Raw genomic sequence first — 66,878 nt, 5'->3', positions numbered from 1 at the left:
TTATTTTATTTGATCACTTTGCTGGTTTTTGTGAATATGTTACGTGCTAAATGCTAACGCTAAATGCTAAGCTGACATCACCACTCTTACACAAATTATTGATTTTCTCTGGTTCTAAAGCATATTTTGAAAATCTGAGACGACAGGATTGTTAAGAAAGGATAAGCTTGAGAGCAGGCATATTTATTTCATTTCATTTGCGATTTTAGAAATCGCTAACGTTGCGTTATGGTAATGGGCTTGAGGCTGTAGTCACGATCCCGCATGCGGGATGGGGCGGACTAAGAGGTTACACAGTCTTGGCATTCTCTCAGCCAGCTTCATCTAGAATCCTTTTCCAACGGTCTTGAAGGAGTTCCCACATATGCTGAGCACTTATTGGCTGCTTTTCCTTCACTCTGCGGTCCAACTCATCCCAAACCATGTCAAATGGGTTGAGGTCGTGTGATTGTGGAGGCCAGGTCATCTGATGCAGCACTCCATCACTCTCCTTCTTGGTCAAATAGCCCTTACACAGCCTGGAGGTGTGTTGGGTCATTGGCCTGTTGAAAAACAAATGATAGTCGCACCAAGCGCAAACCAGATGGGATGGAATATCACTGCATAATTATGGGTAGCCATGCTGTTTAATTGTGCCATTAAAAGCACCCCCACACCATCACACCTCCTTCTCCATGCTTGACGTGGGAACCACATATGCAGAGATAATCCGTTCACATTTACATTTACATTTAAGTCATTTAGCAGGCGCTCTTATCCAGAAGCGACTTACAAATTTACTCTCGTCTCACAAAAGAAATGGAGATTGGAACCAAAAATCGAAAATTTGGATTTATCAGACCAAGGACAGATTTCCACCGGTCTAATGTCCATTGCTTGTGTTTCTTGGCCCAACCAAGTATGTTCTTCTTATTGGTGTCCTTTAGTAGTGGTTTATTTGCAGCAATTTGACCATGAAGGCCTGATTCACGCAGTCTCCTCTGAACAGTTGTTAAGATGTGTCTGTTACTTGAACTCTGTGAAGCATTTATTTGGCTGAAATTTCTGAAGTGCAGTTAACTCTATCCTCTGCTGCAGAGGTAACTCTGGATCTTCCTTTCCTGTGGCAGTCCTCATAAGAGCCAGTTTCATCATTGTACTTTGATGGTTTTTGTGACTACACTTGAGGAAACTTTCAAAGTTCTTTACACTTTCCTGATTGACTGACCTAATTAATTTGTAACTTATTTTGTACATAATGTTTCTGCAACCGTATCTTATGGCAAAAAAGAGCCTCTGGATATCAGGACAGCGATCACTCACCTCGGATTAGACAAAGAGCCTCTGGATATCATGACAAGCGGATCACTCCCCTCGGATTAGACAAAGAGCTTCTGGATATCAGGACAGCGTCACTCACCTCGGATTAGACAAAGAGCTTCTGGATATCAGGACAGCGATCATTCACCTCGGATTAGACAAATAGCTTCTGGATATCAGGACAGCGATCACTCACCTCGGATTAGACAAAGAGCCTCTGGATATCAGGACAGCGATCATTCACCTCGGATTAGACAAAGAGCTTCTGGATATCAGGACAGCGATCACTCACCTCGGATTAGACAAATTAGAGAGCCTCTGGATATCAGGACAGCGATCACTCACCTCGGATTAGACAAAGAGCTTCTGGATATCAGGACAGCGATCACTCACCTCGGATTAGACAAAGAGCTTCTGGATATCAGGACAGCGATCACTCACCCCGGATTAGACAAAGAGCTTCTGGATATCAGGACAGCGATCACTCACCTCCGGTTAGACAAAGAGCTTCTGGATATCAGGACAGTGATCACTCACCTCGGTTAGACAAAGATTTTTCTTCAACAAGCAAGATGCACAGGACATTCTTCAAACACCCGACAGGGCCAACATCCCGTTATTTGCAAGAGGGGAGCGACAAAGGTACAGAGGACAAAGATCCGGATGCCTGGTCAGGACCTGGAGAAAGCGACTGGGAAAGCTGCTGTTAACGTCAATACTACTGCCAATGTGCAATCATTGGACAATAAAATAGGCAGTATGATCACGAATACCCTACCAACGTGACATCAAAAACTGTAATATCCAATGTTTAATGGAATCGTGGCTGAATGACGAGCTGTGCATATTTGTAAACAACAGCTGGTGCACGAAATCTAAGGAAGTCTCTAGATTTTGCTCGCCTGAAGTACAGCATATTGTGATAAATTGCAGGCCACACTACTTGCTTGCCTAGAGAGTTTTCAGCTATACTTTTTGTGACTGTTTATTTACCACCATAGATAGATGCTGGCACTAAGACAGCAGTCAGTCAACTTATAAGGAAATAATCAAACAAAAAACCACTCACTCAGCCTATTGGCTGGAGACTTTAATGTAGGGAAACATATCAGTTCTACCAAATTTCCATGTGCAACGAGATGGGAAAAAATCTAGATCACCTGTACTCTACACACAGAGGCGCTTACAAAGCTCTCCCTCACCCTCCATTTGGTAAATCCGACCACAACTCTATGATTCCTGCTTACAAGCTCAAATTAAAGCAGGACGCATCAGTGACTCGGTCTATAAAAAAGTGGTGACATGAAGCAGGTGCTAAACTACAGGACTGTTTTGCTAGCACAGACTGGAACATGTTCCGGGATTCTTCCGATGACATTGAGGAATACACCACATCAGTCACTGGCTTTATCAATAAGTGCATTGAGGACGTCGTCCCCACAGTCACTGTCTGCGTACATACCCCAACCAGAAGCCATGGATTACAGGCAACATTCTCACTGATCTAAAGGGTAAAGCTGCCGCTTTCAAGGTGCAGGACTCTAACCCGGAGAGCTTACAGAAGTCCTGCTATGCCGTCAACCATCAAACAGGCAAAGTGTCAATACAGGGCTAGATTGAATCATACTACACTGGCTCATCTCGTCGGATGTGGCAGGGCTTGCAAACTATTACAAACTACAAGGGAAGCACAGCCACGAGCCGCCCAGTGACACGAGCCTACCCAAGCCAGGCTAAATCACTTATATGCTTGCTTCGAGGCAAGCAACACTGGGCATGCATGAGAGCATCAGCTGTTCCGGACGACTGTGTGATCACGCTCTCCATAGCCAACGTGAGTAAGACCTTTAAACAGGTCAACATACACAAGGCTGCAGGGCCAGGTTCCAGGATGTTTGCTCCAGGCATGTGCTGGCCAACTGGCAGGTGTCTTCACTGACATTTTCAACATGTCCCTGATTGAGCCTGTAACACCAACATGTTTCAAGCAGACCACCATAGTCCCTGTGCCCAAGTACACAAAGGCAACCTGCCCAAATAACTACAGACCCGTAGCACTCACGCCCGTAGCCATGAAGTGCTTTGAAAGGTTGGTAATGGCTCACATCAACACCATTATCCCAGAAACCCTAGACCTACTCAATTTGCATACCGCCCAAACAGATCCATAGATGATGCAATCTCCACACTGCCATTTCCCACCTGGACAAAAGGAACACTTATGTGAGAATTCTATTCATTGACTACAGTTCAACACCATAGTACCCTCAAGCGCATCACTAAGCTAAGGATCCTGAGACTAAACACCTACATCTGCAACTGGATCCTGGACTTCCTGACGGGCCGCCCCAGGTGGTGAGGGTAGGTAACACATCTTCACGCTGATCCTCAACACTGGAGCTCCCCAGGGTGCGTGCTCAGTCCCCTCCTGTACTCCCTGTTCACCCATGACTGCATGGCCAGGCACGGCTCCAACACCATCATTAAGTTTGCAAGCGACACAACAGTGGTAGGCCTGATCACCGATAACTATGAAACAGCCTATAGGGAGGGGTCAGAGACCTGGCCGGGTGGTGCCAGAATAACAACCTATCCCTCAACATAACCAAGACTAAGGAGATTATTGTGGACTACAGGAAAAGGAGGACCGAGCATGCCCCCATTCTCATTGACAGGGCTGTAGTGGAGCAGGTTGAGAGCTTCAAGTTCCTTGGTGTCCACATCAACAACAAACTAGAATGGTCCAAACACCAAGACAGTTGTGAAAAGGGCACGACAAAAGCCTATTCCCCCTCAGGAAACTAAAATGATTTGGCATGGGTCCTGAGATCCTCAAAAGGTTCTACAGCTGCAATATTGAGAGCATGGTCGCATCACTGCCTGGTAAGGCAATTGCTCGGTCTCTGATCGCAAGGCACTACAGAGGGTAGTGCGTACAGTCCAGTACATCACTGGGGCTGAGCTGCTTGACATCCAGGACCTCTACACCAGGCGATGTCAGAGGGAAGTCCCCTAAGAATGTTCAAAGACCCCAGCCACCCCAGTCATAGAATGTTCTCTCTACTATCACATGGCAAGCGGTACCGGAGTGCTAAGTTTAGGACAAAATAGCTTCTCAAAGTTTTTACCCCCAAGCCATAAGACTCCTGAACAGGGAATCAAATGGCTACCTGGACTATTTGTATTGTGTGCCCCCAACCCCTCTTTTATGCTGCTGCTACTCTCTGTTTATCATATATGCATAGTCACTTTAACTATACATTCATGTACATACTACCTCAATTAGGCCGTCTAAACCAGTGCTCCTGTACATTGGCAGTCATAGAATGTTCTCTCTCTAGTACCGCATGGCAAAAGCGGTACCGGAGTGCTAAGTTTAGGACAAAATAGCTTCTCAACAGTTTTTACCCCCAGCCATAAGACTCCTGAACAGGGAATCACATGGCTACCCGGACTATTGCATTGTGTCCTGCCACCCACCACCCGCCAACCCCTCTTTTATGCTGTTGCTACTCTCTGTTTATCTTATATGCATAGTCACTTTAACCATATCTACATGTACATACTACCTCAATCAGCCTGACTAACCGGTGTCTGTATGTAGCCTCGCTACTTTATAGCCTCGCTATTGTATATAGCCTGTCTTTTACTGTTATTTTATTTCTTTACCTACCGATTGTTCACCTAATACCTTTTTTTGCACTATTGGTTAGAGCCTGTAAGTAAGCATTTCACTGTAAGGTTGTATTCAGGACATGTGACAAATAACCTTTGATTTGATTTAATGATGGACTGTCATTTCTCTTTGCTAATTTGAGCTGTTCTTGCCATAATATGGACTTGGTATTTTACCAAATAGGTCTATCTTCTGTACTTACCACCCTACCTTGTCACAACAAAACGGATTGGCTCAAACACATTAAGAAGGAAAGAAATTCCACAAATGAACCTTTAACAAAGGCACACCTGTTATATGAAATTAATTCCATGAAGCTGGTTGAGAGAATGCCAATAGGTGTGTGCAACGCTCTCTGTCACGCTCTCTGTCACGCCTGTCACGCCTTGGTAGAGCATGGCGCTTGTAATGCCAGGGTAGTGGGTTCGATCCCGGGACCACCCATACGTAGAATGTATGCACACATGACTGTAGTCGCTTTGGATAAAAGCGTCTGCTAAATGGCATATATTATTATTATATTATTATTATATATTTTTGTTAGATGTTTGGGTAGGCCAGGGTGTGACATGGGTTTATATGTTGTATTTCGTATTGGGGTTTGTATTAATTGGGAGTGTGTATTATTAGGGGTGTGTCTAGTTAGGTTTGGCTGCCTGAGGCGATTCCTAATTGGAGTCATCTGATTCTAGTTGTCTCGGATTGGGAACCGTATTTAGGTAGCTTGAGTGCGCGTTGTATTTTCGTGGGTGATTGTACCTGTCTTAGTGTTAGTCACCAGATAGGCTGTATTTTGTTTCATTCGTTTGTTGTTTTCTTCTTCCGTTATTTCATGTACCGTATAGCTTCATTAAAAGTCATGAGTAACCTACACGCTGCATTTCGGTCTGCCTCTCTTCTAACAGCAGACGAAGTTCATTACACTCTCATTAAGACAAAGGGTGAAGAATCTCAAATCAAAATATATTTTGATTTGTTTAACACTTTTTTGGTTAATACACGATTCCGTAAAAATAAATAAAAGACACTGGAATGAGTAGGTGTGTCCAAACGTTTTACTGGTTCTGGTCATGCCCTCTACTTTATGAATAAACCCTGCCCTTTTCTTGGACTACAAGTCATGATGGGATAGACTCTTTCTCAATCAAACCCCATCAATCCCTGTGGTATACAATGGAAACAGCACATGTCAGCTGTGTATATTAAGGGCAGCTTGTGATGTATGGGGATGTTGGATAGAAATAGTTTTACTCACAATAGGATAGTGCCACCCCTTGGATTGACAGTGTACTGCAGTTTAATTCCCAGACCAAAATCTTCTGTTCGCTCTCACACAACTGAAAGAATACTATAGTCGATAGTACAATATTAACCAAAGGACAAAAAAACATGAGTTATGTAATCAACATGATACCACATATATGTCCAGTACTGTATATAAGTGATGATAGAAGTAAATATCAGGTGTAAACAGTACTTGATAATGGCAGGAACTCACTGGAACTAAGTACAGGCACCTCTAATGTTATTCTGCTTGTGTTCCTCTTCCTCCTGTTGAATATAACCTCAAAGTATTGCACCTACATATAAACGCTTCACCAGCACCCTTAATGAGTAGTGGCCCGTATTTCAGTCCAAGTCAAGCACGGAGTGTAAAATGAGACCTGTATGATCACAGAACACTTGTGGCTGAACCTGTGGGATGTCTGTTGTTCACCTAAAAAAAATCTACATTGACATTCAGTGCAGAAATAACAACACTCACACAAACACACTCAGGATGCATCCCAAATGACACCCTATTCCCTTTTTAGTGCACTACTTTTGACCAGGGCCCATTGGGAACCATGCACTATGTAGGGAATAGGGTGCCATTTGGGACCTTTACTCAGTCTGCTCAGTGTACAAATCACCTCCCAAATATTGTGGGGGGCTGGCTCTTTCTGTGGCTCCAGGATTAATCTTCAGTCATATATCATCAGACACTCCCTTCTGAGACAGGCAGGCAGGCAGGCAGACAGACAGGCAGGCAGGCAGCCAGACAGACAGAAACATAGTCAGCCAGACAGATAGACAGAGTCAGACAGACACAGGCAGACAAACAGAAAAAGGCAGACAGACACACAGGCAGAAAGACAGATAGACAGAGTCAGACAGACACAGGCAGACAGCCAGACACAGAGGCAGACAAACAGAAACAGGCAGACAGACAGACACATAGGCAGAAAGACACATAGGCAGACAGACTTATAGACAGTCAGACAGACAGACACACACACACACAGACAGATACAGTGGCAGACAGACAGATAAACACATAGGCAGACAGACAGTCATACAGTACAGTATGGACCTCACCACCGGGCAACATCGTGTAGCTCTCAAATGGCTCCTACATATGCCCAATGGGTCCTGTGAGCCCTATGGGTCCTGGTCAAAAAGTAGAGCACTACAAAGGGAATAGGGTGTCATTTGAACACATCCACTGATCCATCACTGTACTTCTCACTCAACATTCCCTGAAAACATCAGAGATGGTATATGTCTGTCTGAGCTCTTCCCCTGAAGTCTCTCATGAAGGGAAAACAAATACCAATGAATAATCAAATAAGTTGTTATTGGCAGTCAGTTTGTCAGTTTGTCAGTTAGGCAGCCAGTCAGCCAGTCAGTTAGTCAGTCAGCCAGTTAGTGAGGCAGCCAGTCAGCCAGTCTGTCAGCCAATTAGTCAGCCAGTCACTCAGCCAGTGAGGCAGCGGGTCAGTTAGTCAGCCAGTCAGTCAGTTAGCTTGCCAGGGTAGAGCCAGGTGATACAGTCAGCCAGCCAGTCAGTCAGTCAGTCAGCCAGTCAGTTATTTAGTCAGTCAGCCAGTCAGTAAGTTAGTCAGTCAGCTAGTGAGTCAATCGGTCAGTCGGTCAGTCAGCCAGCCAGTCAACCAATCAGCCAGTCAATCAGTCAGTTAACTGGTCAGGACTAGAGCCAGGCGAAACAGTCAGCCAGTCAGGACTAGAGCAAGGTGAAACAGTCAGTTAGTTATCTGGCTGGGACTAGAGCCAGGTGAAACAGTCAGTCAGTCAGTTAGCTGGCTGGGACTAGAGCCAGGTGAAACAGTCAGTCAGTCAGTTAGCTGGCTAGAATTGGAGTCAGGTGAAACAGTCAGTCAGTCAGGACTAGAGCCAGGTGAAACAGCCAGTCATTCAGTTAGGACTAGGCCAGGTGAAACAGTCAGTCAGTCAGGACTAGAGCCAGGTGAAACAGCCAGTCATTCAGTTAGGACTAGGCCAGGTGAAACAGCATTTTGAAGTTTTTCACCAAAAAGGGGAAAGAGTAAAAACCTAGAAGTCAGTCTGCCACACCCCCACCTGGTTCACTGTGGCAACAGATTTCTGGGACAGAGAAATGGGTGAGGACCTTGAAGGGAGCTTTGTTTAGGAGGTCTTACCCTGTCCAATGTCCCCATGAGAGGAGGGGTGGCCATGGAAGGACCAGGTTTCACTTTACAGGAAGTTCTGGTGGTTCTCACAGCTTCCTGGGATACAGTCTCCCCGTGTCCCAAATGGCACCCTCCTATGGGCCCTGGTCAAAAGTAATGCACTGTGTAGGGAATAGGGTGTCATTTGGGACGTAACCCATAATCTGTATTCTTACTTTGCAAGGGTTGAGGGAGTCGGTAAGAGAATACATGAATGTAAATTCATGGAATGTTTTTCCTTGTCCTTCCATACTCTGCTTATCTTCTCTGGACAGCATTCCCATAAATAGGACTGGATATTTTCAGGTTATGGGCTTTGCTCAGGGATACACAGGAAGTAGGACTACAATTTCAATCTGTCAGCAACACTCTGCTCATTTATCCATAACTTTACATATTTATTATTCTGTTCAAATGTTCGACTAAAAGATTCAACCCTGAGTCCCAATTCTTTATATAGTGCACCACTATTGACCATAGGACTCTGGTCAAAAGTAGTGCACTATATAGGGAATAGGGAGCCGTTTGGTACATAGATTAAGTTAAAAGGAGATAGAGGGCTCCCTCTAGTGGGGGAATATAACTATCACTACTGCTTCCTACTGGTTGTGGTCTACTGCAAAATATTCTAATGCATATAGAATTAATTAATGGATACAATAAAGTCATCAACATCAACATCATCCACCATAGTCATCATTCATCGTAGTCACCATCATCATCCATCGTAGTCGTCATCATTAATCATCATCCATTGTAGTCATCATCATTCATCATAATATATGCCATTTAGCAGACGCTTTTATCCAAAGCGACTTACAGTCATGTGTGCATACATTCTACGTATGGGTGGTCCCGGGAATCGAACCCACTACCCTGGCGTTACAAGCGCCATGCTCTACCAACTGAGCTACAGAAGGACCACGTCGTACTCGTCATCCATCAACCTCATTAAACCATTCATTCATTATAATGCTCTAAATTGTAAAAACCTATCACAGATGGGATTTTATTATATTTTCATGCTTATGAATAAACAAACATATATTTAAATAATAAATACATAAATAATCATTCAAATAAATAATAGTACTGGAAACAACTTCCACTGTATGACATGATCTCTATGACCAGTCAAACCCTGAAGCAGTTATGTCTTTCCTCATCTCAACACTGTATGACATGATCTCTATGACCAGTCAAACCCTGAAGCAGTTATGTCTTTCCTCATCTCAACACTGTATGACATGATCTCTATGACCAGTCAAACCCTGAAGCAGTTATGTCTTTCCTCATATCAACACTGTATGACATGATCTCTATGACCAGTCAAACCCTGAAGCAGTTATGTCTTTCCTCATCTCAACACTGACAATCTCAAGTGGTTTCGTTGATCTTTTTGAGCCTTTGGATGTGCCATAGCTTTGTGCCCTCTACCTGCTGTTTCCATGTCCCCCGAATCCATGTCTGGGGACTATCCAGAGTGCATCATTCAGCCTACATCGTCACTAGTAAGCCGATTGTCAAATCTCACAGCGCCTTCTCATAGTGTTGCCGTATGTTGAATCCTTTGTGTATTAGTTCATTGCAAGAGATCACGTCCCCTGTGACCGTTGGTGTTGAATGAAACCAACATTGTCTCCATGATGCTTTGAATACAGTAACACAGCTGGGCTTCAGCCTAATGACAATGGAGGTGAGGACTTTCCATTGAAGGAGATCTGGGGAATGCTGGCTGCTCTCTCAGATCTCTCAGCCAACTCCTGGAATAAACAGTAGTACAGCAGGGTTATACGAGCTTCTCAATTAGGACTTTTGATCATTTTAGTTAGCAGACAGTCATATGCAGAGACTAAAGATAGGTTCTCTCCAGTGGAGGCTGCCGAGGGGGAGGACGGCTCATTATAATGTCTGGAACGGAGCAGATGCATGCACACATGGAAAACATGAGTTTGATGCATTTTATAACATTCCACTCATTTTGCTCCAGTCATTACCATGAGCCCATCCTCCCCAAGTAAGGTTCCACCATCCTCCTGTGGTGCATTCATATCCCTCTTCAGAACAGTGGTTCCCAACTCCAGTCCTCCAGTACCCCCGTCCCAGGACACATGTTTCTTGTAGCCCCGGACAAACATGAATCAGGTGTTCTTGTCTGGGCTACAATAATAATGTGTAGCGTTGAGGGTACTGGAGGACCGGAGTTGAGGGTACTGGAGGACCGGAGTTGGCAACCACTGCTTTAGAAATACATAGTGACAGAAATGACAGGCCATTCACTCTGTCCAATTCTATATTATTATTGAGTTTTCCGTTCATGTTTTATCTGAGCTGACCTTTTCACTCATCTCATGGGAATGGTGCAGGGACAGCTCTCTCTCCAGGTACATCCTCTGCTGTTCGCTGCTGGCCAGACGACAGGTGAGCCAGGTAAACAGGATGGACACTCCGATGCCCAGGCAGGCCAGCACCATGATGGCCAGGTAGAGGGACGGCAGGGCATCGGGACGCTTTGCCACCACACGCACAAACTGGAAGTTTAGGATCCCACTGATCAACCCACAGATACAGCAGGCTGAAAAAATAGGATCATCTGAAGAGAGATTTAAAGCACATTTTTTGCAATTCTACACATTTTGCCTTAGGATGGAGAGACAGTTTTGCAGTTTAAAGTTAATTTCATACAGTTCTACACATTTTGCAATGATTTTGCCACTGGGCACGTGCCCTGCATGCCTGGTTGGTATTCAGGCATTATTACTATATGTTTAGATGGCTGGCTAGACTAATTTACCAATCTAAAAATGTTTAGCTGACACGGCTAATTGAGTGACTGTCAGTGACTGACAAAACAAGAGCAAAACTGCTGATGCACAACCACATGTTGAACTTCACCTTGTGTATTCTACTATTGTAAAGTTAACTGTCAACAGTAAGTTGAGATCCTGACTGAGCTCTCTAGCGGCCTGGGGGCCTAAGTGACCGCTTCTGTTCCTTATGCAGCTGGCCCTAGGCAGTGGTGGAAAAAGTACCCAATTGTCATACTTGAGTAAAAAATACCTTATTAGAAAATGACTCAAGTAAAAGTGCGTCACCCAGTAAAATACTACTTGAGTAAAAGTCTAAAAGTATTTGGTTTTAAATATACTTAAGGATCAACAGTAAATGTCATTTTAAAAATATACTTAGGTATCAAAAGTAAAAGTATAAATCGTTTCAAATTCCTTATATTAGGCAAGCCAGACCGCACAATTTTCTTGTTTTTCTTTTATTTACAGAAAGTCAGGGCACACTTCAACACTCAGACATTACAAACGCAGCAAGTGTGTTTAGTGAGTCTGCCAGATCAGAGGCAGTAGGGATGACCAGGGATGTTCTCTTGATAAGTGCATGAATTTGAAAATGTTTCTATCCTGCTAAGCATTCAAAGTGTAAAACTACTTTTGTGTGTCAGGGAAAATGTATAGAAGTAAACATGACATGGTTTTATTTAGGAGTGTAGTGAAATAACTGTAGTCAAAAATATAAATAGTAAAGTATACAGATACCCCAAAAAACGACTTTAGTAGTACCTTAAAGTATTTTAACTGAAGTGTTTTACACCACTGGCCCCAGGTGTGTTTCAAGCACAAGTACATTGAAATGCCTTTCTGGCCAGCTGTAACCCCAACAATGCACTGCATGCACTGTACACTCTTAGAAAAAAACTCTTAGAAAAAAGTTTGGCTTTGGCTGTCCTCATAGGAGAAACATTTTGGGTTCCAGGTAGAACTCTCAGTGGAAAGGGGTTATACCTGGAACCAAAGAACCCTTTAGGTACTAGATAGCACTTGTTTTTCTAAGAGTGTACCCACGTTAAATACGTCGTATTAAAAATCAACTTACAATCAATCCTGACCTCTTCTTTGCACACACCATCCCACATAGTCCACAGATGAGAAACTGGATAGAAATAAGAAGTTATACCCTCCCTCCTATTAACAATAGAGGTAATAATATTGCAAATGTAAATGATTTGACTTACACACATTCCGCTCCATATAGGAGAGGCATCCCCCAGCTGCAGCTTGTGAACCGACCGGACTCGGATGATGCCGAACACCCCGAGGGCGATGCTGGACGCACCGAGCCCCATCTCTAACACCGACAGTACCACCAGACTCCAGATGTTACATCCTCTGTCCGGCATCACTCATTCCTTCACAGCGGGTCATTCAAGAGGTGGTGCTGGTCACCCCTCGAACCACCCAAAAAGCAGCGAGTATTGTTTTTGCGCAAAAAGCATTAATCCATTAATCAAAATTACGCAGGTGGACTTTTGCGCGAGGGAATGTTTTCTATCCAGTAACCAGCAAGTGATCCATCATGTAAGGGCTACTTACACGTTCCCTCTGACAAATAATCCACTGTTAGACTTTATAAGGTATTCTAAATTATATATTGTCATAGACTACATGGATTTATCAGGATTTGCTCTGGACTGCTCGTATGCGTGTTTGATCTACTGTAAAACAGACACGCGTCATTCTTGCCAGTTGCCACCCTCTCAAAACTTTTCTTGCCCACAGCTGCAGTGCTCGCGAGTCACGTGACTTCCTTGACGTCTTATAGCGCTCATGTGTGCAGTTTATATACATGAGGGTGATTTAAGGTAACTAGCTAGTAAGATTATATAACTAACGAATCCCATGAATTGCCCCTAAGGAGATAAAAAATAGTCATCTTAAATTAAACACCCAATCAATGCATAATGCATAGGCTAATTCACAATACATACAACTTGATATGTTTGATAATTGCATTTAGAAAATGAGTGTAATTTGTTTTAAGAAGAAAGTTATTGTCAATTGTATAGCTTGTATGGTCCAATGTTACAGTATATAGCTGAATGAATCCATTTTTGAATTTATTTTGTGCACATTATTACATATTATAAACTGGGTGGTTCAAGCCCTGAATGCTGATTGGCTGAAAGCCGTGGTAAATCAGACCATATACCATGGGTATCACAAACATGTATTTATGCTGTTCTGATTACGTTGGTAGCAATAGCAATAAGGCACCTTGGGGTTTGCCAATATACCACGGCTAAGGGCTGTATCCAGGCCCTCCGCGTTGCGTCATGTTTAAGAACAGCCCTTAGCTGTGTTATATTGGCCATATACCACACCCCTCGGGCCTTATTGCTTAATTATATTTAAACTGTAGTGTTAAAAAACAAATATGTCATTATGAAGTATATGTAGTAGAATGACTTCCTGTGTAGTATAAGACCCAGTAACATGTTGTAGGGCTGGTTTCCCAGACACGGATTAAGCCTGGACCTGGACTAAAACATTTGAATCCAAGAATAAGCATAATCTGTGTCCAGGAAACCAATCCTTAAATGTTGCATAATAATTGACAAACCCTTCCAACCTGATCCTTTACTCCAAGCCCTGGAGAACAACTCAGTCTGACATAGTAAGAGGCTGGCTATTTTTAGCACCTGCCACGATATAACATGAACACTTCCCTCTACAGAGGCAGACATTGATGTTCACACTGCTAAACCCTACAGACCTACTCTCTGAATGAGATAACTCTCCATGATCAGTGTGTGCATTTAACATTACTCTCTGAATGAGATAACACTACTCTCTGAATGGGATAACACTTCTCTCTGAATGGGATAACACTACTCTCTGAATGAGATAACACTACTCTCTGAATGGGATAACACTTCTCTCTGAATGGGATAACACTTCTCTCTGAGTGAGATAACACTACTCTCTGAATGGGATACCACTACTCTCTGAATGGGATAACACTTCTCTCTGAGTGAGATAACACTACTCTCTGAGTGAGAACACTTCTCTCTGAGTGAGATAACACTACTCTCTGAATTGAGATAACACTACTCTCTGAATGGGATAACACTACTCTCTGAATGGGATAACACTACTCTCTGAATGGGATAACACTACTCTCTGAATGGGATAACACTACTCTCTGAATGGGATAACACTACTCTCTGAATGGGATAACACTTCTCTCTGAATGGGATAACACTACTCTCTGAGTGAGATAACACTACTCTCTGAATGGGATAACACTTCTCTCTGAGTGAGATAACACTACTCTCTGAGTGAGATAACACTTCTCTCTGAGTGAGATAACACTACTCTCTGAATGAGATAACACTACTCTCTGAATGGGATAACACTACTCTCTGAATGGGATAACACTACTCTCTGAATGGGATAACACTACTCTCTGAATGGGATAACACTACTCTCTGAATGGGATAACACTACTCTCTGAATGGGATAACACTACTCTCTGAATGGGATAACACTACTCTCTGAGTGAGATAACACTACTCTCTGAATGAGATAACACTCCATGATCAGTGTGTGCATTTAACACTACTCTCTGAATGAGATAACACTACTCTCTGAACAGGATAACACTACTCTCTGAGTGAGATAACACTACTGTCTGGGTGAGATAACACTACTGTCTGGGTGAGATAACACTACTCTCTGAGTGAGATAACACTACTCTCTGGGTGAGATACCACTACTCTCTGAGTGAGATAACACTACTCTCTGAGTGAGATAACACTACTCTCTGAGTGAGATAACACTTCTCTCTGAGTGAGATAACACTTCTCTCTGAGTGAGATAACACTACTCTCTGGGTGAGAACACTACTCTCTGAGTGAGATAACACTACTCTCTGGGTGAGATACCACTATGCTCTGGGTGAGATAACACTACTCTCTGAGTGAGATAACACTACTCTCTGAGTGAGATAACACTACTCTCTGAGTGAGATAACACTACTCTCTGGGTGAGATAACACTACTCTCTGAGTGAGATAACACTACTCTCTGGGTGAGATAACACTACTCACTGAATGAGTTAACACTACTCTCTGAGTGAGATAACACTACTCTCTGAGTGAGATAACACTACTCTCTGAGTGAGATAACACTACTCTCTGAGTGAGATAACACTACTCTCTGAGTGAGATAACACTACTCTCTGGGTGAGATACCACTATGCTCTGGGTGAGATACCACTATGCTCTGGGTGAGATACCACTATGCTCTGAGTGAGATAACACTACTCTCTGAGTGAGATAACACTACTCTCTGAGTGAGATAACACTACTCTCTGAGTGAGATAACACTACTCTCTGAGTGAGATAACACTACTCTCTGGGTGAGATACCACTATGCTCTGGGTGAGATACCACTATGCTCTGGGTGAGATACCACTATGCTCTGAGTGAGATAACACTACTCTCTGAGTGAGATAACACTACTCTCTGAGTGAGATAACACTACTCTCTGAGTGAGATAACACTACTCTCTGAGTGAGATAACACTCCATGTTCAGTGTGTGCATTCCAAATAGAACACTTCTTTTGACCATGACCCATAGGGCACTATAAATGGAAAAGTGTGCCATTTGGGACAGAGTGTGACAGTGATTGGGAAGGCTACAGTATAAAAGGCTCCCTCAACAAAAGTACTCATATCTCATTAATCTCAAAATGCACTGCTTCATTGAATCTGAAAAGGCAGAGTGCTGGTCCATTCTTTCTGCAGGTTGGTTTTGCCTGGGGGCATTTTGAGGTTTTGCTCCTCTGGTTTCGCTGCTATGGGTGAAGTCTCTCGGGTGAATCCTCCCTTGGCTTGTTAACAATAAGCAGGCAGGCAACAGATACATTCCAGACGGTGTTCGTGTTCAGTTCACACAGACAGTCCATGTTTTTGGTGCTGACAGTCTCAGACAACCTGTTTTGTGTGTTTCTGTGTGTGTTGTTCTGTTCTTGCTCTACTGTCGATGCAAGGAAGACACCAGGAGAAAGAAGTTGTCAAGCAGCATTACTTTTTACACTTGACAAGATACAGTTTATGTTAATGCTGTTGATGTTAGTGTTGTATGAGTGTTGTATGTTGTATGTTATTGTATGATGTATAAGTGTTGTATGTTGTTGTATGAGTGTTGTATTATGTATGCATGAGTGTTGTATGTTGTTGTATGTTATTGTATGATGTATAAGTGTTGTATGTTGTTGTATGAGTGTTGTATTATGTATGCATGAGTGTTGTATGTTGTTGTATGCTGTTGTATGTGGAAGAGGATGCATCCTTTAGTCAAATTCTTGTTCCTGAAAAAGAATCAGTATTCAAAAATACAAGCTACAGTTGTACCATTTAAAAAATATATATATTTATCTGTACTATTAATACAGTGGGTCCCTTCTAAATCCTAAACGGCACCCTATTCAATACATAGTGCCCTACTATGGGCCCTGGTCAGTATTAGTGCACTATATAGGGAATAGGGTGCCATTTGGGACGCATCCTGTGTGTTTGGAAATGGCCGTCATCTTTAACTGGCCGAGCAGAGGAGACACTGTCTGATGTGGTTGATCATGTGACGTCAATGAGTAGAATGATGGTAATTTACAGTAATGCCAACATCAAAACAGGGTCATGGGGATTAGCTGTGTGTCTTATTCAACAGGCACCGATGATCTGTCACAGATTTAGGGGTCGACTCGGTACATTACAATATTTTAATTAACTCTGTAATCGACCATTAACTCTAACCTACTCTCAACATGTGCAGGAAGTTGCGTTACAGATGAGCACGATTAAAAAACAGAACGTGACAGACATGTTTCACACATTCCTTGAGCTTGAGACATGACATCATTTAAATGTAGAACAGGTTCACACGCTGTAACCTGACACCTGGGATTATGAAACATGTCAGGTGCGTTGTTTCATCTTCACAAAGGGAAGCTGCGTCCGTCTCTTCCTTCCTTTTTACTTTAAATGAAGAAAACCCTGCCACTGAAACTATATTCGATCATGTAAGCTCAGACCTAAATAAATAGACAATATATCACTGTCTCTTCCTGTATGATACTAAGAGAGTGATAGCCAGGCATGTTGACATCTCACACGTGACGATCTGTGCCGTCCCAGAGAGGAGGTGAGTGCATGTTACAGCCATTACCTCCATCATCACACTGCTCCCAGTAATGAGTAAAGAGTGTCAGAGCCAGCGCCATCTTGGAGAACAGCTCACCAGCTACAGGCAACACTACCTGCCTGGCTTCAACATGTCTAGTGAAAGGAAACCACAAAGTAACTATTACTGTACAACAATAACCTACATGGTGTTATTCTAAAGGCCCAGACCGTTAGATGAAGGGTTGAGTCAATCAATTCTGTTTGAACTTCCTGAATGACAGAAGATTATGGTGTAACGTGACATTCATTTGTACACGTTCAAATGAGACATGATGAAAGTGTTTCCTATGAAGCAGATCTCCCTGTCTATGGTGGTGACTGGTGATTGAAGGAAACTGATTATTTAAACAGATTAATCTGTTTTTTTTTGTAATAAATTGAGCAACCCGTTTCTTTATTGAAACAAGGAAGTGAATCAGAGGAATTGTCCCAGGAAGTGTGGACATGTCAATGACTAAATAGGCAGACATCCTGGCCTGTGGTGGAAATCCAGACTGACAGTAGTCTCTCTAGCCTGTCACATCAGAGAACTGTCATGACTTTGGAAGCTCAGGACGGCAGATTAGTATCTATGTTCAACCACACACTGTGGTTCTAGCTCTGCCTATGATGAAAATGTTTTAATGTTAATAGTGAGGAATAAACACTAAATGTCTCCTCTATGTTCCTCCTCTCTTCTCCTAGGAAACAGTCGGACACGAGCCAGATAACTGGACTGGATTTGGTGTCCTCCTTGTGTTACTGCCTGCTCACCCGTGCTTTAACCTCACCCGGAAAACAGGACTTCTTTGTCTTGGGTTACGTCACATTGAATGGCCATCTAATTGATCTGAACGCTGGGATTGGTTTTATTATTTTTTTAATGAACTTTTATTTAAAACTAGGCAAGTCTGTTAAGAACAAATTCTGATTTACAATGCCGGCCTACCAAGAGACAAAAGGCTTTCTACTGGGACTGGCGCTGGAATAAAAATAAAACTGTAGTACAAAACACACATCACAACAAGAGACACCACAACACTTCATAAAGAGAGACCTAAGACACAACAACATTTCATAAAGAGAGACCTAAGACACCACAAAACTTCATAAAGAGAGACCTAAGACACCACAACACTACATAAAGAGAGACCTAAGACACCACAACACTTCATAAAGAGAGACCTAAGACACCACAACACTTCATAAAGAGAGACCTAAGACACCACAACACTACATAAAGAGAGACCTAAGACACCACAACACTTCATAAAGAGAGACCTAAGACACAACAACATTTCATAAAGAGAGACCTAAGACACCACAACACTTCATAAAGAGAGACCTAAGACACCACAAAACTTCATAAAGAGAGACCTAAGACACCACAACACTTCATAAAGAGAGACCTAAGACACAACAAGATTTCATAAAGAGAGACCTAAGACACCACAAAACTTCATAAAGAGAGACCTAAGACACCACAACACTACATAAAGAGAGACCTAAGACACCACAACACTTCATTAAGAGAGACCTAAGACACAACAACATTTCATAAAGAGAGACCTAAGACACCACAACACTTCATAAAGAGAGACCTAAGACACCACAACACTTCATAAAGAGAGACCTAAGACACCACAAAACTTCATAAAGAGAGACCTAAGACACCACAACACTTCATAAAGAGAGACCTAAGACACAACAAGATTTCATAAAGAGAGACCTAAGACACCACAAAACTTCATAAAGAGAGACCTAAGACACCACAACACTACATAAAGAGAGACCTAAGACACCACAACACTTCATTAAGAGAGACCTAAGACACAACAACATTTCATAAAGAGAGACCTAAGACACCACAACACTTCATAAAGAGAGACCTAAGACACCAGAACACTTCATAAAGAGAGACCTAAGACACCACAAAACTTCATAAAGAGAGACCTAAGACACCACAACACTTCATAAAGAGAGACCTAAGACACAACAACAGGACTTAATCCCAGAGTTTTATCCATCAATCACTTGATGTTTTGCCCAGTGAGATGTAGTCTTCCCATGTATAAATGAAGTGTCACAGCTCCATAATTAATCTACACTTGATGCTGGTCCAGTAACATGTCACTGGTCCACTATCTGGATGGAATATTACCAGGATATTGAATAAGACTATTGTCTCTCTGGTCTCAACAACAGATGAACTAGAAATCACTTCAATGACAAGATATTTCACTAGTTATAATGTAACAGCCATTGTTTAAAACTATACAGAACATATTGCTTTAGGACTGTAAATGTAGCAGGAAGGAGGTACATACAGTATATTATACAGTATATCACAAAAGTGAGTACACCCCTCACATTTTTGTAAATATTTGAGTATATCTTTTCATGTGACATGAGTGCTGCATGAGTGCTGCCGGCACTGGGGAGCTACAGTTCATTGAGGGAACCATGAATGTCAACATGTACTGTGACATACTGAAGCAGAGCATGATCCCCTCCCTTCGGAGACTGGACCGCAGGGCAGTATTCCAACATGATAACGACCCCAAACACACCTCCAAGACGACCACTGCCTTGCTAAAGAAGCGGAGGGTAAAGGTGATGGACTGGCCAAACATGTCTCCAGACCTAAACCCATCTGTGGGACATCATCAAACGGAAGGTGGAGGAGTGTAAGGTCTCTAGCATCCACCAACTCCGTGATGTCGTCACGGAGGAGTGGAAGAGGACTCCAGTGGCAATCTGTGAAGCTCTGGTGAACTCCTGGAAAATGGAAAATGATGGTGGCCACACAATAGGGGTGTACTCACTTTTGTTGCCAGTGGTTTAGACATTAATGGCTGTGTGTTGAGTTATTTTGAGGGAACAGCAAATTTACACGGTTATACAAGCTGTACACTCACTACTTTACATTGTAGCAAAGTGTCATTTCTTCAGTGTTGTCACATGAAAAGATATACTCATATTTACAAAAATGGGAGGGGTGTACTCACTTTTGTGATACACTGTATATTTATTTGTTCTTCTATTTTAAGCCAGAATGTATGCAGTTATAACATTCACCTGTAATACAGAACAGAAACAGGATAGACATCCTGAGCTTCCCCGTTGCCAACGCCAACAGATAAAGACTAAAGACCATACAATGCAACTCTCAGTTGAAACCAGCTTAAATAAACAGAGGAGAGAAAGTCAAACTAAAAAGGTCAACAAGAGTAAGTCAACAGAAAATACACAGCCAGTAAATTCTAGGACAAAACTAAATCATATATAGGGTTCAAGGACAGGATTCAATCATATATAGGGTTCAAGGACAGGATTCAATCATATATAGGGTTCAAGGACAGGATTCAATCATATATAGGGTTCAAGGACAGGATTCAATCATATATAGGGTTCAAGGACAGGATTCAATCATATATAGGGTTCAAGGACAGGATTCAATTATATATAGGGTTCAAGGACAGGATTCAAATCATATATAGGGTTCAAGGACAGGATTCAATCATATATAGGGTTCAAGGACAGGATTCAATCATATATAGGGTTCAAGGACAGGATTCAATCATATATAGGGTTCAAGGACAGGATTCAATCATATATAGGGTTCAAGGACAGGATTCAATCATATAGGGTTCAAGGACAGGATTAAATTATATATAGGGTTCAAGGACAGGATTCAATCATATATAGGGTTCAAGGACAGGATTCAATTATATATAGGGTTCAAGGACAGGATTCAATTATATATAGGGTTCAAGGACAGGATTCAATCATATATAGGGTTCAAGGACAGGATTCAATCATATATAGGGTTCAAGGACAGGATTCAATTATATATAGGGTTCAAGGACAGGATCCAATCATATATAGGGTTCAAGGACAGGATTCAATCATATATAGGGTTCAAGGACAGGATTCAATCATATATAGGGTTCAAGGACAGGATTTATTGCTTATAAACTGGGGAGTTAGGATTGGGAGTTTCAGATGAATTTCAGCTTCAGGTCTTTTAACTGAAGAATTTCCTCTGCGTATACAATCTGTCTGTACAGAGAATGTGATCTAGGCCTATGTAATTAAAGTGTTATTGCCATGGTAAATCAAGTCGTTTCAATCATCCCCCTCTATGAACAGACTTCAGTATTAGGGTCAATGCAAGTCCCTAACGGAAACCAAATATTCTCATTTATCTTTAACTGAACGGATGTGACATGTTCGAGACCAAAGTGAACCGCATGACACTACTCGTAGTATCTTGTCACATTATTACACTACCCACAATGCAAGACACAGACCCTTACTGCTCACTACCCCTGCTACTCTTACAATACATGTGATTCACAACCTGGTGATGAACTAGAACATAAATAATTGATCTTCTTCTCAATTAACTACTTTAGTTGACAATTCATTTAAATAGTTATATATTACTTATCTGTCAAAATGTAAGTGATATTAATTCATACTTCATACACACCAGGTCACCATTTCAGTTGTAAATCAACATTGTGAAATATTATATTTCAGAAAAATCACAACAAGGTTGTTTTACATTATATTACATATTTAAAATATATTTTAACATAATATGCTATTTTCAAGTAGACAAAACTAAATGCACTGAAAAAGGTTTGAGTGTATGGGCTTAAGACACTGTTAAAAAATAGCAATCTGAATACTGAGGATTGGATCTGGCAGATAAAACAAATGTAATCCCTTCCAACCTTAACCAGAATTAGCGTAAATACAGCTAAAATAAACGTAAATACATGTAAAATGTAATGAAAAACCAGGGGTATTTCATGTAACATTGTAACATCAAATATAAAGGTATAAAACTGTGTGACAACTGGAAGTGCTAACTCTACTGTATGTTGCCTTACTATTCATGTCAAATCAATAACAAGCGCTATCACATAGTGTCTAACAGAAAAACACAAAAGTAACAGACCTCAATATAGTTTCTGCTGTTTTGTCTTAAGAAATGATGTCAAAGGAAGCAGATATCTGTTAGACAAATTATCCAAACGAAGCCTTTATAAAACCCATGTAAAGATACATATGGTTAATATGGCTGAGATATATGTTCGTTTGCATCCTGTGTAACAGAATCTGTCCATACACTGGTTCTGGCTTTGTATGAACAAAATCTAGCAATATAGTTTAAGTGTCTAGCCACAATGAATAATTAAATATAGCTATAATTATGTTTACGACATGAACTGAACTCTAAGAAGAAACTCTGACAAAGTGGGCAAAGACACGGCACAATACAAGAACAAGAGCAAACATTGACTTCATCTTCGCCTCCCCCTCTGCATCGTAACAAGGACCTCCGTATTCAAAGATAGTGGGAACTGCAGTAAGCTTGATCGAAGGGCCTCTGTGGCCTCAGTTCTACAGTTGTTACCCATTTGAGCTCTCCAGCGTGCTCATTCTTCTCCTCAGTGGGGTTCTATGGTTTGGGGAAGGCTGAGACCCTGAGGATCTCCAGACAGTTGACTGCGATTAGCGCTCCGGTCAGCTGCCTCCACTGTCTGGTGATTGGGCTCTTCATCTTGTCCAGGGCCAGGTGGAGGTCCTGGATCATGTCCTGGTAGCCCTCTCCGTACAGCTGGCTCCATGAGTACAGGAAGTCATAGGCAGGTTTCCACATAGACTACAATAGAGAGAGGAGGATCCACAAGTTCAGTTCAGTTGATAGATTGTCGAACTATCAACTAACTATCAAATCAGAGTTTATTCGTCATATGCACAGGATACAGGAGGGTGTAAATGGTACAATGAAGGCAGTGGAAATAAATCTACAGCCCATCTATAATGGACTATACAAATAAAAGTATTGGTACAGCCTCCCTAATTGTTGTCTGTTGATCCAATGAGATCATGAAGGGATGATCTCCTAAGAACAACATATTTTCCTAAATAGAACAAATAAAAGTCAAATGAACTAACCACGGCGCTAACTTCTCCACTCTTCCCCCGGTGTGGTGCCTCGTAAGCAGCGATCTGAGCACTGGAGAGTTTCCCCAGCCTCTCAGCGAGCTCCCTCCACCTGATACCCAGCTCCACCGCTGTGGACAGGATGACTGTGTTCTGGATCAGATGAGCCACTAGAGCCTGAGAGTCCATCTTCAACAGACCCTAGGATGGAAAAAGCAACATACAAAACACTTACTTGAAATGCAACAAATGAAGCGCAATTGGAAAAGAGAAAAGGTCATTCAAAACAAAGGTCAAGCTGGTTTGAAGATTCTTCTCTAAACCGGAATACTATCAAACATGCCCCGTCCTTTCTACACTTACGATCATGAGCTTGTGCTGGAACTTCTTCTTGCTGTTCTCAGTGTGGCAGTCCTCCTTCAGTTTCTCCAGCACGCAGGCCACCTTCTCGGTCTCTGTTTCAGCATGTCTCCGTGTGATTGTGTCCAGCAACAAGTTTGAGTAGCCCAGGGCATCAGCGAAGCCCCTCCAGCTGAGGATGTGTTCAGTCACCAGTGTCTGGATGTCTGAGTAGATGTAGGTGAGCTTCTTGAACGGCAGTGCCATGTTGTCCAAGAGGGTCTCGGTGGTGAAGTCAGTGCCGTTGAAGTCGATCACTTGGTCTCGGGTGATGAGCTTGACGTTCTTGCAATGGACCAGGCCGGTCCTGCCTCGGATGAAGCCGATGTACCACTCCTTGACTTTGGACTGGCCCACCGACCTCACGGTCTCTCTGGAGAGGAGAGCCACGGTGTCACCCTTGAAGTACTCCAGGAGGTACTCCACTCGCGGTTGACGGAGCACTGACTTCAGTGCCACCCCGTAACACTGCACCTTCACAGGTCTGGTCCAGAATTTGGGGAACTCTGGGACGGATTCCTCCGGTATAGATAGCGATTGACACATTTTGTTTCGCATGGGATCTCGCTTTTCAGAGCGAATAGGTGCCGCTGCAGGGGAAGACACCTGGAACTCTGCTACTGTGACACTGTTTGAATCCCTCACCTGGAGGCATAGTTTAAAGGAATCCATCTCCCCATTGCCCATCTTGGCCAGCTCAAGAGGCAGGTGAATGACTTTACCCAGTTTGAGTAGCCCTTGTTTCACTTCTTTCCTTTTATCCTGGGCTTTGACTTCGAACTTTGACGTTATGATGGAAGTCACAATGTGTAGGTCATTCAGTCTCTCTGGGCTAAACTGGTGCTTCTCCCAGAGCTGTAGCACCAGGGGGGGCAAGTTTCTGTTGCTCCTGTGGATATCTGAGAACGGAAGCCTCGGTGGAACGTTATCGTGGCAAGAGACGACCACGACCACTTTGAAAGATGGATGGATATACTTTGGGCCATAAACGGCGACGGTGACTTGACGATCCAGGTAATCCCAAACGGATGTAGCAGGGGGCTGGATAACCGAGGCCTCTGCGGCTACAATAACATAGAAATTAGACTTTAAGTCTGGAAGATTCATCTGCATGATGTTCTTGTAAATGTAACAGTCCTTGACTTTCTGATAAGGTCCCTCTCTCTTGTTGGACACTAGTCCCACAAATGTGGTCATGACCTGACTTATCGGATCCTTCTTGACCTCCGCGACCATTTTCATTTCCAGCGTGATGGATTCCTTTCCGCTCGTGTTGCTGAGACTCACCTCCAGGAGCGGACTCACGGTTGTCATGTAGTTGTTATTCAGCCCGTGAGGGGGCTCCAGGATGGCTTTCAGTGCAACCTCCTGAACCTCCCCAGCAGGAACATGGCCCTCTGGGATATGGGCGGTAATATCAGAGTCTGGTAACTGTAGTGACCCTCCGCTGTGACCTATCTTGCAGACTATCTGAGAGTCGGTGGCTTGGGTCTGGGCCCATCCAGGACTCTGACTCATCAGGCCTAGGTCAAGACATGACCTCGTTAGCTGCCTGTGACTCAACCAGGCCATTTTGTAAGCCTCCCGGTCATTTTTCAACCACTCAAAATCTGCATTCAGAAATGGGCCTGCTGACAATTTGAGGCCGTTTTCCCTTTTCGGTTCCTTTCTCTCCTGGTCGCCGAGAATATCCGAGGCACTCCTCCATCTCCCTGATTGTCTTATGCTCTTTTGCTTCGTATCCGCAAAATGGGCAAAGTTTGTTTCGTCCGAAGATGTGCTACTGGCGTCAAAGTTCTCACTGTCAAACAGAGTCGAAGGTTCATCTTTCTGTACTGATAGATCAGCGTTGCTTAATGTTTTGTCATTGTTTGTGTGTAAAATGTCATCTAAAAACGGATTGGACATAGACAGTTTGTTCCAGAATGGATTTGTGGTTTGACTTCCATGTTTGACCTCCGGCTGCAACACAGGCCACTCTGAATGTTTTGTCACTTGATTTATTATGTAACTACTCCCTGTGAAAATACAAAATATCTGTGTCAAATCAAAGCCTTACATACTAATATAAAACATACATATGAGAGCATGGTAAAATCACACAGAATGGGCTTCAATACTGGTTGTTGCTCTTTAAAGAGGCATTATTTTAAATGAGGGTACCACTCAAAGGAGATACTGTACAAAACACATAATGCAATCCTCTATTTGAAACTGTTTCATAACCAGGGTTGCAAACATCTAGTAACTTTCCCAAGACTACCAGGCTTCCCAAAAATCCAGTTTCTGGATTTCCTGCTTATTCTCTCCTGATTCTGTGAATCTTCCAACTGGAATCTCTGGAAAACCTGGGAAAGTTACCCAATTTTTGTAAACCTATTAATGACATCTAGTTCAAAGACAATATATTTCATAAACGTTAGAGTAAGCTACCATTTAAATTGTTGATGTTCAGCGTTCCAGTGTCCTCTAGATCAATCAACGTCCCTTCAGATTTGCTCCTAATGAGACTTCCTTGGCGACGAAATGACTTTGCTCTGACAGCTGCCATCTTTACATCTGTAAACATTAAGATTCATAAGTTACATACACAATTACTACACCTCAAATTGCAATCAGTTGGCATAATAATATAGAGTACACAGTATAACCTATATAATATTTTTCAGAATTCGGAGGGTTGCCGTGGCTCGAATTCGGGTCCAGCGGCTGTCAAGCCAAGACATTAACAGTTATGCCAAGAGGTCCGAACCACTTGACAAGGTCGCTAGGTGTCGAGTTAAGGTCGCTAAAATATATTGGCCAATGTTATATGTTTTCTACCCTGGCTGTTTATTCTATAAAACGTGGCTACAAACATGATAGTTTAATAATACGGATAAAGTAGCCTACAGTGGAATCTAAAAAAAGCCCATGAAAACACAGAGAAACAACATATCTAGATAGGCCTAGTTTCTTTTGTTTACCTAAAGTTGTTTTGTGGTGCCGTAGTAGGGCTGGCCGATATCTCAAATTCATATTTTTGGGCCCGATTGCCCAGCCCTATGCCATTGTTAGTCATTTTCCTCCACACTGGTTCACACCTGAGATTCTTTACCTGGGGCTACCTGTGGGATTAGTTTGAGGTAACCTATTTTACAGAGAATAAAACATGAATTCATTCAGGCTGTAATTTGTTTGGGTAAAGGGATACTTCTTATCATTCATGTATACCCTATGTTGCTGTCGCAGTGTGTCAGTAATAATTAATTTGGGTTGTACACGAGTGCACACAAACAGGTTGCTCTTGTCTGGGATTCAACAATCAGTTATTCCGCAAAGCCGATTCTTGAATGTGTGGGTGGTTGGGTGGGTAGCCAAATCTCCTGTCGAATTTCACCTTCGCGTTATCTCGAAATACAGAAGCCTTGTTCAGGCGCACCTGTTGGATAGTCTGCCGTATCGTTGAGAAAATATATAGAGACAGAGCTAGCTGTGAATAAACCATCATCATCGACAAACCATCATCAACATTTGGCTACATACAGTATGACTACTGTAATAGTTGTTTTTTCACATGTAGAAATGCTGCTCCTCTGTCTATGCCAGATTGACAAAAATACTGTTTCCGCAGTCAACAGGTGTATTACAAACGCTCGCTTGTGCGCTTCAACTACGGTAAACCAGTGGCTATGTAGTTCTGTAAGATGAAATATATATATAATAATACATAAATAAATATATAGCGTCGATGTCAAACTTTCAAACACAAGATAGACCTACCTGTACTATGTTCATACAAATGTTATGATTCCGTTCAGCTACTAGATTTGCACACTTGCCTACAATTTCCAGCGTCGGTAAGAAGAGCAGAAATATTATAATAATACTTACTTACCATGTCTCGTCAAACTGTGTATCAGAGATGTCGGGGAATCTCACTTTTGATCCATGGTAATAAGGTTTCCGCCATAGCCTTATTTAGACACTAACCAAATCATATCTTTACACCTTCACGCCACAACTCTCGGCTTCTGTTTGCTTTGAAACTACAAGCATTCCGGGACTAGTAGTTCAAAACAATGAGGCTACTCTTCAAATGAGCTGGTTTAACTTTATTATAAAACTACAATATCCGTAATGCAATCCTGTATTTACGCAAAGAGTGTTGCAACACCTGAAACTGCAGCAGAAACTAGGTCGGTTTAGTGTTCTGTCATTTCGGTAGAGATACTTTTTTTTTCTCCCGCGGATGCAATTATGTGAAGGGCAGACAGTTCAATTACAAAATTGGCTCATCATGCATAATCATTTAAGCTATTATAAATAATGGGTCATAATAACACATGTATAAGCTATTTACTAATTGCTTTAAACAAAGAGTTTTGATTAGAAGTTATATATTGTGTTACTCAATTAGTGCATTTAGTGTATGTGTTTGGACATACCTACTCACTCAAGGGTTTTTCTTAATTTTTTACTATTTTCTACATTGTAGATTAATAGTGAAGACATCAAAACTATGAAATAACACAAATGGAATCATGTAGTAACCCCAAAAGTGTTAAACAAATCAAAATATATTTGAGATTTGAGATTCTACAAATGATTCTTTACCAAATAGGGCTATCTTCTGTATACCACCCTTACCTTGTCAAAACACAACTGGTTGCCTCAAACACATTAAGAAGGAAATAAATTCCACAAATTAACCTTTAAAAAGTCACACCCATCAATTGAAATGCATTCCAGGTGACTACCTCATGAAGCTGGTTGAGAGAATGCCAAGCGTGTGCAAAGCTGTCATCAAGGCAAAGAGTGGCTACTTTGAAGAATCTCAAATATAAAATATATTTTGATTAGTTTAACACTTATTTTGGTTACAACATGATTCCATATTTGTTTTTTCATAGTTTTGATGGCTTTACTATTATTACACATGGTAGAAAATAGTAAAAATAAAGAAAAACCCTTGAATGAGTTGGTGTGTCCAAACTTTTGGCTGGTACTGTATGTGAATAACATTGTGATCCTCTCTCTTAGTATAAACGTGGGTGTTTCTTCCAGCCAATGCCATACAACTCTCCTTCCGTGGCCTCCAATTGCTCTTAAATACAAGTAAAACTAAATGCATGCTCTTCAACCGATCGCTGCCTGCACCTGCCCGCCTGTCCAACATCACTACTCTGGACGGCTCTGACTTAGAATACGTGGACAACTACAAATACCTAGGTGTCTGGTTAGACTGTAAACTCTCTTTCCAGACCCACATCAAACATCTCCAATCCAAAGTTAAATCTAGAATTGGCTTCCTATTTCGCAACAAAGCATCCTTCACTCATGCTGCCAAACATACCCTTGTAAAACTGACCATCCTACCAATCCTCGACTTCGGCGATGTCATTTACAAAATAGCCTCCAACACTCTACTCAGCAAACTGGATGCAGTCTATCACAGTGCCATCCGTTTTGTCCCCAAAGCCCCATATACTACCCACCATTGCGACCTGTACGCTCTCGTTGGCTGGCCCTCGCTTCATACTCGTCGCCAAACCCACTGGCTCCATGTCATCTACAAGACCCTGCTAGGTAAAGTCCCCCCTTATCTCAGCTCGCTGGTCACCATAGCATCACCCACCTGTAGCACGCGCTCCAGCAGGTATATCTCTCTGGTCACCCCCAAAACCAATTATTTCTTTGGTCGCCTCTCCGTCCAGTTCTCTGCTGCCAATGACTGGAACGAACTACAAAAATCTCTGAAACTGGAAACACTTATCTCCCTCACTAGCTTTAAGCATCAGCTGTCAGAGCAGCTCACATATTACTGCACCTGTACATAGCCCACCTATAATTTAGCCCAAACAACTACCTCTTTCCCTACTGAATTGATTTTATTTTATTTATTTATTTATTTGGTTCCTTTGCACCCCAAAATTGTTATTTCTACTTTGCACATTCTTCCACTGCAAATCTACCATTCCAGTGTTTTACTTGCTATATTGTATTTACTTTGCCACCATGGCCTTTTTTTTGCCTTTACCTTCCTTATCTCACCTCATTTGCTCACATCGTATATAGACTTGTTTCTACTGTATTATTGACTGTATGTTTGTTTTACTCCATGTGTAACTCTGTGTCGTTGTATGTGTCGAACTGCTTTGCTTTATCCTGGCCAGGTCGCAATTGTAAATGAGAACTTCTTCTCAACTTGCCTACCTGGTTAAATAAAGATGAAATACAAATATTTTTAAAAACTATATTTTAAAAAAAGCACACCATATGTTTGTGGTGTTGAGTTTGCACTCATATATCTTGTCTAAACTCAATATGCAAACCCAATATGCAAACTCAATATGCAAACTCAATATCCAAACCCAATATGCAAACTCAATATGCAAACTCAATATCCAAACCCAATGTCCAAAATCAATGAAAAGTTGATGTGGATGAATTGTGGCCAGAACCACTATTATTGTGGCCTGAGCCGGTGTGGTGTTGTGTTGACCTTGGTCTCTGAAAGTAGCTGGTGTTGGAGGAATGCGACTAAGCGCTCCTGAGTAGATTATGAATGTTCATTTTCTATGGGGAAAAGGTGGTCATACAGCACCTATTTAAAACTCTGGGTAACACATACAATTATTGTGAAAGGCAAAATGCAAATAAAACTTCACTTACAGATTAAGGTTATGCCCTTTTGGTGCTCAAACCTCAAATTAAAACTTTTTTTGATAAAACATGATTGATCAAATATTTCAGTATTGTACATATATATCATACCCCTGAAACTGGTACTGTAGTAGTCGATGCTTAGGACAACTCTACTGACAATGACTTGAAAGAAGTGAGACAGATATGCCTCTTACTGGTCATCCTTAAACAAACTTGCATCACAATGCTGGTTAGATGCTACGCTGTTGAGAAAGTTGACTAAAGTCTGCTCTCTAGTGGTGCTCTTAAAGTGTTGTTGTGCCAGGATAACAATTTACTAGATGACTGACTGAATGTACATTGAGTGAAAACGTCTTTCCCCTCATATAGAGCCTCGCTACTCAAAAATGAGACATGGACATCATCATAAGGCCCGTTTATAACTGCCACAAACATGCATCCTTTGTCCTGATCTTGTCCCAATCTTATCCGTTTACACTTATAAAATCTGATCAAAATCAGTTCATAATGCATCTGTTAATCATCTAGACATGTCTAAAAATGTGGCCACAATCTGAATAGATCAAGACAAGGGACGCATGTGGAAAGTAGCAATATGTGAATCACTTTGTATTAAAGGGATAGTTCACCCAAATTACAACATTACTTACATCAGTGGTTCCCTACCAGGTCTACTTGGACCGCTACGGGTACTTGACCTACACACAGAGGGTACTTGAGAAGACTCACCATAGGCCTACTGGTAAATAGCACATGAGGGGCTCCTTCAGGGGCACTCCGAGCAGAGCTAAATTAAATTGGTGGAACAGTAACCAAAAAAGGGTGAGAACCACTGGAAGTCATCTATTAGCCAGAAGAGACTGTATTCAGCATTTCAAATATTTTTTAACTGTTAACTTTGGGGCAGCAGCATGTTCGAATTGCATGAAGATATTTTACCCAAATTATAACATTAGACGATTCATTGCCCTGAAAGCAGTCTATGGGCTAGAAGAGACTATAATTATTATATATTTTTTACTTCACAACTGCCACTAACTGCGAACTTCAGACCAGCAACATGTATGAATACATGTCTAAACCGGCTAGGATGGAAAGAAGTACTGTACCAGTCAAAGGTTTGGACACACCTACTCCTTCAAGGGCTTTTATTTTTACTATTTTCTACATTGTACAATAATAGTGAAGACATCACAACTATGAAATAACACATATAGAATCATGTAGTAACCAAAAAGGTGTTAAACAAATCAAAATAGATTTTAGATTTTAGATTCTTCAAAGTTGGCACCCTTTGCCTTGATGACAGTTTTGCACACTCTTGGCATTCTCTCAAACAAGTTCACCTGGAATGTTTTTCTAACAGTCTTGAAGGAGGTCTCACATATACTGAGCACTTATTGGCTGCTTTTCCTTCACTCTGCGGTCCAACTCATCCCAAACCATCTCAATTGGGTTGCAGTCAGGTGATTGTGGAGACCATGTCATCTGATGCAGCACTCCATCACTCTCCTTCTTGGTCAAATAGCCCTTACACAGCCTGGAGGTGTGTTGGGTCATTGTCCTGTTGAAAAACAAATGATAGTCCCACTAAGCACAATCCAGATGGGATGGAGTATCGCTGCAGAATACTGTGGCAGCCATGCTGGTTAAGTGTGCCTTGAATACTAAATAAATCACAGACAGTGTCACCAGCAAAGCACCCCCACACCATCACACCTCCTCCTCCATGCTTCACAGTCGGAACCACATATGCGATGTCATCCGTTCACATACTCTGCGTCTCACAAAGACACAGCAGTTGGACCCAAAAATCTCACATTTGGACTCATCAGACCAAAGAACAGATTTCCACCAGACTAATGTCCATTGCTCATGTTTCTTGGCCCAAGCAAGTCTTGTCATGCCCTGATCTGTTTCATCTGTGTCGCCCATCTTTCCCATTATCCCCGTGTATTTATACCTGTGTTCTCTGTTTGTCTCTATGTAAACTGGAAACCACATATCCCGAGACTGAAAAACAGCTTCTATCTCAAGGCCATCAGACTGTTAAACAGCCACCACTAACATTGAGTGTCTGCTGCCAACATACTGACTCAACTCGAGCCACTTTAGTAATGGAAATTTATGGAAATGTATGTTTAAAAAATGTATCACTAGCCACTTTAAACAATGCCACTTAATATAATGTTTACATACCTTACATTACTCATCTCATATGTATATGTATATACTGTACTCTATATCATCTACTGCATATTGCCATTTTATGTAATACATGTATCACTAGCCACTTTAAACTATGCCACTTTATGTTTATGTACCCTACATTACTCATCTCATATGAATATAGTGTACTCTATACCATCTACTGCATCTTGCCTATGCCGTTCTATACCATCACTCATTCATATATCTTTATGTACATATTATTTATCCCTTTACACGTGTGTATAACAGTAACAATGGTGGCCCTCTTGAAGCATGTGGGAACAGCAGACTGGGATAAGGATTGATTGAATATGTCCGTAAACACACCAACCAGCTGGTCTGCGCATGCTCTGAGGACTCGGCTGGGGATGCCGCCTGGGCCTGCAGCCTTGTGAGGGTTAACACGTTTAAATGTTTTACTCACGTCGGCTGCAGTGAAGGAAAGTCCACAGGTTTTGGTAGCGGGCTGTGTCAGTGGCCCGCTACCATCCTGCTGTGGGGCACCCACTCGGGGGCCAATGATAACTTTATGTATGTTACCCTGGCGTCTGAGCTGGGCATACCACTCAACCCCTCTACATTCCCATGGATGTTAGAGCGCTGGACATGCGCTCCATAGGCCGGGTCACCCACCATACCACCCCCATCAACCTACAAGTGTCAGGGAACCACAGTTCCAGTGGTATTGGGATTCTTTTGGCTCCAGCGACACAATCTTTCTATTGACTTGCCCCGGACCTCTTCGCCATTTCCGCGGATTACACCCCAGGATCCGAGACCATTCTCCCATGCTCCAAGATCATTAGCCCCTCTGCTGTTCGTCTTCTGTTGCCCCGTACCCTCTGTATACATCCTACTTTTCATATATCTTGAGTTAAACCCATGTCTCACAGCCCTTTGTCGCCTGTTTATGGGTCTCATCTCTGAGTTCCAACGCCAGAACCCTGGGTCAACCAGGTATGTGCCCAAGTAGGACGCCAGGGGGCGCCCCTAGGGGGGGGGGGTACTGTCACACCCTGATCTGTTTCACCTGTCTTGGTGTTTGTCTCCACCCTCCTCCACGTGTCGCCCATCTTTCCCATTATCCCCTGTGTATTTATACCTGTGTTCTCTGTTTGTCTGTTGCCAGTTTGTTTTCCTGCCTGCCCTGACCCTGAGACTGCCTTGTGTTCTGGACCCTTACACTCTCTCTGTATTATTGACCCTTGCCTGCCTTGCCCTGTCATTTGCCTGCCCCTGTTTAAGGAATAAACTTTTGTTTCTTCAAAACTGTCTGCATCTGGGTTATAGCTTAAATGTGATAAGTCTCTTCAATTTGGTGTACTTTAGTATTGGTTTCTTTGCAGCAATTCGATCATGAAGTCTTTATTCACGCAGTCAATAAACCTTTTTATTTTATTTATTTTACCTTTATTTAACCAGGCAAGTCAGTTAAGAACAAATTCTTATTTTCAATGACGGCCTAGGAACAGTGGGTTAACTGCCTGTTCAGGGGCAGAACGACAGATTTGTACCTTGAGTATGTGTCCAAACTTGACTGCTCCTGCACGTGGCTGTAACGTGTACGCTAAGATTCGGGAAGCAAGTACAGGTAGTGAATTTAATAAATAACGTAACAAAACATGAAATACGATTAGTGTAGACATGAAACAAAATCAGAATCAATAACGTCTGGGGAAAGAACCAAAGGGAGTGACAGATATAGGGAAGGTAATCAGGAAGGTGATGGAGTCCAGGTGAGTCTCATGAGCGGGATAAGACGTGACAGTGGCAAGGGGTTAAGCCCTCTCACCTGGTTAAAATTTAAAAGTGTGTACAGATGTAGAATCTTAATTTTACCTATACTGTCACAGCAAAATAAGGATTTAAACGTTTAGGCCATACATTCTGAGCAACAAAAGAGTGATCAAATTAAGATCCTACACCTGTAGATTATATCAGTGGGCCTGTTTACCTCCAGGGAACCTGGTGGATGCAGGTTCCTGGTGCTTCAAATGCCATAGCAGGTTCATTTAATGTGAAGAAAGTTCATTTACTGTGGGCTATGTTAGGCCTACACATGTGTAGGCTAGTATTGACTCTCACAGTACAGTACATTTACATTTTACATTTAAGTCATTTAGCAGACGCTCTTATCCAGTATGTTCATATTTTAAGCTACACTGATTCACAAACAATTGATATGCAAACATTCATTGTGATATAAAAAGGTCTTTACTTCTTATGCTTTTCCAAATGTTGCATTTGAATGCAATATGAACACAGCATCTACTGTCCATGGGCTTCAATTAAGCCTTAACAGTTACATTTTGTCTAGAGTGGGACCAACAGTTGTTGAGAACATAGTTAGCCTGGACCCTTTCTCTAGACTAAACAGTAAGGTAGTAGTTTATGTAATTCCATCTGGAATTAATGGTTATACAAGCCAGTATGTTCAGAGTTCATACATGTTGAACAATACAGTTCTCCAAATACTCAGACAAACCTGTTTTTTCTAGATAGCATCTCATGCATTGTAGATAGCATCTTCTGCATTCTCGCCATGACCTGTGCATTATTCAAACACACGCACACATCAGGTACATGTATATCTTAGTGCCGAAACCAGATCATACTGTAGTTCCTCAACAACATGGTGTTAGGAGAGTTCATTTATCTTAAGTAGCACGATCACTAACATGTCATGAAAGTAATGACATTTTCATGAGATGCGCAATTAAGTAGAGGACAAAATCAGTACGGAAAATCAGATCCATGTCAGGTTGATGAATCTGACTTCATCACTGGGTCGAGATTGTTAATATTAATACAATTAAACATTTAAATGCTCATTCAAATTAAAGTCTTGGTCCAGATATTATTCTGGACATAAAATAACAAGAAACAAGATTCTTAGGTTGGCATCTAATTTAATCATTTTATTCTGAAAACGAAAAACATTGTTGTCTGATGGGAGACTATCTGCTAGTAAGAGTGGTCTTATTCCACTTATAAGGATTATATTTATTCCTCTTTTACTGATATGTGATGGGATGAATGTATGAAGTACGACATTACCATTGGCTTTGAGGGGCCAGTGTTTTGGCAACCACAGTCCTGAAGAAGACCCATTGTGGGGACAAACATGATCATCCTAATATTCAAACATTGTATTGATCCTCATAATATTCGGACATTGGTATGATTAGCCTAATATTAAGACATGTTATTGATCATCCTAATGTTTTAACATGGTGGGGTGGCAGTTAGCCCAGTGGTTAGAGTGTTGAACTTGTAACCAAAAGGTTGCTAGATCAAATCCTGAGCTGACAAGCTAAAAATCTGTTGTTCTACCCCTGAACAAGGCAAATAAACCCACTGTTCCTAGGCAATCATTGAAAATAAGAATTTGTTCTTAACTGACTTGTCTAATTAAATAAAGGTAAAAAAATAAGTGGAATATTCAAGCAGGTTGTCAATTACCCTAATATTCACCTGGCAGGCCATGGCAAATATAATTTCAATGAATGCATCATGCCATTAGAACAATGGTACAAATGTGTATGCTGAATATTCATTAATGAAATAAATAACAACATTTAGAATTATAAGCTTACAATGACGATGTGTCTCTCTTTTCCTTTGAGATTTCAGGATCCTAGTTGAGGATAATTTCAGATTAGCACTTGGATACATTTCAAAAGTTATGACACATTATACAAGTTGCTTGTCACACCCACAGACACAGAACTATGATGCCAACCACATGACTTTGAGGTGTGACAGTGCACCTGTCAGAAGAACTTCAATTCAAAAGTTCATACACTTATCACATAAATCGAAGCCAGAATAAGTCATTATCAAATTACCTGTCTATGAAATATGCCATCAGTGACATGAAGTGTCATTATTGATGAATTGTATAATGTGTCATGAAGCACCTCCCCCAGCCGTGTGGAATGTCAATAGGATCCTGAACTTGAGGTGACCTGACACCTGATGATGATGCTGTCCTGCATAGCGATATAAAATCTCCCAGCTCCCAAAAGAATGATTACATTCATCTGACAATTAGTAAGGGTGGTATTATGTTGAGAGAATAGCTTGTGGATTGTCTAAAAGGCTCATACTGGATTCTCTGAAGGTAATTAGCCCACATCTGTACACATTATGTCTATTTATACATGTTTGTAGACTACAATATTTGGTACAACATGCTTTAAAAAAAATATTCCATAGCTTTAATTTTGTTGTTTTTGTTGACAAAACCCCTCTTATTGTGATTCATTCATTTTAAATGTTGAACTTAGTTCCACAAGATATAAAAGCCAATATGCACTTTTTGATATGTAGCTTAACAAGGTATTAGAAATGTAAAGATATTATTACTATAATACTACATTTGCCAATATTTGCAATTTAATGCTCTCATAATTAATATTGAAAATATAAAATAATTTGAGATGCAGTAAGAAAAGCAAGTGTTGATGAGCATTACCCCTGTACAGCGTCCCTGGCTCCCTGTCCTCCCGGTTCCGGATAGAACCCATTAAAATACATTACTGTAATTATTTGCTAAATGACATCACAGTTTATAGACGTTACACAAGTTAACTGTAAATCAAGTTTGTCTTGTTCAAAGCAGCTGAAAAACATGTACTACAACATGCATGCATACATGAAGGCAAACCTCAACTCGCCCTAGCATAGCATTCAGATTGTTTAGTACAGAAATCATTATTCACTTTTCAAAATGTACATTAACTCATTCATTTAGGGACCGCAAATATTCTCATATTTACTATATTGAAATGACAGTTTAAAATCGCTTTCTCTGAATTCCAGGAGTTCATTCACCATGGGGAGAAAGGATGGGGACATGCCAGACTCTCTACCAACCATCCCTGAGGGTATTGTTTGTCTCACATCATTTAAGGTCTTATTTATTAGCATAGAATTCCAAGTTAAGAGTAGATTAGAAGGAGTTGTGGTTGACTGATATAATCAGTAAATGAAATTAAATAATTATGTACAGTCAGTACACCAAAGTGAGAGGTCTCGTTCAACCTGGTTTCAGAGCACTTCATATTATTCTCTATGTAAATCGTCAAATCAATTTAGTATGATATGTTAATTTTTGTATGGTATGTATTACTTTGTGGATGTCCATCACCATTTTGTATGACATGTTAGGAATTACAATTTGTATTATATGTTGCGAATTAGAAAAATATCAATATGTTCCGAATTTGCTAAAAGTATGATATGTTACGAATTCTAGCTAGGTGTCTAACTTTAGCTAGCTTGCTAGCGTTAGCTAGGCTAGGGGTAAGGTTTAGGGGTTAGGGTTAAATTTGAAATTAGGTTAAAGGGTTAAGGTTAGAGTTATGCTTATAGGAAGGGTAACTAAAGGGGTTATGGTTAGGGGAAGGATTAGCTAACATACTAATTTGAGTGTCCCGAATGTACATTTACTATGTTATGTCTAATCAATGAGACCAGGCAGTATCATTGGATGGTAGGTAGCCTAGTGGTTAAGAGCAATGGACTAGTAAATGAAAGGTCGCTGGTTTGAATCCCCAAGCTGACTAGGTGATACATCTGTTCATGTGTCCTTTAGCATGGCAATTAACCTCGCTTTAAATCGCGCTGGACAAAGAGTCTCTTCTAAATGATGTCTATGTTTAATTGATTCAGAGGTATTTGCAAAAGGCTACCCCAACCTGGCCTTCCATGAGGATAAGAAGCCTCAGGAGCCGATGACAGAGGGGCAGCCAACCGTTGACACGGAGCGCAAGCCAAAGAAGGGCTTCGGGTAAGCAACATTGCCATTCCTACTTTACTCCTATTACAGTGTGCTATTACTGTTAAATATATTTTGGTTTGCTCATGAATCTATGTTTCATTTTCAAGAAGGAAGAAAAAAGAACCAGCCAAAGCAGTGGGATTTTTCCAGTTGGTATGTCCTGATTTTGGTTTCAGAAATAGTAGGAAACACACAAGAATCTTTTGGCAATCTGCACATACACTGTAGTACATGTAGTATATGTCAAAATGGGATCAGTTGTTACAAGTGATCATGACAAGATTCATATTCTCCAGTCATTCCAATGTCTGCTGCATTTGACTGTGGTTTTATGTGTGTTGTGGTTGCAGTTCCGCTACGCTACTGGTTGTGAGGTGCTCCTGATGATAATCGGCCTGCTATGTGCTGCCCTCCACGGGATTGCCCTGCCCCTTATGTGTGTTGTGTTTGGACAGATGACCGACAGCTTTGTACAAAGTGGACAGCAGCTCAACCTTACAGGTACATATTCTGTTTGACAAGGTACAGATGTAGAATCTTAATTTGATCACTCTGTCGCAGGACAAGGGCTCTATTTTAACAAACCTAATGCAATGGTAAATCTAAATGCTGGCGGTAGGGCTTTAGGTTGAGGGTTTGTCAGAAAATATTTGTCTATTTTCACAACCAAAAATGATTGGCGCAGTACTGACGGTGGCGAGAAAGGGCTTAGTTTTGACGATTAAACTAGTTGTGGGTTTGTCAGGCTTGGCCCCTCACTGGCCATTCAGAAAGTGCTCAATGGCTAAACATATGGTTTATTCAAGTTGTGTATTTATGGTCTTTTATGTATCACCTTGGAATTAACTCCAATTCCAAAGTTAGTCCATTATAGTTTGTTAAACAGCTTACAGAAATTAAATAACACAATGTAGACCTATCCTCTCTTTGCTAGATAGGTCAACTTGAACTTGTTTCCAGTCTTCATTGTTCTAAGTATTTGCATGGTTTCAATGTGGACATAAATACATATCATTCACACTGATATAGGGGCCTACTGTAAATTGCATTATGGCTGAGCATGGACATGCCAAAAGTTGTCAATAAGCTAAGGTCTAAAAGAGAGCTAATCACATTTGAAACAAAACAACCACTTATATTAAATAGGCTATGTCTAAATACAGTTACAGGCACCATAATTACTCCTCTCAAACTTGATCTTTTAATAAAGCCAACCCTTTTACAATCTTGACTAGCCTACTTGATTGCATTGGGCAGGACAAAAAGAAAACAGCCTTCATTGACAGAATCAGAGGCTATGCTTGGTTTTTAATCAAATAAAACGAAATGGGGGGGGGGGAAATATAGTGTTTTATGTTTTTAAATACTATGAAGGCCTATACAGGCACCAAAAGCCCATTACTCTTGTTCCATGTTCATATTCAGTGTGAGTCACAGCTGGATATCCGCTGTATAAATCAGTAAAACCATCTTCTGTTTGGTCTTAAATATCCCTGCCAGCACTCCCTGAAATTAGCACTTTGATCATGTTTTTAAGGACGCACCTCAAATATTTCCACCCCTCCCATCTGAGCGCAAGCAAGCTGGAACAAGACAGGGAAATGACCGATCCTTGTGCAATAGTTTAACAATAGCAGAGCGCTGGTTTTAAGAGGTCGAAATTGCAAATGAAAGTGAGTTTGACACTAGCCCTGCCATAACGCCAGCCAAAAATAGAGTGGGTCCTTCCCAACAACGCAGAGAATGTTTACTGTTTAAACTTCACCCTGTCCCCACTGCCAGAGTATACCACTTTGTGAATGTTTAGTGTATATACTTCGCCCTGTCCCCCTGCTAGTGTGTCCCACCTTGTGAATGTTTACTGTATATACTTCACCCCTCCCCACTGAGAATGTTGACTGAATCCAGCACTTCCTGGTTCTGTCAGCAGTCATTGTCCTGTTGGAATGTAAATCTTTGCCCTAGCCCCCCGAGTGACACAGCGGTCTAAGGCACTGCATTGCCGTGATAGATGCATCACTACAGACCCGGATTCGATACCTGGAGACCCATGAGGTGGCGCACAATTGGCCCAGCGTTGTCCGGGTTAGGAGAGGGTTTGGCCGGCCAGGATGTCCTTGTCCCATTGTGCTCTAGTGACTCCTTGTGGCGGGCCGGGCGCATGCACGCTGACTCGTGTCGCTAATTGTACGGTGTTTCCTCTGACACATTGGTGCGGCTGGCTTCCGGGTTAAGGAAGCAGTGTGTCAAGAAGCAGTGCGGCTTGGCAGGGTTATATTTTGAAGGATGCATGGCTCTTGACCTTCGCCTCTCCCGAGTCCATACGGGAGTTGCAACGAGTTACACTGTAACTACCAATTGGATATCACAAAATTGAGGTAAAAAGTACACCCCCAAAAATATCTTCGCCCTAGTCTAAGATAATTTACACTCTGAAGCATGTTCACAACAAGGATTTGGCTCTATTTATTGTTCCCTCTATCCAGTCTCACAGTCCCTGCCACTTAAAAGCTTCACGGTAGGAATGGTGTTAAATAGGTGATGAGCTGTGCATGTTTTTCTCTTATGATCTCAGTCTTTCACGTGCCTTTTTTTTGCAAACTTAACTGTCATGTTCCTTTTTCTCAGGAGTGGCTTCCATCTGGCCACTCTCCCATAAAGCCAAGATTGGTGGTGCTGTAGAGACTCTTGTCCTTATGGCAGCTTCTCCCTTCTCAGCCAAGGAAAGGGAAAAGGGATCTCTACTCAGTTGCACAACTGTTGTCTTCTGCATTTATCCCAACCCTTCTGAATCAGAGAGGTGCGGGGTGCTGCCTTAATCAATGTCATTGGTTCTCGGGGAGCAGTCAGTGGGCAAGACAAGATATTTAAGTGCCTTTGAACAGGGTATGTTAGTAGGTGTCAGACACACCGGTTTGTGTCAAGAACTGATACGCTGCTGGTATCCCATGTGTATTAAGATTGGTCCACCACCCAAATGACATCCAGCCAACTTGACACAACTGTGGGAAGCATTGGAGTCAACATGGGCCAGCATCCCTGTGGAACGCTGTCGACACCTTGTAGAGTCCATGCCCCGATGAATTGAGGCTGTTTTGAGAGCAAAAGAGCCCTTCATGTCTTACTCAGACTGGCTATGGAGAGTGTGATCACACAGTCATCCGGAACTCTCATACATGGTTCAGTGTTGCTTTCCTCGAAGCGAGCATAGAAGGATAGCATTATGGTCATATTTGAAGAAATGGAGGGCAAGGAGAGCTTTGTATGTATCTCTCTTTGTGGAGTAAAGGTGATTTAGAGTTTTTTTCACCTCTAGTTGCACAGGTGACATGCTGGTAGGATTTCAGTTTTCCAGCATTAAAATCACCATCCACTAGGATCGCTGCCACTGGGTGGGTGAGCATTTTCTTGTTTGCTTATGGTCCTATACATGGTCCTATACAGCTTGTTGAGTGCGGTCTTAGTGCCAGCATCGTTTTGGTATTTGACATTTATTAGGATCTCCATTAGCCGCTGCAGAAGCATCAGCTACTCTTCCTGGGGTCCACATGAAACATACTAACATCATACATAGTACAGCACATTATTAGTCAAGGACTGAAATGCATACATTTGAAACATCACACATAGCCTATGTATCAGTACATACACACAATATCTAGATCTAAACAGTGCAATTAACATTACAATACAAAATAAATTAAATGGCTGTTTTTTAAACTGATTTTATTGCTAGCTTGAGTTACCTGCAGTGGCAGAGTTCCATTCCTGGGGACTGTGAAGAAACCTCTGGTTCATGTCTTGTGTTGTACCAATGAGTGTCCGAACTGTGTTCCAACTGCTTGAACAAACAGTTCGGTATCTTCAACACATCAATACCTTGCACAAAGACCAATAGTGGTTCAGTCAATCTCTCCTCAACTTTGAGCCAGGAGAGACTGATATGCATGTTACTGACACTTACCCTCCAAGTACTGTACATCTAAGTGCGATATGTGCTGCTTTGTTCTGGACCAACTGCAATTTACCTATGTCCTTCTTTGCTGCACATGACCACAGTGGTCCAGAAGCGACAAAACTAGGGCCTGTAGGACCTGTCTGGTCGACTGAGATATCAAGAAGGCAGAGCAATGCCCTATCATGGACAGATCTCTTCCCATTTTAGCAACCATTGAGTCTATATGTTTTGACCATGACAGCTTACTACCTAGGGTTACATCCAGCAGTTTAGTCTCATCAACTTGCTCAATAGCCACATTATTCAATAATAGATCTAAACAAGGTTTATCGTTGACTGATTGATTTGTTAAATAAATAATGCTTTTTGTTTCGAGATATTTAGCACCAGACTATTGCTAGTTACCCATTCTAAAACTGACTGGATCTCTATATTAAGTGTCTCAGTTATTTATGTTACTGTTGCAGAAGACGTGTATGCTTGTAACGGTTTTCATGTGGTGAAGGAGAGTCGGACCAAACTGCAGCGTGTAGATTGCGATCCATGTTTAATAAACAACGTAGACACGAATAAACACAAACACTACAAAACAATAAACGTAACGAAATACAAAACAGCCTATACTTTTGTCAACTAACACAGCGACAGGAACAAAGACACTAAGGACAATCACCCACAACACAACCAAAGAATATGGCTGCCTAAATATGGTTCCCAATCAGAGACAACGATAAACACCTGCCTCTGATTGAGAACCACTTCAGACAGCCATAGACCTACCTAGAACACCCCACTAAGCTACAATCCCACTACATACACACCACATACAAAAACCCATGTCACACCCTGGCCTGACCAAATAAATGAAGATAAACACAAAATACTTCGACCAGGGCGTGACAATGCTGTTGATTTTGTCAGCGTACATAGACAAACAGGTTTTATTCAAGTTCAGTGGAAGGTCATTTGTAAAAACAGAAAACAATAGTGGCCCTAGCCGGCTGCCCTGCGGTACATCACTCAATGGAATTTGCATGAGAGAGGCTTCCATTAATGAAAACCCTCTGTGTTCTATTAGATAGGTAACTCTCAATCCATAATAAGACAGCGGATGAAAATCCTCGGCAATAGGTTAGGATCACTGCATCAAAAGCTGCTCTGAAGTCTAACATAACACCTCCCACCATCTTCTTACTATTCATTTCTTTCAGCCAATCGTCAGCCATTTTTCAGTGCTGAGCATGTTGAGTGCCCATCCCTATAAGCATGCTGAAAGTCTATTGTTAATTCGTTTTCTGTAAAATACCTTTGTATTTGATCAAACTTTTTTCTCTCCAAAAGTTTTCTAAGCATTTGTAACAGGCTGACTTGTCAGGTGTTTTAACCATTAAAGGGTGCTCTGCTATTCTTGGGTAGCAGAATTACCTTTGCCTCCCTCCATGTCTGAGGGCACACACCGTCTTCTAGGCTTGTGGTGTTAAATCCACAGCTATCTTGGTAAATAGTATATTCTACAGCTTATCATGAGTTATTATTACTCAGGTGAGCAGAACCTCGAGACTTCCTTAATATCACTCACCAGCTGTTGTTAACAGAGACACTCACCTCCCCCCTTGATCTTACCTGAGCTAGATGTATATTATCCGTGTCCTTGTTCAGCCACGACTCTAAGAAACATAGGATATTACAGTTCTTCAGGATCCATTGATAGGATAGTCTCAAAGAGCTTGTCCAGTTTGTTCTCTTGCACGTTCTCTAATAGAACAGAGGGTAGAGGCAGTTTATGTATTAATCTATGTACAATCGTGGCCAAAAGATTTGAGAATGACACAAAGGTTAATTTTCACAAAGTTTGCTGCTTCAGTTTCTTTAGATATTTTTGTCAGATGTTACTATGGAATACTGAAGTATAATTACAAGCATTTCATAAGTGTCAAAGGCTTTTATTGACAATTACATGAAGTTGATGCAAAGAATCAATATTTGCAGAGTTGACCCTTCTTTTTCAAGACCTCTGCAATCCGCCCTGGCATGCTGTCAATTAACTTTGTGGCCACACACTGGTGGCAGCCCATTCTTGCATAATCAATGCTTGGGGTTTGTCAGAATTTGTGGGTTTTTGTTTGTCCACCCACTTCTTGAGGATTGACCACAAGTTCTCAATGGGATTAAGGTCTGGGGAGTTTCCTGGCCATGGACCCAAAATATCGATGTTTTGTTCCCCCAGCCAATTAGTCATCAGTTTTGCCTTATGGCAAGGTGCTCCATCATGCTGGAAAAGGTATTGTTCGTCACCAAACTGTTCCTGGATGGTTGGGAGAAGTTGCTCTCGGGGGATGTGTTGGTACCATTCTTTATTCTTGGCTGTGTTCTTAGGTAAATTTGTGAGTGAGCCCACTCCCTTGGCTGAGAAGCAACCCCACACATGAATGGTTTCAGGATGCTTTACTGTTGGCATGACACAGGACTGATGGTAGCGCTCACCTTGTCTTTTCCGGACAAGCTTTTTTCCGGATGCCCCAAACAATCAGAAAGGGGATTCTTCAGAGAAAGTGACTTTACCCCAGTCCTCAGCAGTCCAATCCCTGTACCTTTTGCAGAATATCAGTCTGCTGCCCTTCTTGACACCAGGCCATCCTCCAAAAGTCTTCACCTCACTGTGCGTGCAGATGCACTCACACCTGCCTGCTGCTATTCCTGAGTAAGCTCTGTACTGGTGGTGCCCCTATCCCACAGCTGAATCAACTTTAGGAGACGGTCCTGGCGCTTGCTGGACTTTCTTGGGTGTCCTGAAGCCTTCTTCACAACAATTGAACCGCTCTCCTTGAAGTTCTTGATGATCCGATAAATGGTTGATTTAGGTGAAATCTTACTGGCAGCAATATCCTTGCCTGTGAAGCCTTTTTTTGTGCAAAGCAATGATAATGGCAATGTTTCCTTGCAGGTAACCATGGTTGACCGAGGAAGAACAATGATTCTAAGCACCACCCTCCTTTTGAAACTTCCAGTCTGTTATTTGAACTCAATCAGCATGACAGAGGGATCTCCAGCCTTGTCCTCGTCAACACTCACACATGTGTTAACGAATCACTGAATCCCTGACATGATGTCAGCTGGTCCTTTTGTGGCAGGGCTGAAATGCAGTGGAAATGTTTTTTGGGGATTCCGTTCATTTGCATGGCAACGAGGGACTTTGGAATTAATTACAATTCATCTGATCACGCCTCATAACATTCTGGAGTATATGCAAATTGCCATCATACAAACTGAGGCAACAGACTTTGTGAAAATTAATATTTGTGTCATTCTCAAAACTTTTGGCCACGACTGTAGTTTTGTCAGGGTGCCCGCACGTCAGCCTCTCTTGCACTTTCTCCTCCGAGTGCAGAGGATTAGGGTCTGGTCCGGGGTGAAAAGTATGTCCTGCACCGCCAAGTAGAAATCTTCATCCAATACGAGATGAGTTATTGCTGTTCTGATGTCCAGAAGCTCTTTTCGGTTATAGCAAACCATGGGGGAACCATTATGTACAAAAAAGTTTAGATCAGCACAATGGAGTTTGTTTCTGGTCTCAGTTTCAGGAATGGCTGAAAAATTATTACATTTACCTAAAATTAACTCAGCTATTTGCACTGTTGGGAGATTTGGAAAGTCAATCATTCAACAATATTATAATAATTTTAGTGAAAATATTCATCTTTAACTTACAATCTTTGGATACTATGTCATTAGAAAGGTTCAAAATTCATATAAGACATCACAGCACAGTCGAAAGATATATGGCACGTGGAAATCAAAAGGGGATGGTCTTATGGAGATACATTTAGGTGGGCTGGACTGAGAGTAGCAGAGGGGTGAGATTAAAACGCTTATGATCAGTGATAGGTATTACTGAAAACACTATATAGATGTCTGAGTACATATCCAGTATCTATCCAAAATGTAATGTGTATAATCCAGAAACGGATATATTTGTTGTGTAATTACTGCGTATAAAAGTACCATGTATGACTGCAGCTGGTTCAGAAAAGGACCATTTAAGCAGGGTTAACAGCAACAAAACGAGTTATCCTTAGTGCTTCGATTACCCCTGCAATCCTCTCACCACAAACATGGTCATCATATTTTACAGATAATGTTTGTATAGAGCGATCCGTGGCTGTGATAAACAATGCTCGGACAAATACAGTTGATGCATGGGATGTATTATGTAAAACTGTATCAGATATCAACAACTCTTGACCAAGCAACAGACCTACAATGTGAGTGGTGGGACGACAATTTATTTTCTGAGAATAATATAGAACATATTGTATTATAAAGTCTACTTCCTTCCTGTACTCAAATAATTGACTCCTGACGGTATGTAAATAGTTTTTTGATCATAAAAAAAAGTGCCATGTATGTAAAACGTGTGTGAAATGTATATGTAGCCAGACAAAAAGGAGCATCAAAAACACACAAAAAACCACACTAAACAGCAGAATTGGTCAGGAACTAGTAAAACAGCCGCTATCTAATCCAGCACCATTCAATGCCCATTCATTATAAACCCACCTGTCCTGTTGCTGCAGGATTATTTTCCTGCTGTAGCAAACTGGCTCAAATTAAGATTTTACATCTGTGTATTGGCTATAAAGTGCAGGGATCCTTTGTGGCCATGCATTTACAGTGAGATACATATGTGATTATTTATATTATGGGTGGCATTGTTTAGGCATATCTTCACCATGTATAATGGTGATTTGTGGATGATTTATACTACACATATCATATGGTAAGCACGCCAGATTGTGAACATTGACTACTGGTATTGTCATTTCTCCATAGCCAATTTCCCTGTGGAGGAGATCAGCGCTTTATTGAACTCAACTGACGGATGTATTCAAATTCCTGGAGTTGATATAGAAGCTCTAATGACTCGGCAAGTGATAATGAGTACAGTAGATAACAGACACACATTATCAATATATTATATCAGAAATATGTCCTCATGTAAATACAATGTGGCTTTTATTTATGATTATAAACTGGGTGGTTCGAGCCCTGAATGCTGATTGGCCCGACAGCCGTGGTATATTAGACCGTATACCACGGGTATGACAAATGTATTTTTACTTATCTAATTACATTTGGTAACCAGTTTATAATAGCAATAAGGCACTGGGGTTTGTGGTATATGGCCAATATACCACGGCTAAGGGCTGTTTCCAGGCACTCTGCATTGCATCGTGCATAAGAACAGGCCATATAACCCCACCCCCCATTGCTTATTGCTTAAAAACATACTGTGTGATACATACATTTGAATTTCCAGACATGCCTATTACTTCATTGGGATCGGTTGTGCTGTGTTCCTGCTGGGGACCTTTCAGGTGATGTTGTTCTTGTTGACACGCACCAAACAGACCAAACGGATCCGGGAGAAATACTTCCATGCCATCCTCCACCAACAGATGTCCTGGTTTGATACACACCAGATAGGAGTTCTCAACGTCAGGTTAACAGAGTGAGTTTGATACATTGGATGAATGATTGGGATTTATTTTTTTATCAAAGACAGTGTCATATTTTAGCATATATGATCACATTGAGCAACTACAGATTGTTTCAATAATGTCAATTATTTTAATACTTTTACTTTCTACAGTGACATCAACACAATCAACGAAGGCCTTGGAGATAAGATCTGTGTGTTCGTGCAATTCTTCTGCACCTTCTTGTCAGGGTTCATCATTGGTTTCATCTTCGGCTGGAAGCTAACCCTCGTCATCCTGGCCGTCAGTCCTCTCCTGGCAGGATCAGCTGCCGTCTGGTCCAAAGTAAGACTACCAATGATCTGCAAAGACAAAAGCTTCATCCCAAATGGTACCCTATTTCCTATATAGTACACTACTTGAAAGTAATAGACTATATAGGGAATAAGGTGCCATATTGTTTTCATATGTGTCACTAAACAGTGGTCGCATCACTACTCTTGTGCCCAATCCCAAATCCACCACTAGTTTATACTTATCCAATCCTCTCAGTTTTCCACAATCACATTTCTTTTATAAAGAGATTTTTACATCAGCATTGTAAGATACCGTATTCATGAACAGTTTGTATTTGATTTCAGATACTTGCCACCCTGACCAGTAAGGAGCTGTCTGCCTATGCCAAAGCAGGGGCGGTAGCTGAAGAGATACTGGTGGCTATCAGGACAGTTGTGGCTTTCAATGGACAGAAGAAAGCTGTGGAAAGGTTAGTCAGTTATTAACTAATTAATGTGTTGCATAAAACAGTGGATCTTTCCATCATTATTAATATGATCTACCAAAATCAAGACACATTCCCCTATTTAGGCATGTCTTCTATATATTTTAGGTATGAAAGAAACTTGGAGGATGCTAAAAACTTTGGAATAAAGAAAGCCATCACCACTAACGTGTCCATGGGCTTCACCCAGTTTGTCATATTTGGGACGTACGCCTTGGCTTTCTGGTACGGGACCAAGCTCTCTGTAGACGAGCCTGAAAACTACACCATTGGAAAAACCATTACAGTAAGCTTTTATGGAAGATTTTAAGTAAGAATTTACTATTTTCCAATAGATGCATTTACATTTTATTGTGAAGAGGCCTCTGCAATGTCTTCACACCTGTTACTCTGCTGATATTAATATAATTCCTTTCTTCATTACATTCTTTATTGCTGCTATTTTTAGGTCTTCTTCTCGGTGATGATTGGGGCGTTCTCTTTGGGCCAGGGTGCGCCTAACTTGGAAGCCATCGCCAAAGCCCGGGGTGCTGCCTATGAAGTCTACAATACCATTGACCAGGTACCGGAAGTAATCAGTTTAACGCCTGAATCACCATAGCACTGACTCCATGTGAACTCACTCAGAACAACATGATCTCAAGAACTCAAGTCGAATTTAGACATTTGTCCTACTGCCGCGGTTGATGAGTTGATTTGTTTGTCATAGCCACGGCCCATAGACAGCAGTTCAAAGGAAGGTCACAAACCAGACTGTGTGAAAGGAGACATTGAATTCAAGAACATCCACTTCAGCTACCCCTCCAGGAGAGATGTCAAAGTAAGTGGTGGATTTGAATCGAACCAGATCCAGACACTAACCTGTCTCCAAATGATTTGAAAAATGCACAATGAGGAAGAAGCTAAGTTGAATTTTCAGTTTCCAGTTGGATTAGCAAAAACAAAATGACAAGCAGTACAATTGTAAAAGAACAGGTAAAAATACATGTTAAATACGTTGTGGGATGTGTTCCCTGTCGCTGTAGATTCTTCAAGGAGTGAATCTGACAGTGCCTCGTGGGAAGACCATAGCTCTGGTTGGAGCCAGTGGATGTGGGAAGAGCACCACCATTCAGCTACTGCAGCGCTTTTATGATCCCGACTCAGGAGAGGTATGAACAAATCTGATCAAGGTTTATTCAAAGTGTGTTTAAAGTGCATTTGATGAGCCCGTCCTCCAATAGCTCCACCCACCAGCCTCCAGTGAAGGACTCACATGCTTTATGATCCAACCTCAGGAGAGGTATGCAGTACACGAGCGCATTGAAGTTCAAACACCTGACCCATAGTGCATACAGAGACTCACATGCACACACACGTGTAATGGACACACGAACATTCACTCACGTACACTCATTCCCAAGTTCTGGTTTATCAGGTTTAGTGTTGAATTAAGTTCAGTAAAAAGTAAAATAGTATTGTAGTGCCCTCTGGTGGAATGTTGATATATCATTTGTCAGAAACGCTGTTGGTTTTGTTTGCATAGCTGAGGGTGGTAGGGGTGCTGAGGCTGCTGCAGCACCCCCTGATAAATCAAAATAAGAAATAAATAACAACAATAATAATAATAATAATAAACAACATTCCCATTTTTATTACTCCTGTATGAGCATAGAAAATACTTGTCAGCAAAGCAGAGACATTTGCATGCCTAATGAATATGACCCTGGTTTGTTGTCAGATTACCCTGGATGGTCGGGACATCCGGACCCTGAATGTGAAGTGGCTGAGGGAGAATATGGGTATCGTCAGTCAGGAACCTGTGCTATTCGGAACAACCATTGCAGAAAACATCCGCTATGGCAGAGAGGATGCCACAGATGAGGACATCGAACGGGCCGTGAGGGAGGCCAACGCGTACGACTTCATCTCCAAACTCCCCGATGTACGTGGGGATACTGACAAATGAGGACATACAATGGCTTCAGTGTTTCACATATATTATACATTAAATGATCTATGGGTTACAAATGATTTGAAGTGAGTAGGACAGCAGATATGCTGTTGTTTCTATGGCGACTGTGTTGAATTGAAAAAATTGTTTGTTTGTTTTTGTTTTGAAATTGTATACAGTGTAAGGAAATGGCCAAATAGTGATGTTATCCAAATGGACAAATTTAAAGATGATTATTTCATCTCCATCCCATTTAATGTGGCGTTAACAGAAGCTGAACACCATGGTGGGGGAGCGAGGAGCCCAGCTCAGTGGAGGACAGAAGCAGAGGATAGCTATCGCCCGGGCCCTGGTCAAAAACCCCAAGATCCTCCTGCTGGACGAGGCCACCTCCGCCCTGGACACCCAGAGTGAGTCGGTCGTTCAGGCCGCTCTGGATAAGGTCAGTACCCTCCCTGAGGACCAGACCCATGGTTAAAGTTGATCTCAAACCTGCTTTTGCGCAACCTAATAGCCTGATTCGATTTGTTTGACTGCAGCCTTGCAAGTTCACGTTTGCAGCAGTTGACAAACGTCAAGAATCAGAGTGAATCCATGAGATCCTGTTGGAATCCATCTCAGTGAAAATGAAGACGTAATGAAAGAAATGATTTGGAACAAATGATGGCAATATTGTCTCCTCCCATTCCCATAGGCCAGAGCGGGCCGCACCACAATAGTGATCGCCCACCGCCTGTCCACCATCAGAACAGCTGACGTGATCGCTGGCTTCAGCAACGGAGAGGTGGTGGAGCAGGGAACACACAGGGAACTCATGGCCAAGAAGGGGGTTTACTACTCTCTGGTCATGCAGCAGGTACTGTATCACGCTCACTACATCCCAAATGGTACCCTATTCCCTTTATAGTGCACTGCTTTTGACCACCAGGGCCCCAACTCTGCCTCAACAGTAGAATCAGCCAACGTCTAAATCATGTTGATCAGAGTCCTATTTAGAGACGTATATCATCAGTATCAGAGCAATATACCTTATCAAGCCTGTGTCTATATGAATAATGATCAGTAATAAACAGGCTCTGTGTGTAACATGTTCAAATCCACTATCACACCTTGTCTGTTGTTCAGAGTCAAGGGAAGCCAGAGGAAGATGAAGAGGACCCTGTGGAAGAGGATAACCCTCCTAAATATGAGGATCTGGATTCTGTCCTATATGACTCATCTGACATGGATGAGCTGGAAGTGGGAAACGAGGAAGGAATAGAAAACGGCGGCTTTGAAAAGAACTCAATCAGCAGTGGCCGTGTGGAAATGAAGACGACCAGGAGGAAATCTAAGAAGTCCAAGAAGGACAAGAAGGTACTATTACATAGATAATCCTTTATGGCGTCCTTTATGTGCTATATAGGAACATGGCTTTGTTATAGTGCTATTGCTAAACTATCATCATACCTATTATATAATGTATGGTATATAATGTATGGTATATAATGTATGGTTTATAATGTATGGTGAATATAATGAATGGTATATAATGTAAGGTTTATAAAATGGTTGCATTCATTTACATTTGAGTTATTTAGCAGAAGCTCTTATCTTGAGCGACTTACAGAAGCAATTAGGTTTAAGTGCCTTGCTCAAAGGCATATCGATAGATTTTTCACCTAGTCGGCTCGGGGATTCGAACCTGCCACCCTGCTGTATATAGTGATAGTTCATTGTCATCAGAAATAAGATCTGTTACATCATGTTGGTCCTTGGTCATTTAGTTTTGTCATTGATGACAATGTTTGATGACAGAAGGAAAAGAAAGCAGATGAAGCTCCAGACATCCCCTTCACCAGAATCCTGGCCTTGAACAAGGCCGAGTGGCCGTACATGTTGGTAGGAACCCTGTCTAGCTTGGTGGGGGGAGCCGTTTATCCCTGTGTCGCCATCATCTTCGCCAAGATCATTGGAGTAAGTGTTTCACAAGACCACCTCCTTGTGTTCATAATATGAAGCATTGTTAAATACTGCAGAGACTATTCACATTTCCTAGGTGTCTTCATTGAGTTTGATTTAATCGAGGTGGTCTTACTTTTCCACATAATTTATTTGATGGTCGTTGGTTGGTGGGTTTTGGCTCCTATTTTCCAAAGCAGCCTTTTCATTTTCTGTTGTTATCCATTTTGGGGGGTTTCTCTCCACCCCGTGACCTTCTCTAGGTGTTTTCCGAGGTTGACCCGGAAGTCAAACGACAGAAAACCATGATGTTTTCCCTGCTCTTTCTTCTCATCGGAGGAGTGGCTTTTGTCACCTACTTCCTAAAGGTTTTCTAATTTATAGATCTAAACTGTGTCCAAAATGGCAACCTATGCCCTATACAGTGCACTATCTCAAACATTTAATATGTTGTGGGTATGTCTGGTTGGGTACATTTCTGCTGTATGTTCTATGTTTCAGGGTTACATGTTTGGAAAATCAGGAGAGCTTCTTACCATGAGGCTGAGGAGGCAGGTATTCCATGCCATGATGAGACAGGTAGGATAAACTGTCATGCGGGAACATAAATACTTCAGCAATTGTACATCAATTTAAAAAGACTGACTTGTCATTGCTAATTTACTTTACTGTATTGATAATACCAGCAAAAGGATGATGCTGAAATGCCACTTTGCAGTGTTCTGCCTCAGAACCTTGCTAAAATGCATTCCTTACAGGAGATTGGATGGTTTGATGACAACAACAATGCAGTGGGAGTTCTAACCACCAGATTGGCCACCGATGCATCTCTGGTTAAAGGGGTAAGCACAATGCTCTGATTTACACATTGAGATAGCGATCAAAATCGATCACATCAAGTCGATGTCAATTCAGAATCATTCTACTGTACAAATCTTTAAAAATGTCTACCTGCACATATGCTGTACATTTACAGTTGCGTTCTTTAGAGTTGCAATGTCTGATAATGGATGGAACCTACTTGTTTCCTCTCTCCTCACCACCAGGCGACTGGGTCTAGGTTGGGTCTGGCCACCAACACAGTCTGTGCTCTCACCATCGCCATTGTGGTGGCCTTCATCCACAGCTGGCAGCTCACCCTCCTCATCCTCGCCTGTGTGCCCTTCCTCATTGGAGCCAACTTCATTCAGATGAGGGCCATGGCAGGCCACGCCTCCAAAGACCAGGGTGCCCTGGAGCAGTCTGGGAAGGTTAACATCAACTTTCTATTGCAATTGGGGGTTGCAAAACTCCGGTAATGTTTCCACAATTCCCAGATTTTCTAGTAATCCCAGTTCTAGGTTTTCCGGAATCAGGAGGGATTAAGCAGAAAATCAGGGAAACCTTAAAACAGGATATCTGGATAACCAGGGAATTTCAGGAAGGTTACTGCTATTATGCAACCCTAATTGCAATGCACTTTGAGACAGTGGGCGACTATATCAGTGTGTGATACCATGTGTTCAAATAAAACGTTAATGAATCTTTATTCATCTTCTGTAGATATCTACAGAGACCGTTGAAAACTTCAAGACAGTTGTTGGATTGACACGGGAGGACGTCTTCTTTCACAAGTTCATGGACAGTCTAGAAAGACCATACCAGTAAGAGTACAGTTATTCACTTTGTTATAGACTCAGCTTTTGGATTGTTTGACCTTATAACCTACAGTCAAGTACTGATTAGATTTCAACTGAATACATCAGGAACGGTTTGGTGAAGGCTCCCATCTACGGACTAACATTTGCCGTTGCCCAAGCAATCCCTTACATGGTCAATGCTGCAATCTTCCGCTTTGGGTCCTGGCTTATTGCTCACTGTCACACAGAATATGAAAATGTTTTCCTGTGAGTATACATTCTGGTACTGTTATATCTCAAATGAATACATTCACACCAGGGTTGGGGTACATTCCATTTACATTCCAGTCAATTCAGGAAGTACACTGACATTCCAATTCTAGTTGTCTTCAATGCTTTTCAATGAGGAAAATGTGGAGTTGGAATTGGGTTTTGAATTGACTGCAATTGAAATGGAATGTACCCCAACCCTGACTAGAACCCTTGGCTGCCACATTGTCACTACACGATAATGTAAAAATAATAGTAATAATATAATTATAACATTTGGTGGGTGCTTATATTTGTCCTATTTCACACATGTGTATTAATGCACATGTGTGTTTTTTGCATATCCCAAATCTCCCTGAGACAGCCTCGTTGAGTTGGGTCATGACCAGGGTCTGCCGATATAGTGGCAGTGATAGTACAACATTGTCCTTTTCTTTCGCAGTGTGTTTTCTGTGATCATATTTGCTGCCATGAACATAGGAGAATCAGCATCTTTTGCTCCTGACTTTGCCAAAGCGAAAGCAGCTGCAGGAAGAATTCTTGGCTTGTTGGATAAGAAACCAGAGATTGACATTTACAGTGAGGAGGGAGAGAAGCCAGTGAGTGAGATGTAATGTGTCTTACTCTAATATAAACATAAAAACAATGATATAACATTGTGTTTTTTCTGGGACAATGGTATAACATTGTGTTTTGTCTGGAACAATAATCTGGAAGGAAAATGTTGTCTTTTCCAGACAGACTTTGCCGGGGACATTGAGTTCCGAGGGATCCACTTTGCATACCCGACCCGTCAGAACGTGAGGGTTCTCCAGGGGTTGAACGTGTCAGTGGGGCCTGGTCAGACCCTGGCCCTGGTCGGGGAGAGTGGCTGTGGTAAAAGCACCTCCATACAACTACTGGAGCGCTTCTATAGCCCTGCTGAAGGACAAGTGGTGAGACCAAGACCAAAAATAATCAAATCATAAATGTAATATAAAGCACACTTTCAAAACTATTTCAAAGTGCTAAACCAGTATACTGTGAATTGGAATGCAACAAATATAGTAAAACTGTTAGGCCACTTTTTAACATTTTAATATTTAATATTTGTGAAGGTTGGCCTAAATCTGTGGTATTATTGTGGTGTCTCAGTTAATGAAGGGGTTGACCTAAATCTGTGGTATTATTGTTGTCTCAGTTAATAAAGGGGTTGACCTAAATCTGTGGTATTATTGTTGTCTCAGTTAATAAAGGGGTTGACCTAAATCTGGTATTATTGTGGTGTCTCAGTTAGTGGATGGGTTGGATACTAAGACCCTGAACCTGTCGTGGCTGAGGTCTCAGCTGGGCCTGGTGTCCCAGGAGCCCATCCTGTTCGACTGCAGCATCTCAGAGAACATCCGGTGCAGGGGACAACAGCAGAGAGGTCTCCCAGGATGAGATAGAGGAGGCAGCCAAGAACGCCAACATCCATGACTTCATCATGGGCCTGCCAGAGGTATAGTAACAGTATAGTGAGGGAGATGGGAGGAGACAGGATAGGCTGTAGCTGTAGGATGATATTTGAAGTCTTCTCAAAGGGGATCCAAAAATGTCACTGGTGAGGTCACAGTAGAACTTAAACTAATGTATCTCTAAAGATATTCATATAGAATAGCTATTGACTAGCCCAAGACGGGCTGTTATGACTTTGTTTTAATTTATATTTTTAAGGTGTTCAATATAGACAAACACTATAAATTGTGTTGTTTTTGTTAGAAATACAATACCAGGGTTGGGGACAAGGGGACCCAGATGTCTGGAGGTCAGAAACAGAGGATAGCCATCGCCAGAGCACTGGTCAGGCAGCCTAAAGTACTGCTGCTGGATGAAGCCACTTCCGCCCTGGACACAGAGAGTGAGAAGGTAAGTCACATGGACATTGAGTGCCGACCATCTCATTTTCTACCTATTCATTAATTCATTAATTACTTAATGGCCTGGTCACACACAAAAGCTTATCTTCACACAGTATGTCCTCTCCCTCCTTCCCAAATAACCTCTCTGTCTTTCTGTTTCCTCCCTCCTTCTCTCTCTCCCTCCCTCCCCCAGATTGTCCAACAGGCATTAGATGCCGCCCGGCAGGGCCGAACCTGCATCGTGATCGCCCATCGCCTGTCTACCATCCAGAACGCAGACCAGATAGCGGTAATTCAGTATGGTCAGGTGACAGAGCAGGGTACACATACTGACCTCATGGCTAAAGGGGGGGCTTACTATGCCCTGGTCAACGCCCAGGTCAACCACTAACTCATATTCAGATTGATGTTTTGCAGCGTACGTACTGTTCTGTTGAATGTTGTTTTGTGAGCTCTTTTTATTGAGCTGCACTTCTTAGCCAGGTCCCCTTGAGAAAGAGGTCTCCTGTCTATAATGGGACTTCCTGGTTAAATGAAGGTTATTTATAAAAATGTATAAAGAATAAGGAATCTATATGGATAATGATATGGCAGCCATAACTCACTTTGAACGGACTGCTAAAATTATGTTCAATTGCATGATACAAATTGTCTCAGTGTCAATTGGTTTGATCACATGTAGGTGGTGCACTGAAATGTAGGCTATTGGTTACTCACTGTATTAGTCACTTTAGCAGTAATGCTGGAGCACGGACATCAGCGAAAATAAGTTAAGCTGCCCCGAATGAATGAACTGTTCTTGACCATGGCACCTTTCATTGTCTGAAGACAACAGGTACAGTATGTATTTCTATAAGAAAAACAGAGACACATTATCACAGTGAAATGAGTGGATAAAAGCAGTGATTGGGAAAGGTTGTATACCTGTAAATATGAGAGGTTGATGTTCAGAAGACTGTTGTATGTTATTGTATACTGTGATATTTGGATTATTTTAAACGGGGACACTATGCTCTAAAAGGCAAAGTATGCATTTGAAGAATATCTATATATTTAAATGAGTACACTATGTAAGGCTGTTACTTGTTTGTAAATATGCATTCAAATAAAACATTACATCCCATAACATGTCTTTTTTAACCTGATTCTAAAGTGACATAATGATTCATCTAAATCTAAATTAGATTGTGGGGAATATGTCAATACATTTTCAAATAAACTTGGAACTCGTTCATTTTAAATGAGACTAAATAGGCTACTGAAGTCTACAGAGGGTTGATGGACACAAGATGGCGCCCGTTGCCAATGAAACACGTTAGTGGGGTAGTAGAACTTTCACAAGACTCCCATTCGATTGAGGCCTATTTCAAATGCCGCTAAATGTAGCCAAGCACGGCTAACTTCGGTAAAAATGACACTTGTTTTCCAACTGTAAAAGAAGGTTTAAATAACACTAGGTGGCATAATTGTATAAATATATGACCACGTCGTTTTAGTCTAGTGTTATGGAAATGATCTTATTTGGTTTACATTCCCCAAAAAATGGTGTAAAGGTAACATTTATTATCTTGCACGCCGGCAACATTAATTGTATTTCAACCTCTCGAATTCAATCAGAAATAATAGTCTACAGCTGGCCTTAAGAAAACTATTTTTAAAAACACGTTAAAATATTTTTGTTGTCATCAAAATCGTAAAATGATAAAATCGCGATAGTCCCAGGCTCGGTGTTCAATGATCTCGGCCTATTTCAAAAGACCCAACATGAAGCGATGAACCAGTTATCCCTATCGTACATGCCCTTCTCAGTCTAGTCAACCTAAAACATTTTGGGAGAAATGTATTATTCTTCGCCAATGTATTCACTTCGTTACATATTTGTTTTATTAAGAGTTCTAAGAGTTTTATATATTAACGTAGCCTACATTTTTCCCACAGCAGGTGAAACATGCACCGCTGCACTGTTTCCCAAATCCAGTAGCTGATTTGGTTCTGGGTGCCACTGCCGAGATTACTCAGATATATACTATAGACAGACTATAGTTTTTTTTAAAGCAATAAATATAATCTATTTCGTGGGAATAATTTTGTGGCTCTAGAGAAGTTTTGCACTACAATACATATAAGTATTATGATGGAAATTATTTGACGGATCTATCAAAGTTTTGCGCCTCAACGTTTTAATCTGAATTTTGCCCATTTTACATTTGGTTTTGTTTGAATAATGCTGATATTAATAACATCCTATACATATGACCTTATGGAAAATTAACAAGTACTGTAAAGTTATACATATTAGAAAGAAAAACTACTTCTGTCTATTTCTAAAAGTGACACGTTACATTCGCAACCAAATATGGAACAGGTTTTAAGCACGCAGCATTTTCTTTATCTGGACGCGAGCTTTTATGTTCAGAAAATGAGATGGGACCACAAGAAAATTATAATACTTAAAATAGTAGTTACAGTATTTATTTTTCAAACATGGTCATGCAATCCAGCTAAAATGTTTGTTTTTAATGTGGATGTTCGTTTACTCAAACTACCCAAACTGTCAGACACGTATCTTGGCGTGGAAACGTCATATATACTATATACTTTTATTATAATTGCCCATCGTTAATAACAATTTCATTACATACATTCAAATATATAATTGTATTTGTTTTTATATAAAATGTTTTGCACATCTGGATGTAAAACGTCACAGAAAGAAAGCTCAGCGCTAATACTAATTTATTAAGAAAAACTAAACCTATGGTTTAGGCTATGAAATTCTGATGAAAGAATATGTTCTATTAAATAGTTTGTTTGAACTTTCGTATTTGTTTGAGAAGCAGCAGATCGGAGAATCAAAGACATTTGATTGAATGAACTTGTAATTGTACATAAAAAAAATGTATGTGCAGCATCGGCCTATGTCAACTATTTCTGAAATTGCCACAGCATAGCAACATTTTGGGTGGGCTTACAAGTAACAATTTTAGCCTACTTCTAAATTGCAGAGAATAGCTTTGTCGACTGTGCCAATGACGTGTTCAATTTCAATTAGGAAGCAAACAAACTCAGTCTAAACGAATTGATTCTGAATCCATACCGACTTTATTGAGTGGCTTAAATTAGAAAGCCAGTCTCTGAGAAATGATAATTGTGAATTTAACGTCACTTTACAACATGCTTACTTAAATTAAAAGATGAGAATAATAAACAGTGAATGATTTCGAAATCTTCTTACAAATAAATTCAAAGTGCGTCTATTAAAAGACTCAGAAATACAAGTAAAACTCGTGGTTAAATATAACTCCCCACAATAACATTTTTTATATCCTGACAAACAAACAAAACAAAATAAAACAATAATGTCAAAATACACTTCCGTACATGTTCAGATATTTACTAGAGCCAAATTTACAACTAGAAATGACTATACAAAATCGCCTCATGGACAAATACATAACTCACCTTTACATTGGTGCGGGATAATTTTCTAGGCTATTACATTTCTCATTATATACAGCCTTGCAGTGACGTGAAATGTAATTATTCATTACAAACTTGGACAGGCTCTTTCTGATAGTATCCGTGGAGCGTTTAACCAACGGGTGACATAACGTTTCCTCCATTATTAATAATAAACAGGTGATGTGTTCGATAGGGTAGATCAGGACATAAAGAAAACGTGGATCACCGCACATAAACAGCTACAGTGATTTGTCCTTACAAAGGAGCCGCCGAAAAGGACGCGTACTGATCATTTCAGTGTTCAACAGGCTAATAAAGTGCCACAGTTTGGTTTTGAATAAAAGTACGTCAGCACAGCAGTAACACGATATTGCAGGACACATATTATCACCAAGTGATAGAACAACGTTGTCTATTTCTTGCTTATTGTAATACCCATGTAATAACCATGTTGCGTAAAAACACTCAAAAGGGTACATACACCAAAGTATAGGCCTCCCCGGTTGGATCAGTCTGTGCGTTAGAAGAACACTGATGTGTTTACATTGTGCCCCCGTGTTCCAGTGTGCCTTCAGGATTACTTTACCAGTACTGTATTTGACCTGGACACCCCACGTCATCAATAGGCTACTAGGAGATATCATTTGATCAGTAGTCTAAATCACTTGATTAACTCAACTTGCAAACATTAGCATAATTACGCATACTCGACGTATGTCCACTGTAGTTTAGCCATTTCCCTCAGATCATATGCTTTTCTCAGATATTATACTTAGTTGAGAGAGTTTAGAAAGGCCGTTCGTTTCCCGTTCCCGGGGTAGATTCGGGAGCTTGCAACAGGTCGGGGGAATGGCATCGAGGGCTCCCCGGTGCACTGTGCTCACTGTCGGTATCGCTTCCCCTCTTTCCCCCGCTGCCAGAGCCAGACCCGGCGGAGCCCCCGGCGCTGTGAGTCTTTACGTGTTTACTCAGATGGTCGCTCCGCATAAACCTCTTGTTGCAGACGGGACAGGCGAATCTTTTCTCCCCGGTGTGCGTGCGCAAGTGTCGCTGGAGCTCATCAGAGCGCGTAAACCTCTTCCCGCAAAACAGCCAGTTACACACAAACGGTCTTTCTCCGGTGTGCCACCTCAAGTGCGCCTTGAGGTGCGACGTTTTGCCGTAAACCTTTCCACAGCCCGGAATGTGACAGCTATGGAGCCCTTTCCTCCGCAGACTTGCTCCTGCCGGCCCCAGCCTTTCCGACTCCTGACAGTTGGGACAGTCGCAGGTGGCTCTGCCAGAGTAGCGCCGTGCGGAGGACCGGGGAGACCCCGCTAGAGAGGCCGTTGGCCCCCCAGATAACATATTCCCCCCTGCTCCGCCTAATGGAGACGGACTGGAGTCCTGATAAGAGGATAACACCGGCTTGTAACCGTCCATCAGGTGTTGTCCGGTTGTCAAAAGGTGTGGAGAGGGACTTGTACTGAAGGCTGAGTGACTTAGGCTGGAGTAATCGGAATTGTAGCCCCCTAAAGGAGAGTGTAACGATGTCTGGAGTCCACCGGAGTGCAACGAGGACTGTAGAGCTGCTCCACTCGGGTTCTGAACATCAATCCAACCCGCTCCCACATCCCACCATGCAGACCCGCTGGTGGTACCAACCTCTCCTGTGGGGATACCATGATGGGATGACTTGAACCAGGACTCGTACGGATGTGCAACGCTCATTCTCGGGTAGATGCCTTGCAGACTGTCCACTGAGGAGTGCACCTTGGAAATGAAGACGGGCTGATGGCTGGGTTCTTGAGAACTGTTTGTAACGGAGGCCTGAAATACAGAATAGTCGTTTCCAAAGTGGGGCGTGGATGAGTTGCCGGACGTTAGGGAGAAGGCACTGGAACCGGGAGAGCTGTTAGTGCCAAACGAGTCCGATAGACCAGCTCCGTTACGGGACACTCCAAAACCGGACAGGCCGGACCCAAGGCTGCAGCTGCTGGCGGTGGCTCGCTTCCACGGGTGGAAGCCTTTCCCAAAAGATGAAGAATTATCCGAAATGGAGGATGGTGATGGGCTCGGACTCCCTATCTTGTTGCATGTCGCAGCCAACATGGCTAAAGGAGTCGATCCTAGCCTCGGCTCCTCCTGAAATGACAAGAAACAACATGTTGATATCGATAACGAACTTTTCAGTTTGCTTGGTCAGTTGGTGCCTAATAGCCTTTCCTATAGTAGGCTACAATAACAATGATTATTTGGTCGGTGAAAAGTTCATTCCGTGCTAATGCAAAAGCTACTTTGTAAACTAGTTCCATTTGCAATAGGCCAACTAGCGGGACAGTTTAAACAGGCATCTTTTCCAAGTCATAACAGAGTCATAACATACCTGTAGACTGAGATGAAATAGAACGCACCAAAATGTAGCTATAACAAAACTATTAAATGACGTTACATATGACACATGTACAACAACATGCGCGTCTTGTGCACATCAGTAGAAAGTTATATCCCGCGCGCGTCTCTCTGTCGTTGCGAAATGAATCTCAGCTTTTTACTCGTGACCCACTTGCTTAAAACATAATCAACGAACTGTCTTTCCTAGTGTGACGGAAGCAATGTTAATCCCCTCCGCTGGACAATAAAATAACTAATTAAACCAGCAAGAAACCCCTTAGACTCACCCCTAGAAGTGAAGTTGCCATCACAAAAAGTGCCCTCCTCAGAGGATCTTTTTATATTTATGAATCACGGCAGTGTTTTTTTAGAGGTGTGCAATACAATGATGTGTTCCGCCCATTCCACCACAATTGTAGGTCCTCTCCGGCTTTGAAGTACCGCTGTGACACGGGCGACCAATCAGCGCCTCTGTTCCACCACACTGCCACATTCTAACGTGAGGTCATCAGTATACTACTTCAGACAGCTCTCCACCCCTTCACCACCCTCTTCATAATAAAAGAACGGAAGAAGGTAAAGTTAAATGAGAGTGAAAATAATTACTTATTCAAATTTGAAAGAGGAAATTTGGGAATTTTATTTATTTACGATTAAAATGAGACTACTTGTGCTATTATTTATTGTTATCGTAATTATTGTTATCAGGTTATTATTCGTTGTTGCTGTTATTGTTATTTATATTTTGTGGTTATTACAGTGGTATCAAACATTTGTATATGACTATTTAGGAGATTTTCAATCCCTTTTTTCAAAGCTTTTGCTTCACTTTGTACCAGTGTTACATTGAGGACACAGATGTCTTAGCTAACCTTCTGTGGCATATTTCCTTCGAAGTTTTACATTAATGTTGTTGTCATTACTTTTAAGTAATTCATGCGAACAACGATTATGAAGCCTTACAAAAGACTCCACTGTTTTCACATGCAGGACCAATATTACCTTTTTTGAAAATGTCACTTTACTGTAATTGCATTCAATTATTTTGACAATTTTGATTAAAACTACAATGCACTGCATTCCAGAAAATAGATGACTGACTTTATCATTAACTTCATAGTATGACAAAATAATTATACACTTCATTTAGCTAGTTCGTTTACATTGGTACATCAGTCCACGGAGTTACAGTGTGTGTGTGTGTGTGTATGTGTGTGCTTCATTTAATTTAATCATTCTTACCTTTCCCTGTTTTGTGTGTCCATTTGAGATCTGTGTAGCCTCATTATATCGTTGATAATTAATCAATTGGATCTTAGATGAAACAATGTAGCCTACAGGCGCATTACAACGATACAATGCACATTTCTGTCTGTTTTCGTACAGCCTTTGCGGATCTTACACATTCGATCAAATATAAAATTAAAATCTATTTTGATAATATCGAATATGTTCCATCACATCTCAACTGTTATGAGCCCATGTAGCTGAGTACATGTACATAATAATAATAATAGCTTCCGTTCGTTACATAACAGGGACTTGAAGGCCATAACAACCCGGGGACTCTCTCTCTCATTTTCCCCTGTCGCTCTCCCCATCTCTCTCTCTCTCTATCATCATTCTCTCTCTCTTCCCCTCGCTATATTAGCATGCAATGTGCATTGGCAGCATAAATTTCATTTGAATTTCAAATTTAATAACGCAGGAGGTTTTTAATCATGCGTAGTTTTATATGTTTGATATTAACATGCTTATTGACCGGGTCTGTTGACCAGCTTGGTCATTACAAGACAGCGAAAAGTTAATTAAAACGACCAGGGATTATTCATCACATCATCTGCCTAAACCATGTCGCTTCCTTTATTACACTGTGTGATAGATGGACTATCTGATTAATTCCTCTGTTTCTTCGATTGGTCAACAGCTTTTTGGATTTAATTTACGCTGCTAGAGCGAACAAGGTGCAGTCAAAATGTGTCCATAGTGCTGGAAAAACAAAATATGAAATAAATACATATCTAGGCTAAGTAACAGAGAGCATTGGACTAAAAATTATTACTATAAATGTAGTAACAGTTGTGCTGTGTCATGTCTATGCACCAGTCTAATATTGACATAATCATTTCTCGTGTTCATTCAATAACTGTAGAAATAGTTTAACAATTGTAGTAGGCCTTTGTTAAAAACACGTCTTTTGAGTTCTTCACAGCTCAGTTTGACATTTTATCATGGGTTATTATTGACTGTGATTTCTGCAAATATTGAAATAGAAACCTTATTTGAAAATAAATCAAACTTTAGATTTGTAAAACTTGCCTGTAGCTTAATTAATGCAACCCATTCATTTAGCTTATAATTTCGGGAAAACTGGGTCTCCAATATTAAACTTAAAACTCACTAATATGCTATTTAACATTTATGATAACCATAAAAAAACAATACAGAGTTTCCATAAGAATAGAAGTACACGCTATACTAGAACTCAATCAGTTGATTAGTTGACGTCATTTCTCCCTAAACAATTTAGGTCAAATGACGATAACAACAACAAAAAGTCCAAAAACGTTAAAGAGATACACCAAATTATTTGAAAAATACAATGTGTAGCCTAGATAGAGGCTTTACATACCGTGCTCCACTCGGCGCCATATTGATATCGATTGACCCTCGATGTTTCTGTCTGTAGTGCACGAGGCTGAGCGCAGCGCTGCATCCCCTCCACCCGCAGGCGGTACAACAGTAGACCCTGTCTCCTGCAAGATAAATGGTACTTTGGGAATTGCGTTTAATTAGGAATAACTGAGGAGAGAGAGGCTTGCTCGTCCACCGGTGGTCTAATCACAACATGTGTTCAAGCCAACTGACAAGGTTGCGCAGTCACGTGCTTACCTAAATATCCCAGGTAGGTATGAGAGCTAACATAAGGTATGCAAACATGTGATGCTGCGTTTTTCTATGATGGAGAAAGATGGAGAGGTTATCTTTATAAACAAGTCCCCATGTGTGGAAACCATGGTATGTCACATTGACAAATTGCTGGGTTGTAATTATCAAGCAGGCTGATTTGATAGGTCAGCAAGATCACAGTTCCCCATGCAACATGTTTCAACGTGTCACTAATGGACAACTACATCACTGATGGTAGAGAGAGATTGGACACTTCCAAATGGTCAGTTGACTTTCACATTTTTACTAGGGTGGTTTTACCCATCCGGATTTTACAATTAAAACAATTCCCTTTGTCGGCAATTTGTGCGCACAGACTCTCTCCCATAAACCTTCCCGTCACAGTGAGGGTGGGTTGGCCTGAGTTCATATGGTGAGGCCGGGCACAGGTTGTTCTTTCTGATCGCCTGTCTCCCCACTAACTGTACGTCACATTGAACAGATGTCCCCATTTAGGGCTTTCTTTCTCCTACACGCATGGACTATATTACCATCATGAAATCAAACTCCAAACCTGTCGCTTTCACCGCCATAATGACCGCGTTATTCAGGGCCGCTGAGCACGAACAAAATGTGCTCAATATTGTCTTCTTTACAATTATTCTGCATAGAAAATGAAGGGAAGGAGACTCTGAGGGGGAAGTAGCCAGATGAAAGGGATAGAGAACTTTACTCTAAATGTGGTGATTTACAAAGCAACTTGATCATCTCAGGGTCTTACTGCTGAAGATCCATGCTCGGAAGTAAACTGCAGGTTGAGGCTTGCCACAGCAATTATTCGACTTATCATGGTGAAATGAGATCTTTGCATAAAACCATGCATATAATTGTCTTGGAAGAATGACAAAAACAAAACCATCGTTTGTGAGTTTAGGGGCACCACCTCATGTTAAATGAAGAGAAATAAAGAGTTGAGTGTCCTAGGGTAGCTTACAGATGCCTATTAAACCCATGTTTCAACCCTGCCATACTTAGCCGATGATATGTTGTTTTATGCAAGATATCTCAAGTGACATAATAGGATATCAGGACAGTGTGTTTGAGTGGCTCCACTATTCCACTATTGTTACTCACTCTGCCCATAGATGTGATCATATCTATAGCATGGTGTTAACTCAAGTGACAGAACAGGATATGGGGACACAAGTGTTTTTGACTGACTGACTGCTGGTGTGGGCTAGTGGTGGTTCCCTCCTCTCCTCTCCTCTCCTCTCCTCTCCTCTCCTCTCCTCTCCTCTCCTCTCCTCTCCTCTCCTCTCCTCTCCTCTCCTCTCCTCTCCTCTCCTCTCCTCTCCTCTCCTCTCCTCTCCTCTCCTCTCCTCTCCTCTCCTCTCCTCTCCTCTCCTCTCACCATGTAGGAGGTTAGGAGGAGCAGATGTCTGTCTGTCCTGTGAGCTGCCAAGTAGGTCTGAAGCAGGGGAGCCACTGACACAAGGGCCCAAATGGTGTGACAAAGGATGTGCAGGAAGCCTGTCTCCGCCTGGGTGAGCCACACTCACTGAGGGCCTCCCCTCTCCCAGCAAGCCAGCAGGGACACAGAGGTAGTGTGTTCCAAATAGCACCCTATTCCCTATATAGTGCACTACTTTTGACCAGAGCCCTATAGCGAAAAGGACGCCATTTGGCGTGGACAGATGGACAGAGCCAGGGACACAGAGAGCCAGGGACACAGAGAGCCAGGGACACAGAGAGCCAGGGTCACAGAGAGCCAGGGACACAGAGAGCCAGGGACACAGAGAGCCAGGGACACAGAAAGACAGGGACACAGAG

General features: G+C 41.6%; 4 protein-coding genes across 7 annotated transcripts; 1 reads left to right on the top strand and 3 right to left on the bottom strand.

Moving 5' to 3' along the window:
- Nucleotides 1-9,962: 9,962 nt before the first annotated feature.
- LOC124025554 (transmembrane protein 196-like) lies at nt 9,963-11,200 on the bottom strand. Its single transcript, XM_046338940.1, has 3 exons — nt 11,173-11,200; nt 10,782-11,020; nt 9,963-10,208 (listed from the first exon to the last, which is right to left on the bottom strand). Exons 1-3 carry the CDS (start codon nt 11,198-11,200, stop codon nt 10,122-10,124), a joined length of 354 nt encoding a protein of 117 aa, XP_046194896.1. The 3' UTR covers nt 9,963-10,121.
- An 11,399-nt stretch (nt 11,201-22,599) lies between these two features.
- On the bottom strand, nt 22,600-27,909 carry LOC124025553 (metastasis-associated in colon cancer protein 1-like). Of its 2 annotated transcripts, none has more exons than XM_046338937.1 (5): nt 27,695-27,909; nt 26,255-26,380; nt 23,786-25,839; nt 23,435-23,623; nt 22,600-23,138 (listed from the first exon to the last, which is right to left on the bottom strand). In XM_046338937.1, exons 1-5 carry the CDS (start codon nt 27,699-27,701, stop codon nt 22,935-22,937), a joined length of 2,580 nt encoding a protein of 859 aa, XP_046194893.1. In that variant the 5' UTR covers nt 27,702-27,909; the 3' UTR covers nt 22,600-22,934. The 2 variants fall into 2 exon arrangements, with proteins under 2 accessions (XP_046194893.1, XP_046194894.1); XM_046338938.1 differs by having other exon boundaries at nt 27,699-27,907.
- Nucleotides 27,910-36,697: 8,788 nt separating this feature from the next.
- On the top strand, nt 36,698-57,447 carry LOC124025552 (ATP-dependent translocase ABCB1-like). The gene is given in 30 exon segments (XM_046338936.1): nt 36,698-36,803; nt 37,505-37,569; nt 38,357-38,474; nt 38,576-38,618; nt 38,816-38,966; nt 47,254-47,347; nt 47,741-47,932; nt 48,074-48,245; nt 48,542-48,666; nt 48,790-48,967; nt 49,130-49,243; nt 49,391-49,501; nt 49,707-49,832; nt 50,402-50,605; nt 50,886-51,056; nt 51,309-51,470; nt 51,740-51,970; nt 52,412-52,570; nt 52,819-52,923; nt 53,057-53,134; nt 53,314-53,397; nt 53,602-53,805; nt 54,098-54,198; nt 54,301-54,441; nt 54,887-55,043; nt 55,182-55,379; nt 55,717-55,827; nt 55,829-55,924; nt 56,185-56,331; nt 56,518-57,447. Coding segments are annotated over 29 exon segments (4,023 nt in total). The 5' UTR covers nt 36,698-36,803; nt 37,505-37,517; the 3' UTR covers nt 56,716-57,447.
- Nucleotides 57,448-60,482: 3,035 nt separating this feature from the next.
- On the bottom strand, nt 60,483-64,984 carry LOC124025555 (transcription factor Sp8). 3 transcript variants are annotated; one of them, XM_046338941.1, is made up of 2 exons: nt 64,792-64,984; nt 60,483-61,910 (listed from the first exon to the last, which is right to left on the bottom strand). In XM_046338941.1, exons 1-2 carry the CDS (start codon nt 64,873-64,875, stop codon nt 60,573-60,575), a joined length of 1,422 nt encoding a protein of 473 aa, XP_046194897.1. In that variant the 5' UTR covers nt 64,876-64,984; the 3' UTR covers nt 60,483-60,572. The 3 variants fall into 3 exon arrangements, with proteins under 3 accessions (XP_046194897.1, XP_046194898.1, XP_046194899.1); XM_046338942.1 differs by lacking the exon at nt 64,792-64,984 and adding an exon at nt 62,447-62,558; XM_046338943.1 differs by lacking the exon at nt 64,792-64,984 and adding an exon at nt 62,152-62,440.
- Nucleotides 64,985-66,878: the final 1,894 nt, after the last annotated feature.

Source organism: Oncorhynchus gorbuscha, unplaced genomic scaffold, assembly GCF_021184085.1.
Source record: "Oncorhynchus gorbuscha isolate QuinsamMale2020 ecotype Even-year unplaced genomic scaffold, OgorEven_v1.0 Un_scaffold_2283, whole genome shotgun sequence".
Lineage (NCBI taxonomy): Eukaryota > Metazoa > Chordata > Actinopteri > Salmoniformes > Salmonidae > Oncorhynchus > Oncorhynchus gorbuscha.
Note: the sequence above shows the minus strand (reverse complement) of the source record. Positions and strands in the feature narration are given on the sequence as shown.

Coding starts and splice junctions, on each gene's coding strand:
- LOC124025554 (XM_046338940.1), bottom strand. CDS start 11,200: ATGCCTGAATACCAACCAGGCATGCAGG. Junction 11,021..11,172: donor ATACCAACCAGGCATGCAGG/GCACGTGCCCAG, acceptor CTATTTTTTCAG/CCTGCTGTATCTGTGGGTTG. Junction 10,209..10,781: donor CCCATGAGATGAGTGAAAAG/GTCAGCTCAGAT, acceptor TGTTTATTCCAG/GAGTTGGCTGAGAGATCTGA.
- LOC124025553 (XM_046338937.1), bottom strand. Junction 25,840..26,254: donor GAACATCAACAATTTAAATG/GTAGCTTACTCT, acceptor GTATTTTCACAG/GGAGTAGTTACATAATAAAT. Junction 23,139..23,434: donor GTGGAGAAGTTAGCGCCGTG/GTTAGTTCATTT, acceptor TCTCTATTGTAG/TCTATGTGGAAACCTGCCTA.
- LOC124025555 (XM_046338941.1), bottom strand. CDS start 64,875: ATGCAGCGCTGCGCTCAGCCTCGTGCACTACAGACAGAAACATCGAGG. Junction 61,911..64,791: donor ATGGCGCCGAGTGGAGCACG/GTATGTAAAGCC, acceptor TTGTCATTTCAG/GAGGAGCCGAGGCTAGGATC.